The 57,645-nt window shown below is 40.4% G+C and overlaps 2 protein-coding genes across 3 annotated transcripts; both read right to left on the reverse strand.

Annotated features, from left to right (window-relative positions):
* Positions 1-20,636: 20,636 nt before the first annotated feature.
* On the reverse strand, positions 20,637-37,152 carry LOC139939806 (gremlin-1-like). The gene is made up of 2 exons (XM_071935936.1): positions 36,477-37,152; positions 20,637-22,336 (listed from the first exon to the last, which is right to left on the reverse strand). Exons 1-2 carry the CDS (start codon positions 36,512-36,514, stop codon positions 21,766-21,768), a joined length of 609 nt encoding a protein of 202 aa, XP_071792037.1. The 5' UTR covers positions 36,515-37,152; the 3' UTR covers positions 20,637-21,765.
* Positions 37,153-48,207: 11,055 nt separating this feature from the next.
* On the reverse strand, positions 48,208-56,277 carry LOC139946861 (neuroendocrine protein 7B2-like). Of its 2 annotated transcripts, XM_071944607.1 has the most exons (8): positions 56,064-56,273; positions 53,392-53,628; positions 52,865-52,996; positions 52,155-52,250; positions 51,314-51,417; positions 50,653-50,724; positions 50,259-50,288; positions 48,208-49,605 (listed from the first exon to the last, which is right to left on the reverse strand). In XM_071944607.1, the coding sequence occupies exons 2-8, from the start codon at positions 53,603-53,605 to the stop codon at positions 49,516-49,518; spliced, it is 738 nt and encodes a 245-aa protein (XP_071800708.1). In that variant the 5' UTR covers positions 53,606-53,628; positions 56,064-56,273; the 3' UTR covers positions 48,208-49,515. The 2 variants fall into 2 exon arrangements, with proteins under 2 accessions (XP_071800708.1, XP_071800716.1); XM_071944615.1 differs by lacking the exon at positions 50,653-50,724 and having other exon boundaries at positions 56,064-56,277.
* Between the last annotated feature and the right edge of the window lie 1,368 nt (positions 56,278-57,645).

Below are 57,645 nucleotides of genomic sequence, written 5' to 3' on the forward strand. Positions count from 1 at the left end.
TATTTTGTGCTTCTAGGGGGCTTTATATCAGGAGGGGATATAGTTAGAGTCTTGGTATGTAGACAGGCTTACTCAAGGCGACGACGGCCAGTGGCTCCACGTTCAGTGTTTTTCCTTCTTAAAATAGTCCCTGAGAGGGATTTGCTTTGGGGGGAAATCCTGGTGTCATGTCCGACTGGGGAATTCTGTTTGCAGTGGACCGTTAAAGCTGTTTGAGTTAAGAACTGCATTAAATCTGTCAGGTTTTGGGAGTTTTGGTTCCTTGAAATGTCGGGGTCTTGTGTGGAGGATGGTGACAGTTGTGTCTTGGAGTCGTGGTTTTTGGGAGCAAATTTCATACATGAACCTCATGAAGCAGATGTTTGTTATACTATGTATGTGTTTACTTTCCCAGTCCTGTTGGTTAAACACATTTGTGTAGGAATTAAGCCTGCTTATGCTTATTTTTATGATTTGTGAACTTATTAGTGGTTTATTTGCTGGGGTTTTCCTGATTTCAGGATGTTTCACTGACCTTCTGTCCAGTCCTGTCACCTTTCATACTCTCTTGCCACAACATCGAGACTCGGTTCTTTTTTATGATAAAACCTGTAGGCCTGGATTTATATCAGGGTTGGAGTAAAGAGTCTTTAAACATATAACATCCAATTTTTCGGAAGCTTCATCTTCAGACCATAGGGATATTACTGTACAGTTGTATGGGTTTTTAAATTTTTGTATAATCCCACCCATGCAATTAGAATGTAGGCCTAAATCTCAATACCAAAATGGGGAAAATATTAAATAGAGTAGGCTGGGGTGTAATTTGGAAAGTTACACCTAAATGTATACAAAGGCAGGTTACAAGTCACATCTCCAGACCATGATGGACTTGCTGTCCAGTTGTCAGGATTTTGTTGGCAGGATTTTTCATGTATGTATAATCTCACCCATGCAATGAGAATGTTAATTCTCAACACCAAAAATGGGGACAAAGTAGTTGGGGTGCAATTTGGAAAGTTCTATCTGTACACACATGTTACAAGTCAGAAAAAATGTGTTGTATGCTAATAGTACTTGAGATCATTACCTTTTGGGCTAGTAAAACTATAGAGAAATTATGGTAAAACTTGCTACTTAGTTTATGGCTATGCAATTTAATTCAGTGTTGTACTTGATAATAAGAATGTGCTAATACAATTGGTATTGAAAGAGCTTTAAGCAAATAATTGCTATTGCTATTGGTGAACACTCACTATATAAAGGGTTAAAGGTCCAAATCTAGTCAATAATTTTCTTAAGACAAATGCTTGATGATAAGGATAGAAGAATTCCTTTATACATACCCTCCCCCTCATCACATCTGGCACTTCACACAAAATAAACTTGCCTTTTGTGTTTTTCAAACTCTATTTTGGAGCCAAACTTATAATGGCAGACTTGAAAATTGATTCCACAGCCACTAGGCGGTGCGAGTATAGGAGCTGATAGTAAGCTGTCATCTTCCATCGTTCACCCTCTCCTTAAACCCTCATTATTACCACCCACTCGCATAACACTCCTGGCACCATCGGGAGACGGTGGTCGGGTTGGCAGAGTGGTTCTTCAGATGTGGGGAATGGTACAGGGATCAATGAATGTATGGTTTAACAGTTTGGGGGTTCTCTGGGTGGCTGGTAGGATGGTAGGATGGCTACAGTCTTAACTCACTGACTACAGCTCTTAACTCACTGACTATGGGCTCCTTCTTGTAAACTAATCAACATCTGATTTTGAAATTGTGGTTGTATTTTAAGGTAGATTATGAAGAGTCTGTGAAATCCAGATTTTGTGATGGTATCTGGTCATATCATTTGGTACAGTTTATGGCTCTGTATGGGATGTTCAGGTTTTTGAGCTACAATAATCATGTTCTGATGAAGTTCCTATAGCAATGCCTGACATTGGGTGTCCCCCCCCCCTTACAACAATCACCCTCAAAAAGAGGTAAAGTTGCTTGGAAAGTTTCTTTAAGAAATAGGCGAGTAATGTTATTTTGCCTAGTCACATGCTGGCGGGGTGGTCTTCTCTGAAATGGGGACATTTTTTTGACTTAAATAAAGCAAGGACTCATGGAAGCTTACCCATTTACCACCCATCACATGACCCCTCTCCACCCCCTATTTGACCCGACACCACCCCTTTACTTACCCATTTACCACCCATCACATGACCCCTCTCCACCCCCTATTTGACCCGACACCACCCCTTTACTTACCCATTTACCACCCATCACATGACCCCTCTCCACCCCCTATTTGACCTGACACCACCCCTTTACTTACCCATTTACCACCCATCACATGACCCCTCTCCACCCCCTATTTGACCCTTCACCACCCCTTTACTTACCCATTTACCACCCATCACATGACCCCTCTCCACCCCCTATTTGACCTGACACCACCCCCTTTACTTACCCATTTACCACCCATCACATGACCCTCTCCACCCCCTATTTGACCTGACACCACCCCCTTTACTTACCCATTTACCACCCATCACATGACCCTCTCCACCCCCTATTTGACCTGACACCACCCCCTTTACTTACCCATTTACCACCCATCACATGACCCCTCTCCACCCCCTATTTGACCTGACACCACCCCTTTACTTACCCATTTACCACCCATCACATGACCCCTCTCCACCCCGTATTTGACCTGACACCACCCCCTTTACTTACCCATTTACCACCCATCACATGACCCTCTCCACCCCCTATTTGACCTGACACCACCCCCTTTACTTACCCATTTACCACCCATCACATGACCCTCTCCACCCCCTATTTGACCTGACACCACCCCCTTTACTTACCCATTTACCACCCATCACATGACCCCTCTCCACCCCCTATTTGACCTGACACCACCCCTTTACTTACCCATTTACCACCCATCACATGACCCCTCTCCACCCCGTATTTGACCTGACACCACCCCCTTTACTTACCCATTTACCACCCACCACATGACCCCTCTCCACCCCCTATTTGACCTGACACCACCCCTTTACTTACCCATTTACCACCCATCACATGACCCCTCTCCACCTCCTATTTGACCTGACACTGCCTCTTTACCTTCCTTCCTGACCCTAAGATTTATTATGCGGAAGCTATAACAACTCATTGTGTCCTTTAGTTTTTGAACAAAATTACATTCTGTTTTGTTACTGACATGCTGCATTAGGAAATACAAGATTGTGTTGTACTTTTGGGGCACATACAAGTGAAAATACATAATTCATGTAAGATTCACTGTTTGATTATTTATTTATTTTTATTTTAAATCGTTAGACTTTTACACAAAGAATACAGGCTGAACAGGGGCTACCAAGGTTTTACACGAGTAAAAATGTCATCTCAAAACCCCCTCTAATGATAAAAATAATATTACCACCATCACTTTAAAAGAAAAAGGAAAAGGAATTGTTTTACCTGTTCCTTCCAATCAATCAAAGATAATAAATTGACTCTTCACTTGACAGAAACAAAATATCATTACTCCAGGCTCCTTGCATAAATTAATCTGCGACTATAGCCGGGAAGTATTTGGCCTTTAGCATTGAGGCTACTATTCTTACACATCAGAGCCACATTCAAGAAATGCTTGTCATGATAAGCATTTCAGTGGTGTAGTACTATTTACAGTATTTGTATTTGTGGAAGCAACATTTCCATTCATGAGGTATGCCATTTATGTTTAGTTTTGTTTTATGATATAAATCAGCTTGACAAATGTAAACCCTTACTATGTCAGACCGAGTGCGATACAGCGGTTAAATATTTAAAATAGCTTTATGTGTTACTCAGATCTGTTTTATTTATTTATTTGTTTTCCCGTTAAAATAATGACTGCGTCAGAATATTTGACTGTTTTTGTTTGAAAAGGCCCAAGGATTTCAGCTATTTTTCTGGAATCCCTTTTATTTATACATTTATTCATTTTTTTCACTTTTTCATTTTTTTCCCTTCAAATTAATGAGCGACTCACAATTTTTGTTAATAATTTGTTGAAAAGGCCCAAGGATGCTAGCTATTAAATCTGGAATTCGTTTATACAATTTTTTTTTTTAAATATATTTAAAGAGGTGGAGCCCATATTTTGTTTGTATTCACAATTTACTAACTGCATAATAAGACTTGTATATATTGTTGAAAAAGGTACAGCATATCTCAATATTGTTGCTTTATTTTTTACTTATTTATTACCAAAAAAAAAAATCAATTATTTTAGGGTTACTCAATTTGTTTTCATGAAACATCTCAAATTATCATTGGAAACTCTACATATTTTTTATTTTTTGTACCAAAAATATGAATTCATTATTTACAAAGTTACTATTATTATAAAGAAAATACAAAATATCAATATGACTACTTGACCTTTTGGCAGGCGTATTGATAGTTATAAACATTTATACAGATATTGTGTCAAATTATGAGCCGGTGTGTTTTTCCATTTCTGGTGATGATCATGAATTGGTGGTTTATTTAGATTTAACTGAGTGCGATAGGTGCCATGTTTATTAGAAGTTTAGATAGAATACTTTGTATTGTTCCTATGAAACCTGCAAAAAATAGAAGGGAACTAAGTCACAAGCAATAATATGCAGCAATGACATTTTGGAGTAGTAATCGTTTGTTGTTGTTGAGTTTATCTTATATCTGCTTAGCAAGTTTGTATTCTCTTTTGTACATGATGGTATCAATTTCTATCAAGGGTCATTTAACACTGTTCATTTGTACATAGGTGAAAGCTATTGGTAATCATTTTATATACTATACTACTGTTCATATTTTGGTATTCGAAAATTAAGTACTAAACATGAACTGAGTGGAAGTAGTTCAGAACGTACTGTATTAGTTTCAATGTGTGTTATAAGAAAGATTTATAAAAATGTATTATCCAAAGTATATTTCTACTTGTATTCATTCCTAGGGTACTCTTTAGCTCAAACGTGTACAACTTTCCTTAGTTTTGATGTGTGTGTGTGTTTATATTGAAATAGTATATTATAAGAAAAATATCATTATGCAGTTTGTATTTTTGTACCCGTTATCACAGGAAGTATTCCATTGAAGGTGTTGTGTGATGTAATAACATTTGAAGAATCAATTTATATTATTTTATTGTTATTGAACCAGGCAAGTTTTTCTTTGTAGAAGTCCCTAAATTGATCGTTGTGCCCCTTCCGCTTTGTAGATGTCCTCAGTAGGCCTATATTCCAATATGGATTTATTGAGAAATCTTGCAGTAAAGAGCCGAATATTATTGTGTTTTACTCTTGATTGTAGGGAAGGGGTGGTTACATTTGGGTTAACCCTCCCACCGGAGGTGGGTTTTTCTGTCTAATTAATAATAGAGAAACAGAAAACGGGATTTGACAAAATGTTATTAAACAGTTTGTTTCCGAGCAGGGTTTCTTGATGACAGGGACATTGGGTGTGCGATCAAAAAGTGTGTATATTTTGAGAGTTAGTAGGTATTCATGTAAATTCCAGTTTACTCTTTATTGTCTAACAATCATTTTGATTTATGTATTCTATACAGGGTATTGGTTCTTTTTACACCAAAGAAGCAATAAACATGCCCAAATTATTTTCTACAAAGTTGAATGATGTTCAGTACTATTGTTTTGGGTCGTTGCCACTCGTGTTTTCCCCGTCTGTTAAATTTCCCCCGAGTCTTAATTACGCAAACCTTTGGTTCTGGTTATAGTATGTTTTAAACGTGAACTCGGGTTGTGTTCTAGTTAGAATGACTTCTTGTCGATGTACATTCTGACACATGTTTTTGTTACATGGGCCATCATACTGTATTCGTGTACTGAATTGAACGGTTGTTTTACCAGTTAACGGCCGAGTGGCCAAGAGCATGATACTCGAGTTCTGATGGCTGGAGTTCGAATCTCCTCATGGTACTTTAAGTGTCTTGGAGCCCTACATTCAGGAGTTAAACTAAATGGGTACAAAATGTGCACCAATTTGGCAGGTGATGGATACTCCTCAGGAGTTGTGATGGTTCAGGAGATCTAAAGGCCGAATGCCGGCCATGAGCCAGTCCACCTTATAATAATTCTTATCCCCTTCCAGCCATCCATCCATATATCTTCAACCACCTCGTCGTACGTCCTTTATTTTCGACAACAATCATCCCTTTCCTCATCCCCGTTTCTGTTTTCCTTCCATTCTTCCTTTCGGCATTCCTCCTCAATCGTTTTCCCGCTGCTCTATCCATTCCCACCTCTTGTCTATGCATCCTTTACGCATTTATCCGATATTCACCCTCCTCTGCCCCTTCATCTATGCCACATTTACCGTCCATCCTAAACTCTTTTGACCACCCAACTCATCTCCTTAATCTCTTGCAACCCTTTCTCTATCTCCTTCACCAATTCTCTTCTCCTTCGTCCATCTCCATACACTAAACTCTTTTGACCACCCATCCACATCCCTTTCCTCCATCTATTCGAGTCCTTTCGTCATTCCTCCACCCATCCACGTTACCTCCACCTTCGCCCATAGTGCCATATATCCTTTCCTACTTTATCCGCTACCCATCCTCATCCATAACCTACAACTATCCCATCATCTACCCCTTCATATTCCTCCTCCATCCACCCTCGTTCCCTTGTCATCTTCACTCGTTATCCCATGTACCCTTTGATAACCGCCCCATCCCCTTCGTTCGTCTATTTCAACCCTTTCTCGATCTCATACACCCACTCTCTTTCTATTCCTCTATCTTCATCACTCGTTCTCCATGTCTACTCATTATCCATGTCTACACCATCGTATGTCCCCTCAATCCTCCCCTTCTGTTCCCATACACACCCCTTCATTCTTCTTTCACCCATTTCCTTCGACATCTTATCCTTAGATTACCACCCCTGTCCCCTTCTTTCACCCCTTCCTTCATGTCAATCCTTTCCCCATCATCATCTTCATCCGCCATCCAACATCTTTCACATCCTCCTTAATATATCCTCATCCCTAACATTTGTTGTCCCTTTTCGTTATTTGTAACCCAAAACTCCCTATTATACTTGAAACCCCTCAACATCTCTCCCCTTTCATTTGTGTGAATACCATTTTGAAGCCTTCATCTTCTTTTCTTTAATTTTCTTTCTTGCTCCTCATTTCCCGTATCTTATCTTTCATTCAATTTCCCCCCTATGATCCAATCCCTAATACCTCTTAACCGCAACCAGACATCGTCTCATACCTCTCCCCGTTTCCTCACCCCAGTCCCACGTCCCTCTCAAAGGTTCTTCCGGCCGTGAACCCCCTCCCGAACCACCGCTTTCCAACCCACCACATATGACGTCTATTCATCTATTAATTAAGACAAATTAAACCCCGTCATATTGTGTTCCAGTCAGTCCAACAACCGCCCATTAGTGTTGCTCTTTTCCATATTCCAATTATTTTCCCATTTTCATCCGTAACGAACGCACAAATAATCAGCTGTTATAGTGTGACGCAATCGGGCAGGACATTTCAATCAGTGCTTATACGTTATAGGCGCAACCCCGTATTAAGTGATCGAGTGGTGTGGTTTAAAGAGATAGTGGTGTGGTTATAAACTTAAGAGACACACCCGTCACCCCCCCTTTCCAACCCCCACCCCCACCTCCAAACCCTCCTCCGTATTCTCAGACCCAGTTGTGATAATCATAGTTACTTACCGTGTAAACACCGGGGCTGGCAGCGGGTGCAAGATGAAACAACATCGCCGATTTTTATTTCTTTGGTCAGCACGCGAGCCTAAAATCTAAATGTCATTATAAATCTGCCTGGCAGACTTACGGGAGCCAGTGGTTTGTGTCTGTCTCCCTCACCTTTATTGCTCATTTGTGCGTGCCAGTTTTTTCCTCTCTCCTGTTGCTGTACTTTTTTGTTTCCATCTTATTTCGTAATTTTTTCCCCAGGAGCGAATTCTCCCGACGATTATTTCAGTCAATAATTGACATTTCAAAATAATAAATACATAAATCCGCTCGGAGCTGTCTAAAAGTTTGAGAAGGTATACCTTTTTTTGCGGTATTTATAACCCAGTGTCAGAGGCTTGGCTGGTTTTCGTCTTCAGGCTAGCGATTCTGAGGGGGTCGGCGTAAATCTTGTTTTTGTTTCGTAAGTTTTGGTTTGTAGTTAGCATAGCTAAAAACAAGAGACTCTTCGGCCATTTTGAATCTCATAGTGCGTCCATTTCTACTCTTCTTATGGAGCCACTTAAACCCACAACGAGGCTTGGCGGTTAAAAATAGACTCTGTTCGAGTCCTAAATTAAATCATTGGAATGTGCAGGGAACCATGCCATGATGCAAGACGTATTGGGGTGTGGTGGGTGGTGGTTGTTGGGGGTGGGGTGGGTGGTGGTTGTTGAGGGGGGGGGGGGCTGACGAAGTGGCGAGCCTTTCGGAATTCGTAAATTTTGACGAAGTGGTGAGCCTTTTGAAATTCGCAACTCAATTCGTCGTTGTTTTCTTAAATCCAAAAAACCTCAGTCTATTGATTATTGTAAAGCTTTATCAAGGAAACAAGTGGAGAGTTGTTGAAGTACCTCACCGAGACACAAACAAATTATGAAGTTGACTTGTGATGAATTAAACTGCTTTCAAGCTTGGTTTTATTTCTTAAACTGTTCTTGCTATCGAACCAAAGCTCTTGATACCATTTTTGTACATAATAGGGTTAGGTCCAGCACTAGCTGCCCATTGAGACTTGATTTGTCAAAACGGTTCTAAAAGGGGATAGCACAATAATTTACGACCTCCTCCGTTCAACTCCGTTCAAAAAAGTGCACCACTATCTCTCCATGCGGACCCCAAGAAATATGATTTGAAAAAGTGTCTGAAATTTGCCTCTTGGGGCCGATTTAGTCTCGGTGTTCCGCCATGATATACAGCCAGGTGGGTCGAGGAGTCCCAGTTGTTTTCTCGAGGTTACACGATATAATGTTCCCCCACCATCACGGCTTTCATCCTGCATTTTTGTACCCCCGTGGCCCTCTCCCGTTGCACCTGTTGTTAGGAGGCGCCCCCACCCCCCACCTGGCCGCACCGTTATAGGAAGTTTTCCCTCAAACCCTTTGGGAAAAACTGACACGCGCGATCGTTCCCTGAAATCGCCCAAACCTCTCTCGATAAATCATGCATTAATGGACTTGAAAAAAATAGTCGTAATGACTTCGAAAGTGTCGACTTTGCACCCCCATTTTTGAGTTTGTTGTTTTCCGTTTTGAGGCAAATCACATTACCCTAAAGAGGGGTAAATGGGCCGAGTGGGATACTGCTGTGACAATATGGGGCGTGGGTTTGCTTTCTGGAGCAGCACTACAGTGAACTGGATCTTGTAGTACCCTTAACAACTTGCATCATTACGTAGAAGATAATTATCCATCATTACACAATCACTCCATCAATATTTCAACTGAAATGAGCTGGCCGTTTTTTATTGAGCTCGTTTGAGCGGACATTTCGCGTTGTGCGTGGGTTTTTCTCGCCTTGTTTTCGCTGTCATTATAAGTATAAATCTCAGTCAAAATTAATTTCTAACAGAGAAAGGGACAACAAACCATGCATTACATTTAACCAAATTGTACAAGTATGGGGGAAGTTTACACGGAAGGAAAATGACACGCATATTACGATTGTTTGCATGCTCTGTAGGTTTTTAAAGTTTATCTTTATTATGAGATATCGCCTAACATCACAAGGCCACGGACGGCCACTTTAAGGTGAGGGCTACATACTGCAACCAGGGGCGCATTGCCCCCTACTCCTGACCTGGGGCTGAAACAGTGTTACCCCCTTCACAGTCCGTAAGGATGAAAGGCATGGGTATCATCCACTAGGAGCCTGTGCCTGGCTTTGCTCCCATTGTATCCAGCTGGAATTTCGTGCCAAAAAATGGATTGGCTAACTTTGTCAATTTTGGGGTGCTGTTTTCAAAGAAGCTAGGTACAATTTGTTTAGAGCGTTTGTTACTTTTATTGAAGGAGATTCTGCTATAGAACTCAAAGTATCAACAGACACTAATTCTAATGTCTGGTTTTATATCTGGAAGTTACTTCAGCCCTAAGGCGAGGTTGGGGCAATTCTTCCCGTGTCGCCCACTCGTCTTTTTGGTAATACACGGTGATGTCGCCACAGTGCGTTTTTCTGCTCCGTAATTTTTACGATTATTAAGCGCGGTGTACCCTAATCAACATGGCATCAAGTTGTTGTGTATTTAATATGGTGAGAGGAAAGAGAGACGTGACGTACTATGTCCTATTCTTAGCCAGCTTTGATTTGTAGTTGAGAATTCGCCATTAATCGGCTTTTAATAAAGGTCAGATGATATTGCACTTTTTTGTGGATGATGAAGCCGCTTATGGTTTTTACCCGTCAGAGTGGACTTTCAGGAGTGTTTGTTTTTAAAAGGGTTCGGGTTTATGGATTTGGCTATGGCCGGAACGCTGAAAAGTCTTGTATTTCAACAGCCATAGCCAAAGCCGACGGTTTCTTGATTCGGGACGCGGCCAAAGAACCCAATTTACGCGAGTGACGGCCATCTCCCTCTATGGTTTAATAGGGCACTGTTTGGTGATGTCACGTATCATTTTGTACTTTCTTTATTCTCCCCTTCGCACATCCCAGCCAATATCAGATCCATTTATTTACACAGGCCTAAGAAACTAGTTGAGCCACCACTTTTGCACTCATTTTTACCAAAATAAATATCTCACCTTGTGTACTAACTTATTTTGTAACGAATGAAGAAGTGGTGGCAGGATACGGGAATGATTCCCACAAGTTGTTCTGTGATCCTTCGGGCACTGTTTCTTCTACAATAAGTCGCGGATTGGTAATGGTATAAATGTAGTGATGATTGTAGTTGCTGGTGGGTGGTCACTGTGCATGGTCGTGGTGTTGGTGTTGCTGTTGGTGTTGATGGTGGTCTGGGACGAGAATCACTTCTTACACCAACACCACACCAAGATGTATTACTTTCGATTAGAGCATCCAATCGTGTATTTTCTAGAAATCGGAAGCAGCTCATCACTATACCGTGGAGTGTAGAGAGATTGCCCTTTGAGTCCACTCCATTAGGTTTATACTGCAATTACAGGGAAGTTTATGTTTTCCCCTTTACTGGCTGACTGGTACATTGAGCAAGCAAGTGCAAAGGGGAACTACTCACCCAGTAGTTGCGTGATCTTGTTAGGTCGGCCATGCTGCAAAACCGACCTGATATTTACAGCACTTATAGTAAGAAAACACGAACATGTTGCGTGTCGACGACAGTCAACACTTTTTCGGAGAATATTCGCCCGAAGGACAAAAGTTTGCATAGGCCTACTTCACATCAGCGTGCGAGGCCGATCGTGACGTCACACGATCGTTCGCGCCAAATGCTCGGTTACAAATTTAACACACAAGTTATTAATACTCGACTCATAGTCGCTGCAATGTGGTGACGTCATATTTCGGTTTGTATTAGCGTAAACGCATTAATCGGCCTTCAAGTTTGGGGACTGAATACTACAGTTTTTTTTATTGTGCCCAACACAATGTGTAGGTTTCAAAGTCGTTGAATTGTACACGTCCTCAGTTTCACGACAATTTCATTCACCCATCCATCTACACACTACACACAACCGCACATTTCTTGTTATTTCATTGATTAAGTCTGTATTAATTTTGTTTTTTTAACCAAACACCGATGTGTGTTAGCACTGTATACTGAAAAAAATACCACAGGCATATTGAATACTCGGGTGATTAATTCTGGTTGGGAAGCAAACGACTCATACAAAAGCGAACTTAATCACTATACAGCCAATAACTCCATGGAAAGAAGACGAGGAAAGAAGACGAGGAAGGAAGTTTCAATTTTAGGTGTGGGAGGAAAACTGCACAATTCAAGGGGAAACCAACGCAATCAGTACGGAATGAGAAACCCAATCCACGTGATGCCTGGTGTGATTTGAACCGGGTCCCCAGAGGCAGAAGGCAGGGCAAGATACCAACCCAACGTCCCCTCGATACCAGTTCTCTTTCCTCAACATGAACAAGAAAACACACAACTACAAGTAACACGATTCCAATGAAGAAAATTCAAAATAACATGAATCGAAATTCGATTTGGAAACTTAAAACCCCGGAAGATTCTCCCAAGCGGTAAATTTCATTTGCGACACAGGGAGAAGATGTATATACATGACAGGGCCGATGAACAAGCAACAGTCTTTATAAGTCCCTCGGGCAGTTCTCCTTCGCGTCTGGTATATAAGAGTTAGAAAACATTACTAACGACTTGTAAAATGTCTTCGCCGAACCTGTGAGCCTTTTTCCGTGGGGAGCACAGCTGAGTTAACCCCGTTGAGTCAAGCAGACCGGACACTGGCGTCAAGACGGGGGAAGGACGCTCGCCAACCACCCTCCAAATTGACTCAAATAATCGCTCAAGCGAGGCTTTCACATGGACAACTTCTTGCCATCGCACCCACAACCCCCTGCGGGGGTCAAATTATTAAATTCAAGGATTAAAACAATTTAACCGAAATGCAATCGAATCAGTGTCCCTTTTTTTTCGAGGAACCCGCCTTGTTTATTTGCAATGTCACCTGAAATTTATAATAACCAAAACAATTCCTTTCGCGAGTCTAGATTAAAGTGTGTAACGTTGTCTTGATCTGCAAGCGACAAGCGCTTCGTGTCACGACCGGCCGTCTCCTCCTCGTCGGCAAAAGACCCCGCGCCGTGAAAACTCGCTGCTGATCTGGGGTCTCTGATCGTCGGGTCTGTTTTCTTTTAATTATGGCGTCTCTTAAACAAATCTGATTTGAACTGAATGGAGCTTTTTGCTCGTTAATCAACTGGTGTGAATGTATTTCTTTACAGTGGAGCTGTAAGAGCTGAGAGAAAACACGATACTTTACCGCGGTTGAGCAACCACTAAAATAAACCTCACAAGCTCGGTCTTATAAAGACAGCGATCAATCAGATTATATGTACCATGTCAATCTAGGATACACTTTTCTGTATAGGACCCCTTTCACATGAGAGTAGTCTAGCAAGGGTCCCTTGCTAAATTGTAGCACGGTTGTTAAAGTTTTACAAAACGTACCTCGTGTGAAAAGCCAACAATTTGTTGTTGTAGTTTTCAAGATCCCTTGTAAAATCTTGTCAAACTTTGCTACTCAAGTTGACGGTGTTTGACGAGAATGATGCAATTCATCGATGCATGTGTTTGACGTCACTTCCTTAACAAATTAAAGACTATTTATATCTACTCAGCGGTTTTTCTTAATTTAAAAGTTACATCTCAATGCTATATGAAAAATAAATGAATAAACAAGTTAATGAATGAATCCCCCCTGGACATCCTCTCAAAATAGACGCAGAAAATTATGAATCTAAGCGAGTGATCACTCACGCTTGACCATATATGTCAGTGCCTTGCCCAGCTTTTGATTATTGAAGATAATTGGGTCAAAGGTGAGATTTCATCCACCGGAAGTTTCAATAAAATCACGACGGCGTAGCACCTTTAATTGCATCTCTATAAATATTGATCACCACATTTCTCAACGCTGTGTAATATCAATATAGCTATAGTGCTGACTACAATTATTCTTTGAACTTCGTGGACACTTGTGATGTTTATGTGTAAACAATAATGAAAGTCTCTCAATTGAAGTTGGAGCCAAAACCACAATTATTTCCAAACTCCTTCAATTGTGGTGAGACGCCTTTGACTCGACTCCTAGTAGATGTCATGTCAATGACTTTATACTACTTGGAAATAATGATGTCAGTGTGAGCTTGTGAAATTGTTGGAATTACCTCGCTTATGACTCTCATACGATTTCATTAATCCATTACAAATGCATGACAAATCCCCATTTGACGATACCTTTTTTTCTGGACCATGCTTGTAATCGATTTGACTTGTGTGTACAATGATACACGTGTAGATATCAAACTTTTTGGGGTTATGATTTTGAAAGTTTGGTCTAGGCCCGGTGAGGGTCATTAAAGTAAACGACGGCGAAAGGGCAGAATTTGATTCTAAGGGCCACGGAAACGATTAAGACAATACATGCCAGTTCCAGGTAAACGGGGTCTCGAAGAAAGCCATTCACATTTCAATGTTCACATACTTTTCTTGTAAACTGAAATACATTTTTTGAAGAATGCTTCGTGTGCTACCAAAGTAGTTCTGTTGCATCCACTGCAGCTAGTTGCCTCCAAGTTGCTTGTAAAAGTTGCCTCGTGTGGCAAGAATGCTTCGGCCACGCCCTTGTAACTGCATCCGGCTGCAGCTATGTGTGTCTATTTACCATTCGCAGTATTGTGAAAGGAACTTATCAACGAGCTCAAGTAACAGTAAATTTCAGATTTCATTTGGGTGTAGAAAAATAGGAAAACATCCGTGATGTTTTTTGTTTGTTACATCTCCGATTTTGAGTCTGTTTTTCTATGATAAAGGCACCGAGTGCTTGTAGTGTTCATGCATGGTTACCACGACTGGCGACACGCGTCTGTTTATATCGTAGTAGCCGCTTCCCCCAAGTGCCATAAAACGCATCGGACAGCGGGTCGACTTGTCAATATTTGGCTTAACCAGCTTGACATAATAGGTGTAGAAATCAGCACGCTCAGTTTTTCTGTCTTTCTTTTCTTCTCCAGAATTTGATCATGGTGTATAATAATACCCGGTGATTTATATTGTATTTGGCTGTGCCAAGGTTATAAGCACGGTATGTGTGTGTGTCTTGACTTTGAGAGAGCGGACAGGGGTCGATTGCTCGCCGGGGCGGAATGATGGCAACGGAGCCAGGAATCTTCGCTGGGATCCCGAGGTGACGGCGAGCTGAGTTCGGTGATGCGATGATGTGTTAACTTCAGGGTCTTCTTTTTTTATAAAGAAAGAAGGATTTGAAAAGAAAGGGAAACACGATAGGCGCCGCCGCGTTGATAATCTACCCCCTTATAAAACGGACTTGTAAAAAAAAAAACGACGAAAGGAGACGACACCGTTTGTTTGTCAAGTACCTGGTGGTGAAAAGGAATATACTGGCTAGTTTTATTGGCTCATTGTTGCAGTTTATTGAAGTTGCTTGGTCGGTGTCTCCACCCGTCCATAATGCACAACTCGTGCCCTATTGTTGTATTTACAGACTGGAATAAACCATCTCCCTAGACTTTACTTCTCATATAGGTGTAGAGAGCAAAGGGGTCGCCAGTTTACTGTTTGTCATCCTTTGCTAAATGATGTACAGACAGCTCATAAAGATGTGTAATTATGACATTTGGCACCAGTTTGTGAAAATGACCTCGACACAGCAATGCGCCGAGACGGATATAATCGTGTTGATTATGGAATTGTTGGCGAGCCCTGTTGACTCGTGTTTAGTCGTGGTGGAATTCATGGGTGATATAATATCGTGTATAGGAACAGTGTTTGGCCGACTTTCTGTTGATTTAATTATGCCGTCTTCAAAAAATATTTTGTCGTGTAAGTTAAAAGATGTATCCGCACTACACGCCCAAAAGCTGAAAATTAAACACATCTCTTGTTAAGACCAGACAGTCTTGCCCACCCAAAAACCTCCATCTCGTCTCTCAAGTTGTCCACCCCCCCCCCCCTCATTTGATGTCTAAAATTCCAAGCCTTTTCTGGACTTCCTGCCTGCTGGTCTCTACCATACTTCGCCTCTTTTTCAGTGTCATGAGGGGGCGATGTTGTGCAATCCATTTTTATTCCAAGCAAATCGGTTACCGAACAATATATGTTTTTTAAAGGTTGATAGTTTCGGCACCAAGCATGCGTCAACTTCAGTCAAGCCAATGATGTCACCGATATTTCTAAATGTCAATCTCTAATGAACAAAAAGTGGGAAAACATTTATCCACGGTGCACACCTGTGTGTGTCAGTGCTGTCTTTAAGCCTTCAGTGTATTCTTTTTCTTATCTGCCTCGGCTCCCACCCACCAATAACTTCTCTTCAGTTGGACCAAAAACGTTAACACTTCACTCTTGAATGGGCACAGCCATTATCCTCTGGTAAGAGGCACATCCTGTGAGGAAAATGTGAAATTGTATAAAGGAACTTTGCAAAGGGCACCCAGCAAACGGCTATTTCTGTTGGTTATTTCGACGCCTGAGTAAAGCTTGAATCTACAACCAAATTTGCCGAGACTCTCCACTGTGCGACTGCTTCTTTTTTTCATAATTCTCTTTAGTGACCGACAAGCAAACAAACAACTAACCCAACTCCCCAACAAACAAACAAGCACCAAGACCAAGACGAGGATGGATAATTTTTCCTACGGGTTTGTCAGCAGTTAGCACCAGACCCATGCTTCTTCTATCGTCACTATATCTTCCATTTGCCTTTTCTTTCACAAAAAATACACGACCATCCGAAAAGACGATCTTCTTAATTCAGTAACCTGTACTACAAGAGTAAGTTTTCAAGACTGCTGCCCTAAAGACACGCAGAACACACTGCTCGAAACGTCGAGATTCTACTACAATACATCCACTCAACCCCGGCTCTTCACAAAATAGGGAGACCGCCAAGATTAGCTCATTTTGGTAAAGCGCCTGCACCCACTAATCCAGAGGTCGTTGGTTCAAATCCCGTGCTCTCATTTTTTCTTTTTTCTTCAACCCCAAATCATTGAAAACTTATCCAGTCAGTTTTCCTTGGTTTATTATTTGATAACATATATTTTACGTTGGTCCCCATAAAACCATCTCATTTATTGCCTTTTAGCTTTCTGTCCATTCGACTCTTTCATCAAGTCCCGGGTTTTTCCACACGCAACCAACTCTTTACTAGACCAGCCGCAATCGGAAGTGTTTTATCTCCTCACGCTTGCAGTGATCTGAATGAACCCCTGACGCCAGATTGTTTCTTGTGTTGGTTTGGTACATTACACGCTAACACGACACGCAGCACCTGGCCATTAGGTCCGGTGCATTAATAGGCTGAGTAGTGAGTATCAAGAATGAATACACGCAGGGTTGTATTAGCAAAACTTCCACCCTAATGCAACTTAATAAAAATTCCTGAAAACTGGACAATTTCTACAAATATCTAAAAGTGACTGTAGAAGCGGGATCAGATATCTCAGATATCCTCTAGTCATCGCCATTGTGCGGAAGTATTTAAAGGGAAACTCAGTTCTCTCGAGGGAGCACCTTGTGCGGCGAGGGACTTCATCCCCCTTCATTGAACCAGATTGGATTTGAGTTTGTCTGTGTTTCTTTGGTATAATAGAGCTCTTTTTCTTATTAGCCATGAGAGAAATGGCGGCCAGCAGGCCCCATGACGTTAACCCCGTAGTTCTCATCAGAATGTATCCTGAGACGAATGGGTGTGGCTGAGGGTTGGGATGGGGTGAGTAGACCCCATGAAAATCCTAGTTCCCCTCCTTCATGAGAGGAGGGGTGGGGAGGGGCAGCAGGCCCCGGCCCCATGACGTTAACTCCGGTTCTCATCAGAATGTATCCCGAGACGAACGGGTGTGGCGGGGGGTCGGGGTGGGGTGGGTAGACCCCATGACAATCCTAGTTCTCCTTCAGAATGTGTCATGAGAGGGGTGGGGAGGGGCAGCAGGCCCAATGACGTAACACCCGAGTTCTCATTTTTCATAAGGGGGATGGGGGGGGGGCGGGGTGGTATGCCCCATGACTGAAAACCCCTAGTTCTCCTTCAGAATAATATCAGGTATGTGACCTGTGACATCACACGTTTACAAAAGAGCCACAGAGCCTGGACTTCCTGCAGGCATGATTTGTACACAGCTCAATGGAAGAAAACATAACATCTTATATTTTATGGAAATTGCACGGTCTAATTCTTATCAACTTTTGATATGATGAAAGGGGGCACATCTCAAAACTTATCCAGCATTTACTTTTATAACTCTTGGTTTAATGTGGAAATTATGACACAAAATGTCAACTTTCTCATAGGACCAGTGTAGTATCTTGCCTGCCAGAATACTCAAAGAATGTACAAGGTCACACTTGTTGTAAACAAGGTTCACATGGTCTATAGGGGGGGGGGGGGTGTCAGCAGGCTCCATGGCGTAAAACTCCTTCTTCTCTTCCAGAATGTATCACGCTACCCTTGCGGAGGAGACATCCACACCCTCGCCCTCCCTTCGAGCCCCTCAACCCCGTGTCTTCGTCCGATTGGGGATGGAATTGTGGTGGTAATGGACTGGAGAGGCGTAACCTCTTTATCAGCGATTGATTTTGATCTTTTGTTTAAAGTATTTTGTTTCACCAGAATGTTCCAACTCCATGACGATCGGAGCGGTCCAAACCCCCCCCAACCCTTTCGAAAACCAATGTTCTTCTAATCGTCGCACTCGGCTACCCACAGTGGCCACCCTTTTGTAACTTTTCCCCCATTCACTTCTTAATCTTTCCCCAAATTGACAAATACAATGCAAACAAGAAATGAAGACAAGGTAAAACCACGATGTAAACACAAAACATTATTAATTTATTCTTCACAATTTGATACCACCATATACAGGGCAAAGCTTTTGATGAATTAATCATGAGATGCATAAGATCATGAGCATTTTTTATCAATATTTATTTTAATCATGAATTCAATTATTATCAGTTAACCATTTCAATATTTTCCGCAAATATCCCTTAAGAATACAAAGTGACGGCCGACAAAGAGTGAATATTAAATATTGTTCGTAGAGTACAACAGGTATACAAGTTTTAAATATCTATAGCATCCCACAAATCCCATTCTTTAAGCCCCACCCATTTCAAAATGCTTATGGCATTTGTTACCCACTGCGAAACACTTTTCCAATTTTCCACCAATACCAACACATTCACTTTACATTTACAATCCTAGTTTTAAGTACTGATACTTTTTTATAACAACAAACCTTTTGGGATAATATATTCTTTATTATTATTTGTTTGTCATTAAAAGAAACTATAAAAAATAAACGACAATCCATAGAATTGTGCTAATTGACCCCGGAAGTGACGTCATAGCTTACTTCTAAAACGAAGTAGGTATCATTAGACGCGGGGAAATGTGCATGGTGAAATGGCAATCAAATTGAATTATAATGCTTGCTGTACACGGGTGTGGATGATGAAGACACACTAGTTGAAACGTCGAGTTATTAGAACCGACGGTTCTCCCCAGCATGAACATGTCATAGTTTCGTGGTGATACGTAGTACATTTAAAGGCAGTGGACACTATTGGTAATTACTCAAAATAAGTATTAGCATTAAACCTCACTTGGTAAAGAGTAATGGGGAGAGGTTGGCAGTATAAAACATTGTGAGAAACGGCTCCCTCTGAAGTGCAGTAGTTTTCGAGATAGAAGTAATTTTCCACGAATTTGATTTCGAGACCTCAAGTTTAGAACTTGAGGTCTCGAAATTAACCATCTAAACGCACACAACTTCGTGTGACTAGGGTGTTTTCTTCTTTCATTGTTATCTCGCAACTTTGATGACCGATTGAGCTCAAATTTTCACAGGTTAGTTATTTTATGCATATGTTGAAATACACCAACTGTGAAGGCTAGTCTTTGACAATTACCAATAGTGTTTACTGCCTTTAACAATCTGTAATGACACCCTTGTACACCCTTGTGTTTCATCCCAAAGTATTAGGTGCATAATATCTATATAATTATTTGGAATAGGTAATGCATAATAAATTTTAACAAAATAGTTCTGTTTCAATTTAAGATAGCAATATATAAACATATTTACAAATAAAATATATCTTAAAATAATTAGAGCAGTTATTTTTTATTTATAATACACGTTTTATTGAGGTACTAGGGGATTTTCACATGGACTTTAATACAGAATACACGCGGTTTAATAGGCAGTATAAAACAATAATTCTCAGAAAAGTCTTTCTGATATTTGAATAAAAATACTTAATAATAATAACAACTCGATGATAACTCGATGATATTATAAACGGAACAAATCTATAGTTCTGCTATATTAAACTATTTGTTGACGTGGTGGAAGGCACGGTGTTTCTAGAGTGCTCTGCATTACACAGAGATAAGGGAATGTCAAAATAGTGGAACATGATTAGAACAGAATTTCTGCGTACATTTGACTTCAGTTGTTCCATGCTTATAGGTAAGGGGTGTCCCCGGGCTGACGTAACTTTATAAAAGCTCGTTCTGAAATCACGCTACATGATAATGTTATTAGTGTTTCCTGGTGCTTTGTTTTTGTTGTTGAGCTGATACACACATTCTCATAGTTTCCCGTGATTTTTGTTCACCAATTTCCTTGTGGAACACCCCGTAGTCTTTAGTATTCCCCTATGGAGTTCTTTTATTGTCTCTATTTTGTTTTGACCTTGGTCTCCATATAGGAACCGAAAATGAGCACACTTGCATGGAAAGTTGAGAACAAAACGAGCCCCCCCCCCCACCACTGACGATTTCAAACTGTCTACAGGTGGATCCAGTAAAGATTAATGGGATGAAATCGCCCCGAACCCCGCCCTCCACCGTTGTTTTATACCCCTCCCTGCCCATCTATTTGTGCCCCTCCCCCTTGATTTACAATATCAACGATGTGTAACATTAATTGGATTTCTATGTTTTTGACGATAGTAATTTCGTGGGGTTGGGTCAACCCTTCCCTTATTGTTGTATCTACATGGATCCTTCCCTGATAACTGGTATTTTGTTAATATCTGTTTGTACACACACACACATTATATTAACCGCAAACTTAATCAAATGCAGTATCGTTTTATACATATAACATGGAAATATAAATATATTTAGGTATATCAATAATTATATTTACGATATGCAAACGAGAATTTTTTTTTTTTTTACAAATAATAAAAGAAAAAAGACAATAAATAATATTTTACAACTTCTTTTAAAAAGGTTTCATCCATTAAGCGCAGTGATTATAATACCACTGTGGGCGGGACGTGGTTCTTTTATTGTGGTCTTCTATATGTATGTTTGAACTTTTTGTTTAATAACAAACCCCTAATGGGAATTGACACCGTTTTAGTCGACAGTCTTGGTGCAATATACAAATGACTACACTGCGCTAAGGTTTAGTTAAGATTTACATCCTACCGTCAACTTCCGTGTCAAAATGACCCGGAACTGAGTCAAACTGACCCAGGGAATTGTTTCGTTTTTAGACTGAAGACAAGGTACAACAAAGGTGGCTTCTACTGATGTTAACATTTCATACCCAGGCAACCCTTTTTTATCTTTCTGTTTTATTTATCTTCTATACACGAAACAAGGGACATGTCACTTTTAGAAACATGACAAGACAAATCGGCAGTGATTTCGCTAATTAGAAAAAAAAATCCACAAAGCGTCAATGATCTATTTAAATTTGTGACTGCATCTTTACATTTTGCATGAAGTTATTTAACCTGACGAGCGGTTATTACCAATGCTGTACCTTTTCTTCACAAAACCATCTACACTGCGAGAGTTTCTACTTTTCGAAATACAACTTCTAAACCACAACCCACCAACAGACTGCGCTAGAGGACCAATAACAGTTCACGTAATCTACGTCATACAACTTCCAACCAATCATAACACGTAGAGCAGAAACGGGACATCCAGTCAGAGCCCGTGTATCATAGAGTTCGTCCATAGTTTGTGTCTCTACCAATCAGCTGTCCGGTTACATATAATGGACACTTAATCACGTGGCTCACTACGAAACGTCTACGGCCACACATCGGCACTGCTTGACCTTCTCGACCTTTTTCCTCTGAATGTTCGGAGTCTGTCCCGGACACCTTAAAGTCACCGTGAAAACGGTCGTTCTGAACGGTTTGCAAAAAGAGCAGGACCTGAAAGCGTCGTCGTAGTCTGACCACGGTATATAGAAAGAGTTGCACTGTCCGTAGCAGAAACGGTTGGTAATGGTCCTCCCGATGCAGCCGGGTGCCTCGACCTTCTGCTTGAGGGAGAAGGTCTTGCACCAGTCCCCTTTGAGGTACTCCTTGGTGGTCACCTCGTACGGGTCGCCGGTCTCCGGAGTGAGGACCTCATCGGGAGGGAGGCGCCCCGCGTTCACCCTCTCGTTGCTGGCGCCTCGCTGGGATGAGGCTGCGGACTCCTCGTCGGTTGCCTCTAATAGGACCGTCAGGGGGTTGGTCTGGGGTAGTCTCCTACCAGTCGTTGCTGCAGCTGCTAAGAGTGACCGGGACGCCATGAGGCATAGGAGTGTACATAAGATGAGCATGGTTTTGACTGATAAAGAGGCCTGGTTGCTCGGCATACTGTGATAGAAAAAGAAGAAGAAGAACAATAATACCAAAGTTAGTTTTGTAATGCTATCCAAATTTCTATAATAGAATTAGCTGTTGTTAACTGCTTACCAACCAAAAGGGTCCATGGTATAAGTGAAAAAAACTCACGTGGAGCAAAATTGCCCACTGTTGTTATGCTAATAGTATGACTATTTTCGAGACTTTGGAATTCTGAACAGGACAAAGTGCAAACGCACTGCGGTTAAATTACAAATGTTGGTCAACACGCAAGCACAAAATATCAGGATATTACATTTCATTAAGCATACAGTGGAATTAACACGACTGTTGTCACATAGACCAGCGCAAACACCGTTAGGTCATTCACTCCTTACAGTTTAGAACTATGAAAAAGTAACTGCGTGTTTTTATCAAACAAATTGTATCGGTTTAGATCTAGATAGTTTTTTTTTACTTCCCTGGTCCTGGTTAGTAAACAATAGCAAAACAAAACCTAAAACTGCCAAAAATATATGTTTTATATATCATTAATTATGTTATAAAATTATAATATTGATAGCTTAAGAGACAATAAATTAGGTTTGAACAAAGACAAATTGACTAGAGGAGGATTTGAACCAATGACCTACAGATTAACGTATCGGTGCGCTCTACCATCAGAGCTATCTAAGTTGGTAGTTCATTATTTGAATCAACTATTGTAAATACATGTTGGCAAAATATCCCATCTGCCATTCTCTTCTTCATACAAAGCTTGCGAACTTCCTGTTTTTAGCGTGAATGGTATGTTATTTGATATGTCAAAAATGTTGTGTGGATGTCTACATTTTTTAAAGCTATAATTCATAAGACTAAAATGACGGTATTGTAAGTGACGAGTCGCTGGAAGCAAACGCTATGTACGTAGCCAAAAGTTCAAGTACAGTGCTAAAACCAAATGCGGCATCACTAAACTAAAAGCTCACAAGGTGACACCCTCCATCTATCTAACCATAATTCAACAAGTGTGTTTACAGCAATTAAATGCACAGCACTTGACATCGTCTTGTCTGTACACATTTTTAATGGCGTTGTTTTTTAACGGTCGGGGGATGAAGCCACTATTATATCCCCGTACGTACGTGACGATGGGCCCGTCTTCGAGTCGTGCCCGCCACTCGCCAGACGAGGAAAAACCCGCAAGTTGTCTTTCCAACTTGGTGGTCCTGAGTGATAAACTGACGTGTGTGTCTGTAACTTGAGTTGAGTTTGTTTCTTCTTCTGTCTTAAGGAGACTACTTGAAGGTTATTATGACAAGAACAAGCAACATCTTCTTCAGGGAAAGCATCTTACTTCCGGCTTTTCCTTTTGTGGTGAGTGGGGGCTGTCGGCTGCTTAAAAAAAAAATCCCACTTTCGCACCGGAACCTGTGACGATTAGTTCTATTGTTGAAGGGGAAATCAGTAATTCATTAATGCCTGCAAGAGCCTACAAGTCACGGTGAACTTTTTTGCTAAATTCTACCTCCGTGTCGGCCTCTTCCGAAAGGAAAAAAATGTGAAGTGCCACTTGTGATGTGTTCAACAATGTCCTCTTCAGGAGGCGGCATTCGCCATTGTTTGTCAGCCGTGGCTGGGCCTATGCTACTAGCCCCCCTTCACTCACCCTCTTATTATGACCCCCAAATTACCCCAAATGCGAATATTTCCGTTCGTTACTATATTCGGGTAAAAAAACCTATTTTTTGTACAATTAAAAATACATTTTTTGCAACAGTTTGAAAGTAATTTAGATGCATATGACTCTTGTGCATATATTTAACGGTTTACTTATGTTAAAATGTTCTGTTAAAGTGCATTAAAAAAAAAATTGTCTTGAGGGGTCGTGAGGTTTAAGGTATTAACAGAATACTAAAAGTAACAGCAATAATATGTGATCGATTTGTTTCCACCATTTCTGACAATACCACTTGTCACCATTCCAATCCTTTGACTCGACCCAAGCCACTTGAATCTTGAAAGTACAGAAAGTTTGTTTTGTGTATAGGGCTATTAGTGGTCCAGTCTCCATCACTCTTCCTGTGTACCCCCAAAAGTCAAACAAAGACCCGTCCTCCACACACTCCCCATCCGATAAAATGGCTCTTAATATTCAATAAATGTCAAGCCTTGAAACTCCGTGGCGACAATAATAAATTCCCACGTTGTTTTTAAAAACCCAAACCGCCAACCGCTTTTTTTTTTGGCGCCCAACGAAAAACAAAAAATACTTTCTAAGTGTCCGATGGAGCCATGGGAGAAAGGAGAGCAAATAAGCAAGTTTCGACAGGGACTTAAACACGATCTTCCCTCCTCAACTGGCGTTTGTTGTTTTGGTCTCATTTTTGTGCCAATCTGAAAGCTGGGTATTTAGTCGGTAAGAGGCCATGGAGCTAAACCTTTCAACAGCCGTGTGTAGCCCCCCCCCCCCCCTTCAGTTGCCAAATACCAGCTCTTTCTGGGTGTCTTTCAGAGTCAAGAGAAAGACAAAACCTACACCCATATGAGTTATGGACCACCATCATCATATTCATTTGATGCTACAACGTCGATAATTTCATTTATTTTATCAATTCTGGCTGTCAAGCCAAGGACTCTCACATAGTGCCCTCGGTGGGATTTGAACCAGGGTTCCAGAAGCGGAATGCATGGAAAGACACCATCTACGCCAACCTCACCCCCCTAAAATCAAATGTGGCGATTTTCCTGTACATACGATTTGAAAACTTTGTAACAGCGTATCATGATTAAATGCTTGTAACTAAATTGAAGATAGTAACAACGAAACTCCCTCACCAAACAAAACAAAGAAGCAAAAGAAAAAAACAGATTGTAGTACACAATTCTCAGCCGGTTAAAAAATTGGGACAGATAAACACGGCGTCCCAGCCAAACTGGAGCAAGATTAGGTGTGGGGTTTAGCCCAGTTTTGGGTTGTGTTTAGATTATTTAAGTCGCAAAACGTTCAAGAAACAAAAGCACATGAATGCGCCGTCCACGCACATGCTCAAAATCCTTTCATCTTGGAACTTCTGGAAACCTACTTTGCTTGAACGGGTCAAGGGTTGTTCAACTAAACTAGTTCTTATGATAGAAAGGGTATTCACACGGAGAGTTAAATGTGAGTGTACTACCTTATACCCCCACCCACGTGAAAAGGAAAACAGGCGCAAAACTCACGTTAGAAATATTGCTCAATTCGGCTATGAGTCCTAGGGAATCGTGAATGGTTGAAACTTTTTAAAGTAAGTTGCAACAATCAACCGAAAAAGTTCAAAACCCTTGAGGGAGATGGGGTACCAATTAATCAGTCCTCTAATGACGACCTGGGTGAGAGAGTCATATTCATTGATATCCTTAGCTATGTTATTCCACAATGGGGGGGGGGGGGGTCAGGGTCAGGTCTCAGAGACGTTTTTTTAGGAGCAGAAAGTTGTTTCGTGGTTTGCCCGTTGCTCGTTCACTCTCTTGTTCTTCTGTTTTGAGTAGAAGCTTGAACCGTTCATGTAGTAAATAGGGAGTTTATTTTCAACTGAGATTCGAATGAACATTATCTCTGTATAAACATGGAGAAATTCGTTTCGTTGTTGTTACGTCAAAGGCATGACGATCAAGATATTGTAGATCGTGCCGAAATCGGGCACACACCGTCACAGACGCGTCTGTTTTAAAGACACTGGACACTATTGGTAATTGTCAAAAACCAGTCTTCCCACAATGTTTTATACCATCATCCTGTCCCCATTACTCGTTACCAAGAAAGGTTTTATGCTGAAATTTATTTTGAGTAATTACCAATAGTGTCCACTGCCTTTAAACTACTCGCTTATTCACATGTTAAGTTTAGTATTGGAGGGTTCTACATTTCAACTTCTAGTAACAACTTTAACTTTTTAAGAGTGTCCCCGTTTTGGGAAGAGCAATGGTTGTGAGATTGTGGAAGTGATTTTTTTTCATCACAAAAAGAGCACATTTGCCGTTCAGTTTGTCAGCTCCAAGACTAAGAAGAGTTTAAAACGATCTTCCTTTCATGTTTTCTTTTTTGAGAACATTTCTTTTTTGCACTTCGTGGAGAGGCTCTTTGTGAATAAAATGTTGAGTTGTCACGTCACATGATCAGCCTCAGAAGAGTCGACATAGTGTCGGGCCACCTGGGGCTCTAGCATGGCATCTATGTCACCATGTCGTGGGCTCGGGTGAGGGTCAGGAGGAGGTCGTCCCGTTGGCCTAGGTCACCGGAGCACCACCGTTTAGGACACCTCGTCACAACAAGAGTGACATGTGCCCCGTGGAGCAGGGCCAATTGAATATTGAAAAGGAATGATTGATCAATCACCCCCGTTGGACTGTGGTGAGTTCGCCAATCCATCAGCGAGGAGAAAAGGGAAATGAGAAGAATGGGGTGACAGATTGAAACAAGTGTTGGTCATTTACCCCTGGCATTCTTGTTGTATCATTCATCATTCAGGTACTTTAAACATCGAGGAGAGAATGCTGTCTAACTTGTAGACAAATATACAAGATTTTCAGATATTGTCTTCTTCAGGTTTTATCTTTCTTTCTGTAACCATGGAATCATGAATTGGAAACCAGAAAATCGTGAATGGGAAAGCGAGGAATCATGAATGGAAGACCAAGGAATCATAAATGGAAAACAAAGGAATCGTTAATGGGAAACCAAGGAATCATGAATTGGAACAAGGAATCATGAATGGGAAACCAAGGAATCGTGAATTGTAAACCAAGGAATCGTGAATTGTAAACCAAGGAATCGTGAATTGGAAACCAAGGAATCATGAATGGGAAACCAAGGAATCATGAATCGGAACAAGTAATCACGAATACATGAATTGGAAACCAAGGAATCATGAACTGGAAACCAAGGAATCATAAATGGGAAACGAAGGAATCATGAATGGGAAACCAATGAATCGTGAATTGGAAACCAATTCAGGCTTTTGTAGTTTAATGGTCCCTTGCTTGAGGTACAACATCTGCGAACTTGTAGAGATGGTTCGCCAATCCATCAGCGAGGAGAAATGGGAAAGGAGAAGAATGGGGTGACAGATTGAAACAAGTGTTGGTCATTTACCACTGGCATTCTTGGATAATCTTTCATCATTCAGTGATTTAGAAATCACATCAGTCGATGAGAGAATGCTTTCTGGTTTAAAGACAAGATTTGCAGTTATTTGTTAGCAGAAGTTTTCTTTCTCATGATTCTTCTCAAGCCTGATACTTCACGGAGGCAACGAAGGCGATTCTCTCTAAGCCCCCTGGCAGATGCCCTGGAAATGCTCCAGTAGGAATTTACAATTTAAAAAAAAGGGTGCCCTCTACCAAGGAGAAAATACCTTGGTGCCCTCGCATACAGGCCTGCAAGGAATGGGAAGCAGATGGGGACTGGGCAAAGATGAAGGAAGAACTGGTGTGGGATACCAATCAAGGCTCTGGTAGTTTTAATGGCACGTTTATTAAGAAGGTACATCTGCGAATGTAGAGACTCTTGCCTATCATTATCTGTCATAGAGAGTTTCTCTTCGTCACACAATACGTTTGCATTTGCACATCCAGTACTGAAGGGGACAGCTTATCCATAGCATAGCATTTTCTCTCGTAACACTTGTTACATGACGAGAGAACCCCACGGATCTCCACAGCGTGACGTCTGCCTCCCCTAACTTACGTCAAAGGTCGATGAAAGTTCAATAATTTTATACCAACTTTTGTTTTTGGGTCGCGACTCATTTCTGTGTCCTGCCTCTTCGTATTTACTTTCCCGATTTAAAATGTAACCATAATAATTGTCGATTCTCAGTGGTTCTTGTTTTCTTTGCGAATGATTTCCCGTAATCATATAATTTGCTTATTAGGGATCCAATAAACATTGACTGACTTGGGAATTTGTGTTTTTAAGTTGAAAAGCATTGAGAGACCAACTGCACCGATGTAGGGTTTATCCCATTGGGTGTGGCACCAGTATTAATTTTACAGGGAACCCAGCGAGACCCAAACCCAGTGGTGAGCCATTTATATAATTATCAAAGCGCATCAGTGAAAAAAGCTTAAAACGGTGGAGGTCGGTAACCAGACCTTTCACCCGATAACTCCGCGGTGCAATCAGAGCAGAAACGGGCTCAAGTCTGTACCGGCAGACTGGCGCCGTCGCCACTGGACTTGTTGCTACTGGGCAACTTCTCACTCGGTCTCTAAAAAACTATATGGGTGGATAAACCATATGAAAATAACCCACGTAAATAAACCCAATTCATGCGAGCCAATGACATTCAGTTTAAAAAAAAAAGGAGAAAAAAATCCAAGCTTAAAGGCACTGCAGCCGACAAGAAACGCTAGAATTAATCCTACCTCGAGTTAGTTAGGACGAGTAACTCATCCTTACTTAGGATGGGTTCAATGCGTCCTAACGTCTAAGGCTGTATACGAAACTTCTAAGTTAGGACAAATTTAGTGAAATCGACGGCTGTACCCCTTTTGTTTTAATTGTCAAAGACCAGTATTCTCACTTGGTGTATACCAACATAAATAACAAACTTGTGAAATTTTGGCTCAATTGGTCATTAAAGTTGCAAGAGAATATTGAAAAAAAAAACACCCTTGTTGCATAAAAATGTGTGTGCTTTTAGACTCACAATAAAATACTTCAGCTGAAGTATTTTCTTATTTGAGTGAGAAATGACCTCTTTCTCAAAAACTACGATACTTCAGAGGGAGCCGTTTCTCACAATGTTTTATACTATAAAAATGTGCTCTCCATTGCTTGTTACTAAGTAAGTTTGTATGTTAACAATTGTTTTGAGTAATTACCAATTAGTGTTTGTCCAGTGCCTTTAAGTCACAAGTATACAGCAAATATAAAAACTCCACGGTGTCACCCTAGTGACGTCATACTACTGTTCACTCTTTCCCATATTTGATCAAGGTTCCACGACCCCAGAGTAATCCACTTACACAGCAAGGAATTTCACTTTACCAGAAGTTACTTCCGCAATTGTTATCTCATTCAAGAATGGGCGTTTTCGAAACTGTGCATGATGGGTTTTTGCGGCTCTGACATCTGGCCAGTGTCTAAAAACCGCGTTCCCAAAGGGCAAATATCGGCATTTATGCAAACTTTAGGCCCGGGTCTGAACCTCAACCGCGGTTTGGACCCTGTCCCTTAGCTGGGGAAAAATATTCTTTTATCGGTGCCTGGATAATGTTGAGGGAAAAAAAGACAAATTCGGACGGCCATTACTTTAATCAGTCGCATTAAATACCGAGGACGTAAAGAAAAGCCACTCCAAATGGGACGGGCCCTATTGCCTGAATAAACGTCCCCTTGCTGTTTCAGAGAGACGATTTCCCTTTTTCTGAAAAACTTTATGTCCCTAATATAACAAAATAATCTTGAGAAACATAAAACAACTAAGTTAACTCAGTGTTGGGGCACGTTGTCGTGAAGTCACTTTTAGTAGTTTCTCGATTCGACTATGTCTCTTCTGACACCAGTTTCCTCTTGGTCAAAAATCTACAACAAAACATGAAAATAACCCCCTGGCAGCTGTCCGGTGACTTAAACACTTGGGCAGAGTTCAGCCAGACGGGCGGGCTGATAATTTATAGCGACAGCCACTATTATTTATTTGTCCTTAAAGATTCAAATGTCGCCGGAAATATTGGAGTCGACTTGGACTAGAACCGGAATGGAAACGCGCGACTGTCGTCAATGAATAACAAAGCTGTTCAGCACATGTGTGCCAAGCTTCTTTGAAGGAACGCACGAAGTTTAAAAGCCTTGACAAAACTGTGAGCGAACTTGTCGTGGTCACTGTCATTCCCATCCCACCATTATCATAGCTATGCAGTACCTCTGTCGTCGTCTCATGTCGTGGTCATCAGTGTTGTCATCGTCAATATATATGATCGATTTAACTGTCACCATATTATATGTTAAGATCAAATAATTTCTGTAGAGGTGGGGAGACGCAACTGCTGTCACGTCCCACGCACGATAGTTAAACAAAAGAGGAAGTTCGTAATTTATGTGCGTCTACCAAAATCCAACTTTCATGTTCTTTTGCTATGGTTTAACACACTCTTTGCCTAGCATTTCAAGGGGGATAGTCATTTCTGAAGAAAAAAAAAGTTCTACATTAATTTCTTGTGAACACTTTTATGAAACCGAGCCCCGGATGCTATTTTTCATCCAACTTGCTATTGTCGTAGTACTTTTCATTGGGGATTTTTATATATATTTTCTTATCGGTTTAAAAAAAAGAAGGAAATCCTACAAATAAAAAATCAGGAAATGTTTTGAGGATGGTAATTCTAAACAGCAGAAGAAAAAAGATTTCACCCGGCCTAAACTGTGGGCCCTAGCACGAACCTCAGGGGTTAAACAAATCTCGTTCTAATCGGGTAAATGTCTTATCCCAACAAAATAGCGTAATACGATCCTGAAGCAGTAAAACCAAGGTAATTGCAAATGACATTATATTTTGACTCATGCTAATTAGACGGGTCGTTATAGTTAAGTATCGGTGACCTGTGGAGGTCAAAGCGACCCAGGCGACATGGGAACTCCTTAATGATAAACAGTAATGAACCTTAACCAGTGAAAAGCCTGTCTTGGTGCAGAGGGGACGGGTACGCGAGCCCAAAGAGATCGTCAGCTCAGGCTCTCAACAGAAGTTTGTTTGTTTGTTTTTCTGTTTGTTTAGATGATCTTCCCGTCAAGGGAATTCGTTGTCCACTAACCGAGAAGCAAATGAGTAGGATTTGAAACTTTGCATGGTGGAAATACGATATGGTAAGGTTTGCAGTAACACCATGTAATGACTATCTCTAAATGAGTTGGGGTGGTTCTGAAAAGAACCGTTGGTTTCAACTCGATGTTTCGATCAGTATGCTCTAATCGTCTTCTGGAGAAATGAGTTGTACCCACAAGTTGTCATCATACCATGTACATGTTATTTTCATATACAGGAAGAAGGTACAACTTGTACATCTAAACGCCTCTTTTTAAACGCCTGTACTTTTCTTGACTTTTCTTGCATTTTTGTTTCTAGAGTTCAGGTTCAGGGGGACGCCACCCCAACGAGGTCGTCAGCTCAGGCTCTCATAAGACGTCTACGAACCGAGAAGCAAACAACATGCCATGCACAATTAGATCATTTTCATACAGGAAGATGCAACACTTTTACTTGTACTTTCTTGCGTGTTTTTTTTTGCGAGTACAAAGTTGTGTTTCCTATATTTGAGGTATGGCTGTTGTATAGAAATATATCTGATTAAATTATTTTGTGTGTACAACCAATTAGGAATCTTAGTAAAAAAACAAAAACCTTTTTACAGGATGGGATACAAAGACTGGACCGGGGAATTATGTTCAAGGTGTAGCGTCCAATCTGAGCGGATATGTTGGCAGTCTAGTTGACAGCCCCGCCATGCCTGGGGGCACTAGGAGGGCGAGGGGGTCTCTATATGGCTCCTCTGTGTCCTTAGAATGTCGCATGGGTGGCTTGGTTTGATACCGTGGCGCTATATCGATGCTGATACGGACTTCTCTTGTCATTATACTGATCGTCTTAGATATCGGTGCCGATGTCTTGGCATGCTTGGCGGGCGTTTTGGGTTCGAAGCCTTCACACGGCACGTGGCTTCATGGAGTGTTTTGGTTGTGGGTGTATATAGTGCTTATAGTGTCAGGGTGAAGCACATGGCTTTCAAACATAGCTATATACAGGGGCGAATTTCACAAAGAGTTAAGACTCGTCCGATTTAGAGTTGGGACGAGTTACTATTAACTAAGTAACTTTAATTAAGTTTGGACTATTTTTGCGAAACTGATCCCAGGATCTTTGACGTTTTTCAGTGTAGCAAGGTTATGTCTTTTTTCTGTATGTTGAATTTTCTTTCACGAGAATTAAAAATACTGTCTCAGTCGTTTTGTATTGTGGCAAACATCAGAAATGCTTTTAATTTCAAGCTTCAAATTTAAAGGTACATCCCTCTGATATTTTCAGTTGCAGGTGGTTGCAAAACCGACGTTTCGATCGGTTTACTTCATCTTTAGTTACTTTAGGGGCCAGACAAGATTGAACAAAATGGTGGATTAACTCTGACGCAAATCAAGACAAGTTGTTTCTCGCGAGATCACATCACTCAGCTCAAAACCACACATTATTACCAGCAATTGTTTTCTTCATTTCGTCTTGACGAGCAATGACAAACGGTCCCCGCGACCAAGCTTGACATCTCCTATTTATAAATAACTCGTTATACCACTCTATGCACACTCGTATAATCCGCCACACGCGTTTTATATACAGTCAAGTTTAGTGTTCCGTTCACATCACAGCCTCCATATCATAAAGACACTTTATGTCCACCTCCGGCGACCTCGACATCACATCACGTGCAGTAGTGGTGCATTTGACCACTTTTTGTTCTTTCTCTTTCTTTTCCGATCAGCGAATTCATTTGTACGAGTCCCATGCGACACGTCTTTGGTATGTTACTCAAGTGTTAAAGGTACTGGACACGTTTGGAAATTGTCAAAGACGAGTATTCTCACTTGAGTGTATTCCAACATTGTGCATAAATTAACAAAACATGTGAAAATTTAGATTTAATTGGTTATCGAAATTGCAAGAGAATAATTACAGAAAAACAACTTGTTGCGCAAATTTGTGTGCTTTCATATGCCTAATAAAATAAATCAGGCATGAAGTATTTTAATATTTGAGTGATAAATTACCTCTTTTTCAAAAACTACGTTACTTCAGAGGGAGTATTTTCTCACTATGTTTTATACTTTCAACAGCTCTCCATTGCTCATTACCTAGTAAATGCTAACATTTATTTTGAGTAATTACCAAAACAGTTCCTTTAAGGGAAAGTTGGTGTTATCACATGGACGTAGAGGGAGTTAGCGATCAGAATTGATGTTGTGGCAACATCAGTGATGCACTACGTCATGTGCCGAGAGAAACAGATCGTGTAGTTTTCAAGTCACGCAAGGTAGCGTACAGACGCCAGGCTTATGTCTCTGAGGACAGTCCTTTCACATTTTACCCATTTTTCTTTCTTTCTTGCTATTAAGCGTTTTTTGTTGTTGCTCAAAGAGCCTCATTTTGAATCGTCAGCATTGACAGCATTCCGGAATGTCAACTTTTTCTCACGATCATGTGATGTGTGAAGCTCCATAAAAAAAAACGTTACTCATGTGAAAAGATCTTTGTCAGTAGGGAGCTAACATACTAGAACAAACATTCTATTTTTACATCCCTGTGGGGACATCTTTTGTTCTTTCCTTTGTGCTTGTAGCTACAGAACCCACAGAATATGTTCACAAAATTCCTCGTGGAGCACCCTAGCATTAAACATCCCCTTTGGAGACCTTTTAATGTTTTGTGCTCGCTGACGCTTCAGCATGATTCAAATCCCACCCATCAGACCCCTCCCCGTACGGACTCCAGCCACAACCCTTCCTCCCCGTTCCCAATTCACTAAACACCCCCATAAGAATCACACTACGACACCCAGGACAACGAGGGGTCGTCGACCGTTTTAACTCCCACTAAAAACACACCATATGCAGTCTCTCTGCCTGGACAGAGGACCGTTTGGACACTGCAAGTTTGCAAGTTGGGTACAAAAGAGCAGGCCTGACTTCACGGAAGTATTACGAAGACGATTGCCTCCATGCCTTGGTGCCCTTGAAATGTTCCAGTAAAAACGTACTATTTCCACATAAGGGTGCCCTTTTCCATAGAGAAAATGCCATGGTGCCCTCGCCCTTTACAATTTCCTCATAGGGTGCATGCCCTTAACCCAGGAGAAATTTCCTTGGTGTCCTTTCCCTTCCAAAGTGAAGCACATAGACGTACCTGTAAGAGCACGCGAACCCCCACATTCTGAGCAGCTGTCTGATATAGTGATCCGTACGCATGGCGGCACTCGAATGACGTTTCAGAGGAAACATAAGAACCAAACAATTTTTCGCCTGAAATACTTTAATTTTGTTTTAACCATTTTTGTTTTGTTTTGCCTCTGAAAAGCGAAAACAAACCACACAGGTAGCACAGTATAATTGGCCTTGAAAAGGTATTAAGTATTATTAGTTGATAAACAAACCTGCATTTTGTGTTTACCACTGTCTAGAGACAACGAAAAAATGACTTAGAAACAACTCAGGTGTGGTGGAGTTTTTAAAAGAAAGTAGGCCCCAGGCATCTTTTTGTGCATAAGAAATACAAATTTTGAATTGAGATATGCAAATTTGTTTCTTCATAAAAAAAAGCCCTTAACCCACTTTCCTCCAAAATAAGCTCAACTTTTTAAATTCCGCGGCCGAAATATTATATTAAGAAAATTCTGGTATTTCTGGTACTGTTTGACTTGACGTATGATATAGGCCTATGGGTTATAAAATATACACACACAGACACATGCCGCCAATGTTTTGAGTTGCATTGTTTGACACACAAAAATAGAACTTCGCCTTTTTAGTCAAGCAAATCAAGTCTAGCATTTTTCCCCATTTTGTGGGGTAAAACTTGAAAGGCATATCCCATTGCAATTGTTGCGTATATGCAATCCTTCCATTTTCACCACGCTTCGGCAAATAGTTATTCTTCATTTTTGTTCTCTCTTGCTAGAATAAAGGCAAAGAGGAATTCCAAATTGTGACACGCATAGGTGATCATGGCGCCGCCACTCAGCCGTGTGTATCCGTGCGTGTATTTTTGTTGTGAATCTTGTGTTTTTAGAACTCGCATACAACATATATATTTCGTAATCCCAACCATACAAAACATACAATTTACCACAAAAGCACGACCAACACCCATTTGTACTTATTTTGTCACAAACAGCTGTAGAATCATGGGGTGATCATGAACCAAAATAATCTTCCAGTCTCTTCTATTTTTGAGTGCCATATAAAAAAAAGGATAATTCTTCAAAGTGAATTGCTATGTTCGAAACGTCAGGCTGTTACAGGGCACTGCGGACACGTTTGGTAATTGTTGTCAAATACCAGTATTCTCACTTGGTATAATGCATCAAATATTTAAAAAAAATCATAATTTTGTGAAAATTTGGGCTCAATTGGTCATCGACTTTGCAAGAGAATAATGAAAGAAGAAAAAACACCCACGTTGCGTTACTCTGAGCGCTTTCAGATGCATATTAAAAGGTTTCAGCTGAAATATTGCATTATCATATGAGTGATAAATTACCTCTTTCTCTAAAGCTACGTTACTTCAGAGGGAGCCGTTTTTTCAATGTGATATTACTACCCAAAGCTCTTCATTGCTCGTTACCAAGTCAGTTTTATGCCAACAATTATTTGGAGTAATTACCAATAGTGTCCAGTGCCTTTAACTTTGCAAAGTGTATTTCTCATACATATCTACTTATTCGCACACACAAGAGAAAAAAAAGTGAGCCTATGGGATTCGCGTGTAATCACAGCGTGCTGCCGCCAATACTACGCGACACAACCTACCGGCGACAGTTTGAGCAAATCAAATAGAGGAAATTACAGGGCTAATGTAACTCAATTTAGGGAACGTAAAAAGGTCCACCTTGAACACCAACAGGGGTGCGAGTTTATTTCTGGGAGAGAGGCAAGGTCATTATTGTTTGGGCATGTGCTCAGCTAGCTACAGCTCCACAACCGTAAAACAAAATCCTTGAGGTTCACCCCCTTGCAGTAAATTTTTGTAATTAAATACTTTTCTTTAAATAACTTTAGGCCATTTTTAGGGCCCTTTGCCTTACTCTCACACTGTGCGTGTGTTTCTAGATAACATATAATCTCTTCTAAAAGTTCACAAGAATCTGCAAGCCTGTTGGTAGAAACATTAGGAATATGATAAACACGTGTTCACTCTATAGCCACATAGAACATCTGTAATCGTTATGGCATAGCACACCGGCGCAGGTACTGTAAAGTGACCATGCGATACCGTGAATTCCTTCCTCTATGGTGAGACGAACAATATTGTAATGTAAGTTTTGCCTTTTTACAGACTGATAACAAGAGAAACAAAGTTCCATCTTCCCCTTTTGAACACTTTAAGAAATCCTTGAGTATATTAAAGAAAGTGAAGATGCAACTCACCTGGAGAACATGATGAGATGCCTGTAGAGACCACTCATGGTATCCAAGTAGTAAGAAGACGATTATCCGTAAAGGAAAGCCCTCCGCAATCTCAGATGAGAGCAATGCAACTTGTTTCAGAGAGCACCAAACTCCAAACCACACTTTGTGATACCAAAAGGATATAATAAGAGTCACCTGTAGCTAACTCACGAAGATAGTCTTTTATCAAGTCACTCGGATCCCATTAGAGATAAATGAAGCTACTGTTTAATATCTACTCAAACAAGTATCATCCATGAATGTTGACACGAGCGCACGACTGCTGAATCCATCCGTACCAGTGGCCCGTTGCGATCCGAATGAGGCTCAGCCAGCTAGGCAGGTTGCTTTTTAAAGTGTGCCGCCTCTTTTTCTGGATGGGGGTGAGTGAGCTCCCAACAAACTCGATAACCGTTCGTTACGCTCTCCACTACAATGTTGACTGTAAACTAAGCTTTGGCGACGAGCAGGCAGTAAACAGAGAGGGGCCCGGACGGGGCGGCTGGATTGAGGGGCTAGGGGAGAGAGCGCGTCGACGGGGCTCAGTGACACGGATGCCCGACTGAGATTAGGGTTGGACTTGATTGCAATAGCGCCGAACTGTCGTCGGATTAGCATCTGGGAATTTGGGGCTTCTGGAGGAGACCACGCAAAGGGGCCGTTGGTCTCAAGCTCTCTCCTCCCACTTTTGTAACTTAAGCTGTACTGGTGGCAAGTGGAGTTTGTGCTATTAGTATTATACCAAGTATGGAGGACCTGCTGTGAACACACTGACTTTTCTGGTCCTTGCTCTATGCTTGACTGTGATTGGGGGTGATGTTTGGTAGTAGTCTGAGTTGTATGTAAGAGCAAGCAAAGCTCTATGGTTTAACCAAGACACATCCATGGACACCTTGATATTGTTCAAGGAGATGGGAGGTACAGCCACACCCCTTTTTTTTCTTCTCCTTCACACCCTTTTTCTTAACAAGGATAGTTGAATAATTTCCCGAACAGGCTCTGTGCTTGAAATTAAGCACTATAAACGGCTATGAATAACAGGGTAAAAGGTCACAGACCGAACACTCCATTTGTATACTTTAGACAAGGAGCACACAGAAAGGGTGTCACAAGGGCGTGGCAAATGGGCGTGTCAATTAAACGGACCACGTGACCTAAACACACCTTGCTTATGGCTATGTTCTTGTTTGGTTTGTGGTACACCCGTAAGATCTAAGCACGAAATCCTGATGAATGTTATGGCAGCCCTTTGTTTATTGTTTTATTAATGAAAAGGTTATTAATTTAACACTCTACAGAAAATACAGATTCTCTTTTTAACACCACAGTCCTGGCTGTTCTCCTCTTCCTTTTGGCGTTATAAACAGCGCCACCATGTGGCGATGCAGTGTGAACTTCATATGTGAAGTTTATCTTCTGCGATTACTCTTATCGTGTGTAAACTCTTCGCAGAATGCTTCGACCGTGTTCATCAGAGAACAATCATCAACTGGCTTACTTCCCCTCTACTCAATTTTTATAACCAACAGTAGCCGAAGGGGCGAGTCCGGTGTATATTTCAAGAACAATCGCTTTGTAACTCAATCTTGCAGACTGGAGCACCAAACCTTTTTATTGATACAACAAACAAGTTCAACTACATTGTTCCACCAATATAATCAAGTTCATTAGCCACCGATTTATGTTAGAACCAACACATCTCATCAACAGAGATATTCACATGATGTTTACCGCAAACGTCTCTTAGTTATACCTCCACCATGCAAAGTTTTAAATGCTACTCAATACAATAAAGTTACGTGTACTTTGTTTCACCATTACAACAAAACTACATGTACTTTTTTTAAAAACCAAAACAACAAAGTTCCATCTACTTTGTCTCACCAATTTGAAATCGAGTCAACCTTCAAATAATAATAACTTCTGCCCTTGATGAAATAACCACCCTCCTTAAAACAAAAGTAAATAAATAACGGGCTGTCAAAATTGTCGTCTGTTTTCTCGACAGCCGATCGCTTTCGTCATGCACTCTTTGGAGTTATATACTTTTGGGGTGTCGCCTTTCGTTCCGGTGATTCCCACGGGTCCTGATCATGTCAGTCAACAACCGATGGAATCAGTCTGAACTCGGAAACGGATGACACCCCGGAACGTTCCTCGAAACTCTACCTTCCCAGAAAGTTTGGCGAAAGTGTTCGCTTTCGTTTTTGTTTGTATCCACACTTGACTTATTTTGATGAAATATATTTAGATTGAGCATTGATATGGGGGGGGGGGGGGTGGCGTTTCATAACACACTCACCAACTAAATTCAGTTCACTATAGGCATATAGTTAATTTGTTATTGTCCAATCTTTAAAAAAGATAAACATGAAAAATGTTCATGTCTAAATTTGATTAAAGCTCCAAAAACAGCATAGTGAAAGTTTTTAAACATAGAGAAACATAAAAAGAAGTTTTTGAAGACAACATTAATATTTAGACAGGGGAGAATAGACAAACATTGTCTGAGCTTTTTTGGAATAGATAACCCCTTGAAATCTTCAACCGCGGTAACGATATTGTTCATAAAGTCTTTGAGTTTGTTTGCGGCAGAAAAGTCTGGTTTGTCGTTCTGCTTCAAGTTGTCCCCTTTGATTGTCTTCAGCTGTTCGACCATAGCATTATTTTCTGTATATTTTGTAGTGTTGCTTATTGTGGAAATAACGACGTTAAATGCAACCACCTTCATACATTTCACAATCCAGTTCAAAATGCCTAATCAATGAGTCATTAAAGCCATTGGACACTTTCGGTACAGACAAAAAAAGTTCACAGATTTACAAATAATTTACAGGGTTTACAGAAGGTAATGGTGAAAGACTTCTCTTGAAATATTATTCAATGAAATGCTTTACTTTTTGACCAAACATTAAAACAATATCAATTCTCGATAGCGAGAATTACGGATTTATTTTAAACACGTGTCATAGCACGGCGAAACGTGCGGAAACAAGGGTGGGTGTTCCCGTTATTTTCTTCCGACTCCGATGACCGATTGAGCCTAAATTTTCACAGGTTTGTTATTTTATATATAAGTTGTGATACGCGAAGTGTGGGACTTGGGACAATACTGTTTACCGAAAGTGTCCAATGGCTTTAACACTAATTTGGTTGTTTCAACATACAAAAATGGCATGCTAATTAAATTTCACAATGTTCCATCAAGTCTTTGACATACCAATGCTAAAAAAAAAATTCAAAAAAAAAAATTCACGCCCCTCCCTCCACAGTCACCGTGTACGACTGACATAATCAGACGGGCCATGGGTGAGATCCTTCCCCTCCCTCTCTTGTGGTTGCGGCATGCTTGCCCTCCGGGCCCGTTGCAGTAAATCCACACCAAAATTGGTGGGTTAAAAAACAGCGTTGAAATTCATACCTCAATAGGTGCCAACACCCGCAGCCCGCAGGGAACATTACAACTGTTGGCTGACAAACGCGTTGTGGCACTACTTGGCCAGGGTATGATTTCATTCAGAGTTGATGTGCATTAAGCAGGAAATATCGCTTGTAACTTTTCTGCTAAGCAAAGTAAGCTGGAGTCATGGATGTTAAATTTGACATGGTATTTCTTCTGGTTATTATATTTTGGTAAGCCGAATTTAGGCAAAACCAGTCAAGGAGGACTGGGGTTGAAAACAACAAACCAAACGCTTGCTCACAATCATAGGCGGCTGTATAGTGTTCTAAGTGATGGTCAGATTTGTTAAGTAATCATTCACAGTGTAGAGAATAAGTTTTGTTAATACACGCCAATATCGAAAAGGTGTTCAGGTGTTGACGACAGTGGGATTCGAACCAAGGACCCCCCCCCCCGGGGGGCGTGTCGGCGCTCTACCAGCTGAGCTATAGCCCTGTGTTGGCAGTTCAACATTTTTGTTTGGGGTTCCAGTCAGAAGCCATACAACCGTTAGCTGCTGTGTAGTGACCACACCCAAATTTACAATACAACCTGTAAAGCGGCAGCCATGGGATCACCTTAAGGTGATGCAGTTGTTTGATTTCAAATTTTTTCTGTCTTATATTTAAACAAAAAATATTTAACAAAATATTTGGTGTAAAGTTCTTGATTAAATTTCAGTGTACATTATCAGGCCACAGCGAGCTCATCCGTAAGCTCAACAACTCTCGTCCTATATTCTGGTGTCCATCGGCTTTACCTGCTGGAGAAAAGCCATTAGCCTAGAGGGCGCATGCCAACCATTCTGCTCGCCGACACAACGTTCAGAATGCTGGGAATGCGTGTTTCTGCATAGACCGCATAGCCTACCATACCTATCCCCTACTCCGGCAATTGTGTATCTCTGTGTACATGTGTATACTCTCCCCCTGCTAAGACGATGGGTTTGGCATCTCGCTCTGAATTGCCAACCGCGAAGAATGTACGTATCGTTCCAAGTTCATCTCTCTAAATTAGCCCATTTGTCTGCTCCAATAAACTCTGATTGCACAATCTAAACCAAACTGTGTTGACAGGAAGGGTTATGAGTGTCATGAACTTGAACTGAACCTGAACAGGTAAAACGTTGCCTGTCCGGCCGGGTCCGGGGAGAAAACAGAGCAGTTTGTTTTTCTCCTGAAGACGAGTAGAGTATACTGTTCGAAACGTCGAGACCAAACCGGCTCTTTTCTGAGCCTACACACTCGCTCCCTCGAAAGAGAATTGTTACGTGGTTGTATTAATATTCATAGCTTATTCTTATCAGAGCATGCAGTCTTGTTTGTCTTATACTATAGTTTTGTGTGTCGTCTCATTGAACAATACATATATTTATATTCCTAAGTTCTCAATAAGAACGCCGCACCAACAACCTGTGAACATTTCAGCATTGTCATCTTTTGGGGACTAATCCAAATAACGGTCTCTGGACATTTTGTTTGTTTTGATTTTGTTTGTTTTAATTTGGCATCGAAATAATTATCGGAGTGTTGTGTGACACTTTGATGACAGCCTGATTTCGGCAAAGGCATATTGCGTCCGAAAGTGACGACGGAGCCCAAGGTTGGGCCGGAACCCAAAACATATAGGTTTAGAAAAGCTCCCGAGACTGCTCGGAGTTGTCCACGTTTGCATTTGCAACAAATTAAACCCCCAGCACTGGGCAGAGATTGTGACAGTATGATGGTCGTCCATTTTATCGGGGAATTTTGTTGCATGTCCATACACACAAGTGCTAACAACAATTGGTAGGAGCATGGTGGTTAAATATTCGAGGTGAACCCTCGGATCTCCTTCAATGTTGGAACTTCAATGTAATTATTCATAATAAATAATGTGTAGTTCACTTTCTATACACTAGAGCCACATACACATTTGCTCCACACTTCCGTTGACTGGAACGCAGTCCGAGGTTTGTACTTTTGCCCGAACTTAGTGGCCTCCCCTGAGGGCCAAACATCGCCTTTAATCCACGGTGCTACCACGGTATGATTTCACCTCATCCACTGGCACCAAACTTTCTACCGTTCAGATTGTTGGCACGCGATAGTGCGCGTTGGTTTTAAAGCGAGGATACTATTCGGTGGGACGTTTGTCATGTCAATCTTCAGATGGGACAGTCCATCATGAACCCAACTCTTTTGCTATTGATGTTGGTTTTAGGATTGTGGATCCGACCTGTTTGTTTGTGTTCTGTTGAAATGGTTGGCAAGCGTCTGTGCCGTAGCGAGAGTATGACTTTATAGAATCTTTGAACAAAACGATCGCGTTTGATTAAGTTCTCCCGTTGAAGAACTTTGTAACAATGACATCATTTCAGTAACTTTTAATCCAGTGTGCGATGCGTGCTTCCTTCTAAAAAAAAAACCATACAATATACTTTTCAGTTTTTCTGAACACTTTGTCATTTATCTGACAAGTTGGAACTTTGAAACTTTCTGTAGTCAGCCCACTGGTGTCCAGATGAGAATTCTCTTTCCTTTAAGTGTCGCCTCCGTAAGTGGGAAAACTCTTGTTTGGAGTTTAGTCGCGTCTGCCCTCTCAAGGTCCGACCATCAGTAGTGAGAGTCAAGTACAGTGGAGAGAGATGGGGGTACGGATGCATAAAAACAATGCCCAATTATGATGATTAGAGTTGTACAGGTTTTGGACTCAGCCGGCGATTTCACCAAACTCTTCCATAACGTAGGAGTAATCTTAGGACGAGTTAAAGACACTGGACACTATTGGTAATTGTCAAAGACCAGTCTTCTCACTTGGTGTATCTCAACATGTGCATAAAATAACAAACCTGTAAAAGATTGAGCCCAATTGGTCGTCGAAGTTGCGAGAAAATAATGAAAGAAAAAACACCCTTGTCACACGAAGTTGTGTGTGTTTAGATGGTTGATTTCGAGACCTCAAATTCTAAATCTGAGGTCTCGACATCAAATTCGTGGAAAATTACTTCTTTCTCGAAAACTGTGTCACTTCAGAGGGAGCTGTTTCTCACAATGTTTGATACCATCAACCTCTCCCCATTACTCGTTACCGAGTAGGGTTTATGCTAATAGATATTTTGAGTAATTACCAATAGTGTACACTGCCTTTAAGTTCCGTATCCAAAGGCGTAGGACGCATTGAACCCATCCGAGTAACTCGTAGTATTAGTCTTAGTGTTTACATGCTACAGTGCAGGGCTGGGACTTGTCCTAAGTCTTAAGATTAGTCCTAAGTTATAAAGGAAGAGTTTGGTGAAATCGACGGCAGGTCCAGTTTGTGCAAAGACATACGGTTTAACCAGGAGGGAATCAAGAGCAAATGGGGAATCGAACTGTAACAACCTTGAATTGTTTTCTCCCGTCACTTGTTTATCACTAACTTGACTGAAAACTAATCACGAAGAAAGTACTTTCTACCGGGGGAACTATTTTCTATAGCAAGTTGTGTTTAGTAATAGGGACCTTGAACACTCAAAACAATGTTAAATGGTGTTTGAAGCTTTGCATGGTGTGGAGAATAACAGTATCTAAAACTGAATAGTAAACTTGCAGGTACAACCATAAGTAAAATCTCTTTTGAAGGAGTGGTGGCTCTGAAAAGAGCCGATTTGGTCCCGACGTTTCGAACAGTATACTCTTCTCGTCTTCATGAGAAAAGAGCAGAGTATACTGTTCGAGACGTCGAGATCAAACCGGCTCCTTCAAAAGAGATTTTACTCATGGTTGTACCGCAAGTTTACTATTCATATTTATATGTATAGTTACCTTTTAAACAATGTTGTTCTTTTACACGAGCTTGGTGAACATTTTGTAATACCACCATGCCACCATGCCACAATTTAGCAAGGGACCCTCGCTAAATTGTAGCACGGGTTGTAAAATGTAACAACATTTTACATTATGTGGAAAGATGATTTTGTTTGTAGGGTACACCGTTATTCACGTTCTTCCTCAGACCTGCCTTTTCTCTCTTTGACATTTTTAACCTGCTGTTTCAGTAAACTTAAAGGCAGTGGACACTATTGGTAATTGTCAAAGACTAGCCTTCACAGTTTGTGTATCTCAACATATGCATAAAATAACAAACCTGTGAAAATTTGAGCTCAATCGGTCATCGAAGTTGCGAGATATGAATGAAAGAAAAAAACAACCTTGTCGCACGAAGTTGTATGCGTTTGGATGGTTGATTTCGAGACCTCAAGTTCTAAACCTGAGGTCTCGAAATCAAAGTCGTGGAAAATTACTTCTTTCTCGAAGACTATGGCACTTCAGAGGGAGCCGATTCTCACAATGTTGTATACCATCAACAGCTCCCCATTACTCGTCACCAAGTAGAGTTTTATGCTAATAATTGTTTCAAGTAATTACCAATAGTGTCCACTGCCTTTAAATGAAGGCCTACACTTTATAAAGCCTTGAGATTATACTTTTTATGGGGGATAAATTACCCCAAATTGCAAACGGTATCTTTAACTTGAAACCACCGCATTGCGTCCCCGGTGATGGCGCCCGAGCCTATTGGGCTTCAATGGGTATGACAGCGGGGAGGTAATTCCCGATAAAGGCAACCCAAAGGAGAACACAAACAGCGACCAAGGCTATGGTTGACCGTGGGCGAATTTTCGAAAGCGCTGTTAGGAAACTGATACAATTTTATTTTCATTTTTTTTTAAAGAAGTCATTTATGTTTTTCTTTGTGTTCTACTTTTATTTTGACCTTACTTTTAGACCTATTTTTTATTGTCTCCTATAATGCGACACGGTAAATAAAAGGGAGTGAATTGTATTATAAACGTATACCATCGTTGTTCTAAAGCTGTTCAGTTTAGAGTTCCATGCTATATATTTCCCGTTTCTCGTTTCTATGTTTCCTGTTATCCTTTAGTTTCAACGGTGCATTTTCCACACAGAACATAATCAGTGGAGAGAGTTATCCGTAAGGGTCCTTTTTTTGACCAGCATTTAAAACTTCACATGCTTCGGAATATTTGCCACCTAGTGCCATTTCGCGCACAATAATCTCAAGACAGCTCCCTATGTTCGTTGAATCTTCCAAGTTTGGACTCCTGAATAATGATTTATATTTTCATCCATGGAAAGATTATTGCTCCAATTTGAATCCAGCACAGTACGTGACTGCACATTCTGACATCCTATCAATAACCGTTGTTGTTCATGCCGAATTAATATATCATGTTATCACCCACAGTGTCCCCAATCTCTGTTAAGAGTTACTACACTTTTTGAATGTAAACAAATCCACACAAATTAAGTCTTTAAAACCCTCTAAAAATTACTTGTAAAAAAAAAATGGTTGCCCATAGGAAGGGTTCACGTGAGGTCGCCCTGTCCCGTCGGTCACTGTCCCCGGTGGCTGTGTGATACCCTTGACTCGCTGTAGTGTGCCCCGGGATTAGCGGAGCCAGCGTGTCGTGTGCTAGGGGGGATGAGGGAGCAATTTGACGATGGCACAGGGGTTGTCAGGCTCGCTGAGGACAAACACTCCTCGAAGGAGTTTAGGTCTTTTTGCTTTTTTACTCCTGATGAGTCGATTGAGTCTTAACACCGGTGTTTTTTAATCGCTGACGAGGTCTGACAAAAATAAACTGGGATATTTTGTATGGAAATTAAGATATTTATGTAGGAACCGTGATGCCTGTAACGACATTTTCGTATAATAACAATAGTTCAAACAAACCCTTTATAAGTACACTAATAATGTGCACTATTTCAAGATCATGCCAGGCATCCGTTGTAAAGTATGATTCAACAGCTAATGTACGAACAACAATTTGATCACAACGTGGTTTGGGTTCGTATGCACAACGACACTGGTTCTGTATCACTCCAAATAGTACAATTTATTAATATGGATGAATTAATATTGTTAATTCCTGTGATTATTCATAATGTTAACTTTAACAGATCCTCTTTTGTGTCGACATCGCTATATTATAACTGGTTTTTTTTAGTAACCATACTTAATAGTAACATGAATAACCAGTATTTTCTCTTTCATAAACGGACAAAAAATGACAAATCCAATCCATAAAGTAGGCATATAACATGAACCCACTTCACAAATCTCACCGCATATATATACTACAGAAATACTTGGAATTATATGTTATCATCTTCCAAGAATGCCTCTCCTTCATCATAACAAAGTTATGAATAATATTTTATGATATTATTCCGGTATTACCTTCAAGGAAAAAATGTTTGGCATTTGCGACCGCGACTTAACGGCTCAAGCGGGCCGGGCTGTGCCCAGAGGGGGTGGAAATCAGCGGTATTTCCCCCTCGCTGCCCCCGAGGGGTACACGGTGGGCCATTTTCATCGTTGGTGTATCTTTAAAGGCACTGGGCACATTTGGTAATTGTCAAAGACCAGTATTCTCCTTGGTGTATCCCAACATATGCATAAAATAACAATTCTGTGAAAATTTGAGCTCAATCACTGGTCATCAAATTTGCAGGAGAATAATGGAAGAGAATACACCCTTGTTGCATTATATGTGCTTTTAGATGCATAATAAAATACTTCAGCTAAAGTCTTTTATTTTGAGTGAGAAATTACCTCTTTCTCAAAAACTACGTTACTTCAGAGGGAGCCGTTATTCACAATGTGTTATGCTACCAACAGCTCTCCATTGCTTCTTAACCAAGTAAGTTTTTATGCTCAACAACTATTTTGAGTAATTACCAATAGTGTCCAGTGCCTTTGAACGGGTTATAAAGTAAAAGACCGTGACGCCGGGGTCGGCCGGCGTCACGGGGCCGCCTGAGCGGGGCCCGTCGTCAAAGCGTCCACCGGGGAGCTTGGCAATTAGTAGTACCCTCAGGGAACAATTATAAAATGAATTGTTTTGATGCCAATAATAATGACACTTTGCATTGTGTCTGAGCAGTAATTAAAATATTAAGGAATATGTGTGCATTCTGGAAGAAAGAGGGCGCACTTTGACGTATGCAGCGCAGCAAAGCATGCAGTATAAACTCCCAAATATTCAAATTTACACGAACAAATACTTCGAAGTCTCACAGCGTTTTACAGTAAAGGGGAAAATATAAATACTTATAAATTTATTAGCGCTTGAGCTTTTATCCTGTGTTCAATTTGTTATGGGGAGTCCGAGGACCCGTTCAGTTATTCTCCCTCCATGTAAAAACACCTCTAAACTTGTGTAAAAAAAATTCAAACGTACGAGCATCAATCTTGAAAAGTTTCCCTACAGTGACCTCTGGGAAATAAGGACAATTAATTTCAGGGCTATTGTCATCCAAAAACCTCATGTTGGAAGGCATTAACCCCCAGGTCCCAATTGGGCAAAATTCTTACAATTTCCTTTTCTTTGGCTCTCAAATCCGTCGAGAATATATTATTTTGAGGACTACAAAATAATAATCAGGCCGTCGGTCTGTTTTCTCCATATTTAGTGGGGAGAATTTTTTTATTTTTTTTTTTTAAATAAGTAGAGTTAGAGTTAATAAAATAAATGTCAAGAAAAAGAACATAAGGACCGACACGGACACGTCATTAATTATGGGGATGAACATTTATTTATTATGGCAAATGTATTTCGGACAATTTACTTTTCATTTGAACATGTTTAATTTGTTTATACAATCAAGAATGTGAGAACCAAACCACATCCTGACATTATTTCGTCACTTATATCGGGGACATTGTGAGCATGCATAAACAACGTTTAGCCGACTACTGATGACGTCACCATGCGTAGTGAGACTTATTAACAACATTTTAAAGACAAGGCTAAAATATAGTCACTTTAACTCAATAAAAGCTCTCGATAAAGGTGATTCAAAATTCGTTTACGTTGTTTCATTCGTTTAAGAGCGATTCTATGAATTTAGTCTAAATATTATCAAAATATTGACTGATATTATAACAATTATGTAATCTTACTAGTACATTATTAAGTAGATTATTTTTTATAAAGATCAATAGTCTTTAGATATAATGCAGGACGTATCTATTTTATAAGCTTTTTTATATACTCTTCTATATACACACAAGCCCCTCATTATTCGTGCACGTGCAAGCAGCGCTCTTAAACTACATCGTAAAAGCTCATCATTTTGGTGCCAGACTAATTCGAGCATTTTGGACTCTCTAGGTTAAAGTGCAAGAACCAAAAATAAAAACTGTGCTAAAAACATACAGCATGCTATAATATGATTTTATGTATAGAGGGTGCTTGATGCTGCAAACTAGAACAATTAATTTATTAAAGGTGCAGTGGTGCATACAAATTGAAACTAGTTTAAGACTAAAACTACAGGCTTTATCTGCCAGCTAAATTGTAGGTAGTGGCCTACATTACGCTTTGTAAAAAATATATTAGGTCTATACGGTGGCTGCTGGGTTCATGTAGGTTTTATGTGTGTATTTTTCAACTTCTCGTTAAGAAATTTCAGAGAGTCTTATTTATTGTTCTGTGACGAAATCACCGTCTTTAAAGATATTCTTACACAAGGGTTTGTGTGACATAGTTTATCAGCTATCGGAAATATCTGCAGCCACTATTTTTAAAAGATGCCAAACGCCTTTTTTGATATTTAATCTAATAAATTAGTACAATTATTTAAATGTAATCCGTGCAAGATGTCGTGATGACAATTAACTTATTTAGAATCAAATAAAATTTTCACCTATTAACACATTTTGAACAACCTTCTTTTGGCCTCTAGGCGAGGGCGCCCTTCTTGACGTCAAGTGCATAAAACTAAACAGAAAAGTACTGTACTTTCGTTACCTTATCCTCTAAAATCCTACACCATTGAGAAAGAATCAAATTCCAAATAATCATTATTTCTTTCGCTGGATTTTTTTTTCTTCTTCAATGATTTGTCTTTACAAACAAGTTCCCCCTCTTAGCCACTCTCCTAAGCTAACCCATCTGACATTCTGGCAAGCACAATCATTCAACTCCAAAACAGGAGTCTGTTTCGTAACTTGAAACCGACTTTAACCTAATAATTAATGTGATCATAGTAATCGATAAACCTGATCCGTTTTGCGGATTAGATTAACTCATCGTCGATACTGTGAAATTCAATTCTTTAAGAAGAAGAGTTTATTTGATAACATTGGGGAAAAATATCCCTTAGTAACATTAGAAATGTCATTCTTAAGTATTTCAATTTTCGTGCACATTGAGTTTGGCTTGTGCGTTAAGTATTTTCTTCGTTTTTATTCTCAAATCAATTTAACAGTTGTCATCGATCACTAGAATCTATTATCATTTGATTGTTGTAATGTTATTACTAGAGCAGAGCCCTTTAGGCAATGCGGACAAGGAGTGCACTATTTGATGTAGGTGTATCGAGATGAAGCCAAACCAAATCTCAAAGTGGATTAATCACGAGTATGCATAGATTTCCCCCCTTGAACAGAAATACAAACTCGTTTTAATGATAAACTGACCAAGTCCATTTCAACATTTGATAATAAATTTCAATTGATGACAACCGTTATAAATTTAAAAAAGTCTTCTGTGTGACCTTAAACCGATGACCTTTGCCCCATGGTTTACATGGCAGGCAGACCAGAGAGGCCTGGTGACTTCTTGGCAACGACTCCCTCCATGTACGGTTGGCCGTCAATGTATGGGTTGTAACGCTGAGAACACAAAACAAAACAAAATGATTAATATCGAAATGACATCTTCCTAAATAACCCCTTTCACATGTGGACGAAATCCCCGGGAAATTGCCAGAAAAGTTTTGGTTGGCCTGATTACCCTTACCGTCCGGGAAAGGGGGGGGGGGGTGTCAAATTCATTGATATCCTCAAATGGACAATTCCACGTCGTAAGAGGGGGATCAGGTCTCTATTTAAAATATATATATATATACTGGATAAAATAATTGTTAAAAGTGTGCCAGGGAAATAGCCACCCGGGGTTAGAATACTGAGCCTTCATTTGTCCCGGGAAAATTGCAGCACCAAGTGTGAAGCGAACATGGGGTGGCAGTGCATGGCTTAAAACTACACAGACATTGTTGGGTTTGATTTGCCTGGGAATCGGTATGGCAGTATACAAAAAAAGGCCGTATATAGATCACATGAGTCGGGAACAGAAAGCTGTAAATTAAAGTCTGCCAACCACTAACCCCTTGAAATGATTTTCAAAACATTATACACCTTTTTAAATCATGTGCTATACATATTATATAAGTCTTTAACCAACCACATCAGTTATTGCTTTCGGCTATAATACTAAACATATATCGAACTTAAATAAAACTATAATGCATATTCAAACACTATACCTTTGTTGGAAGTCGTCTGCTTCCAAGGCTCTGCAAAAAACAAAATCAAAGAAACTCCATATTAGAAATGAAATCAAGAAATCACATACACCCACACCTCCAAACACAAACAGAGTGCTTATAGCTAAAACAAAAAGAGCAGCAGCTTCCCAGTTTGAAATACTTTACAGGTGAATCGTTTTTCCTGCCAATCCACCCACCTATCATCCTGTAAATTAGTCCAAACTTGGGTTGAAAACAATGAAAGCACATTAATGACACTCTTAAGCCAGTGTTAACGCGGCGGACACATCAGCAAGACACAAACATGAAGTGCAAAGCCCTTCCCTCACCCCTATACCCTACCGCCCAGTGACTACTATAAGAACAGAGATCCATAGAGTAACTGACTTACTCGTTTGGCAATTATTTCAGGTGATTTCTTAGCCACAAGTTGAACCCTTTGTTCTCCGTCATGGAACTGATTCTGAGACGGATAAAACAATTGGCAGCATCAGTCATCAGATTATTCTTGTGTCCCACACTTCAATGGTGTAATTCCATTATGTACACTGCCCTCTACTATAATTGAGTAGTTTGTTTCTCTTGATGTTGTTGGATTGTTTCGTAATTGTTGTTTGACGAATTACATGAAGGAGTTCCCCTTTGACTGACTGGAAATGTGGCTTTCTTCATTTTTGCTGAGGTAACATAAGATGTTTGTATCATTTATTTTCTGCCTTAAATGTTAATTGGTTTCATTTAATTGTTATCGTATACTAACATTATTTTGAAGAGGTTTCTGAGAGAAGCATACCAACAATTGGTCTTGACTTCAGTCAAACTTTTGTAAAAATATAATATTTTTTTTGTAGAATTCTGGATTTCTACATTTGAACCGGCAGTGATTCCCAGCTTAAACTCTTTAATCATCAATTTATACAAACATATAGTATACTTTTCATCCCCTGATTTCTCCTTAATTCTTCCGCGACCCTTTTAAACGCAAGTTTAAAGTAGCCAATTTTCGGCACTTGTTGTGAGAAATCGTCTTGATTTCGGTGCCGTCCACTTACCCGTTTGAACGGCATGTAAGACTGTTCCTTTGGTTCTCCGGCCTGCTGGTACTGGTTGACGAAGTCAGCAGTGTTGGGCATCTGAGCGAGGCAGCAGTTATCAGCTGTCAAGTGGGAAACAGAAACCACAAATGTTTTATTTACTCTATTTCGTCATAATTTGAGTATTCATGCTTGCTCAGTGCATTCAGGTTGGCTCAGTGGTTTCCCTCCATGCCTTTCACCTCTGTGGACCCCGGTTCGAACCTGGACCGGAGCCTGGATTTTGTCAGTCACTACCTGACTGCTTGGGTTTTCCCTACAGGGGTTTTCCTATCACGTCTAAAACTGAAATGTCTCCACTGTCTTCTCTACAAAAGGTTTGTTGTGTGATGTTTCCATTTTTATGATGCTGTGCCGACTATTGAGATTCATATAATTTGATTTCCCAAGACCTATGGACACAAATCCATCACTAGAGTGCGATTCGAACCCACGACCCCGATCGCCTTTATAGAGTATTCATAATACTTCTTGATTATTTTTATTAAATGAAAAATGGAACCTTGATAGCAGGAATGGACGGTTGAACGAAAGGAGTGAAACGGGATGTTAGTCTCAAGAAAATTATTCATATGTGGGGCTCCTTGTGGTGTGTTCCTTTGCTCTTTCCTCTTTCCCTGATCGTAAAAGTTTCTCGATAGAATTTGTACACAAATTTCCTAGTGGGGCACCTTAGTCTTTAGACTTCCCCTATGGAGTCCATTTGTTTTCCCCACTTTTGTTTTGTCTTTTTGTCTCCATAAGGTGCCGAAAATCGGCACCCGCTGACGCAAACTTTCATCTCGTAAAGCCAACTTACATTCAGTGCAGTCTTCGTCACTGCCGGTGTCTTCCCACCCACTCATGCAGTAACAGACAAGCCTTGGGTGTACCTCTGACTTGACAATGTCCCTTCCTGAAAAGCAAGATGAATATCAAGACATACATGTCATCAGACTTGAAGATGACAACTATCAGCCAACAGAAACCGGGTGTTCATTTTTGACAAAGATCGGTGGTTTCATTGGTTTTGAAGCATTGCATGGCGAGGACACGACCTCAATTTGCTGTGTAGTTTTGTTCCTGAAAACTGGTCCACCAATGCAGTGTTTATTCCGGTATTTTGTAGACTACGTTTCTGAAAAGAAATGTCTTGCTAAAAATCAATATAACATGGGAAATAATATGCAATTGGCTACAACTTTCTCTCAGTTGTTACTTTCTCGTTGTTATCTTCACTGCCGCTGAGTGAGTTCTTAACTGGTATCAACGTTTCGAAGAGCCTGCTCTAGTAAAGGAGACTGGACAGTGTTGAGATGCTGCTCTCCTTAGGCGTCCAGAGATCCCGTGTAGAATCAGCACTATTTCTGACTTAATGGTCCTTTTCATTTACAACACAGAAACTATTCATTCCCAATACCTACATTTAAACAGTGTTTTTGGAAAAATATCTACTGTCAATTTCTGTCCACTTCTGTCCACAAAATATATTTAAAAGTATGGACTCTTAGTATATAGTTCGTGACTCACCGTCTTTATCCATAGTCTTTGGGCATGGGTTAGGCGGAGTAGAGTAGCCAGGGCGAACCTCAGGTAGGGCTACCTGTTTGTTGGGGATCTTCCCACTGGCTCCAAGGTGTTGTTTACCCTCTCCAGCTCCTCCTGCGAATAGAAGCGGAAAGAAAATTATGTTTAATTTGCATCGGGATAGAGAATATCATTTGGTTTTACCCTTATAGCCAAAATAATATGCCTGTGAACGTTCCCCACAGAACTCTGGATAGTACTCAGGATACAGTGATGTATCAGTGTTAGGTATGTAAAACAAAATAATAATGGATAGAAACTGATGAGTTGAGGATTTGTAGACAAGTACAAGATATGAGCCTTGACTGAAACTGGATGATCAATGCTAACTAATAGTTAGTTAACTGTCACCTTGTGATTTCTGGGTGGGGTGGCTTAGGGCACGTACCCCCCCCCCCTCATTTGGTGTCCCTCCCCTCACCGGTCTGTTTGTTTACCATTTACATGCAACAAACAAAAACTAATTTTACCTGATACAAATGTATTTGGCGGGATGATGAGTTTATTATTAGCGGCACTCTCCTCTCTGGTAGCCGGTCCCACCATGACCTCGTCCATGTCACCCAGTAGAGCCTCCCTCAGATAGCTTCTCAAAGCCAACCTGTCAGATGGGGATATCGGGTAGGTGCCACTCACCAGATAGAGGGCGCTAGCCACTATGAAGGCGATGAAGTACAGATGCATCCTTGTGTTTTAGTTGTGTTCTCCTGAGGTGATGAGGGCAATGGAGAAAGAGCAGGGTTAGTCATGAAATGAGGTTGGGGTTTGAAGTTCTGTTTGCGGTTCGACCTTTGAAACATTGCCGATGAAGTTCTAGTTTTATTTTGAGATTTCTTCTTTCCCTCGATGAGAATTATTGTGCTAACCGCTTATTGTGCTCAAATTCGGCAAAGTTTCTACACAGGATGAAAACTATGTATCAATATGTTGTATTGCTATAAGTCCACCATGGCATATACAGTTGATATATTATGCATCATGTTCCTGTCAATCATGTTCGGATGTCTTCGAGATATAAATTATCAAAACATTTAAATGGGTTTGTAAAATGACATGTGCTGATGTGTAAGACCACACAACACACTCATACGATAGGAATACCCTTACATGGCCTACTCTGTTTTGTAAAAAAGAAGACAACTTTAATGTAATAATGAAGTCTATCGTCTAGAACATGAGTATTTGGTCGTATGGCCATCTGCACTATCAGGATAGTTTTTACCGAGCACATATCGACCTGTTTATTCGACGCATGGTGAACCATTTTGACGCATGCGATATTAAACGAACGGTTAATTATTGACAAGGAATATCTGACCCTGCTGGTTCGTATACCAGGCAGTGAGTAAACCTGATGGTGGGTGAGGGGGGTGGAGGTGAGGTCTTGAAATGTCAGATATTACATTGATTGTGCCATAAATTAAGGCAACATTAATAATATGTATTTCTGTCTGAAATATTAAGATTTTAGGACCAATAAAACATATCAAAATTTCATTAAAGAAAAAAATAATTTAAGCAGCTGAACAATGAACACAAAACACGGTGATATAGAGACAATGAAGAAATAGTAAGATAACATGAGCCAATTATCAGGGGTGGGGGGTCAAAACAGATTCATACAGCTATAACATTTAAATTTGAAAACTACACCTATATATAGGGCCTATAATCAAAGATATTATTTTTGTAACACACGCACCATTTATTTTGCTGCATGCGATTACCATGCACATAAGACAGTCCTGATGAGTTATTGTCCATGTGGTAAACCTATAGAATCATACTGTATGTTGACGTTAAACAATAATTTGTTTTAGTATGCCCTAGTGAACATGGCATCGTCAGATGTGAAATAAATAATGAATGAAGTTGTGATTTATGAAGCTCGATTGGCCCATAATGAATGACGTCACTGGGTGTTTATGCTGCCTTTAATGATGTTCGGTGGGGAGTCAAAGGGCTTTCAATTCTATTTTGTTTAAAAAGAGGAATTGAATGCCTCTATTTTACCGGTATTCGTTTATTTATTTAATTAGCTTTAATTGTATAGGCCTAGTGGACCAGATATGTGGGGAAATTATGCCTTTGTTGTGACAAGCAACGCATTTGACAGAGTATACCATGAGAACGACACTTGGGCCATAGGATCATTGCAGATGTTTCCTTTGAAAAATTATTGGTGGAAGAGCACATTCTGGGGCAACCAAAAGTGACAAATTAAAAGGTCTATGCCTATGCTGCTATGCAAAGCCGTGTTTTTTTTAAAAACATATTATATACCATACTTGTGTTTGACAAAATGTGATGTTTACCGAATCAATTATTTTAATCAAAAATCATGCATATCAAGTAGTCATGCACAATGGTTATTCGATATTCCTGCTTGACAGTGATGAAGCTCGTTTTCCAAAAGTCTCCCCAATATAGGAGAGCCCTGTTTGAAATCACAGATACTTGCATCCCATACTGATATTATCTAGGTGTGTTCCTGATTTAGATATGGTGTTTTGTCTCATTTTCGGAGACAAATTTATAAAGTTTAACTCATTTTTGTGTGAATAAATCTGTTCACAGTGGATTGAAGGAATACTGATTTGATGTAAACATGTGTCACTTTAGAAGCAATATAATGAATCCTTCATAATTGATAGAAATGCATATCATTAAAATACGTTTTAAACGATGAGAAAAATTCAGAAAAAAAAGAAAAATTAGTACATATGCTATACACCGAAACGCGAATTTACAAACAGACTATCACACATAGTGCTGATAGTGAAGATGCTGAAAATGGCGACCGAAAACAAATGTCCGCCATTTTGAATCGATATTACCGAGACAACCGCTCCATGAAAAAGGAACACCAAACGACAAAAATATGAACACACATCCAGCAGTCGGTTACAATGAGTGTAATACAAAGCTCTTCCAATAAAGAAGAAAATAAGAACATTTTTGTTTGTTCTGAGAATATCATTTTCATCCAACCATACGCTAGGCTCTTTCGCAATAAAATTTATAGACCATAACCTCAGTAAAAATAAACCACCTTATTGCGATGCTAAGACAACTGCTCATCACCAAAGATCCTCATCACTTATTCCTCAAAACATAATTTAAATAAGACACAAACACTTACCCCTCTAGTAGAAATATTTTCGGGTTGATATTTCCTTTTTTTTTCCTGGAAAATATACTGTAATATCGAGCAGTCTGCCTCGCAAAAAAAATACTGAATAAGAAAATATACTACGCAGTTAATACTAATGATATTCCGCAGCAATGACGTAGACGTGCTGAGCTCGTGAAGGCGAAGACGGCAGCGGAGGAGGTAATGATCGCAGGGCTGGTGGTTTCCGCATCTCCCTTGAGATCCATTGACGTAGGCCTACACATAGCCTGGGTTATCCACCATCCCATGCTTCCATAATGGAGAATGCCCGTATTGGGGGGGGGGGGAGAACTCAGGCTATGGATATTAAATTAACCATCGCCATCTCCCGTTGCGGAGATTGCACTGGAATCGTCCGTGTGTGCACAGTCTGGTCGTAATTAAAGGCATGGCCACTATCGGTAATAACTCAAATTTTAACAGTTGTTAGCATGAAAACTTACACTTGGCAAGCAACGGAGAGCTGTTGATAGTATAAAACATTGTGAGAAACGGCTCCCTCTGAAGTAACGTAGATTTTGAGAAAGAGGTAATTTCACACTCTGTGAAAGACATCAGGCCTGAACCCTTTTATAAGCATCTTAAAGCACACAAATGTTGTGCAACAATTGTGTAACTTGCAACTTCGATGACAAATTGAGTCCAAATTTTCACAGATTTGTTATTTTATGCATATTGTTGAGATACACATCAAGTGAGAAGACTGGTATTTGACAATTACCAAAGGTGCCCAGTGCCTTTAATGGAGAATGCCCTTATTTGGGGTGGAGACTCAGGCTAGTTGGATATTAAATCAACCATCGCCATTTCCCGTTGCGGAGAGAGAGTGCACTGGAATCGTTAGTGTGTGTACAGTCAGATCGTAATTAAGTACACTGGACTCACGCACCAAGCAACCATGGCATCTGAACGAACGGGTAAACAGAGACTCTGTCAATTCGTTTATGTAGAGGTGGCTCCATCATAAACGTAGCAATGAAAGATGGGTTGCCACGGTAACCGCATCTACACCTATAAACTGTTAGTTTTCTGTCCTCATCTGCACAGTGATGTAGCTATTGCACTCCTGGTTGATATAGTGTTGTCTTAAGGGGGGATCGACTTTAGAGTCTGTTTAAATCCTCGCCTCCAGAAAGCCTTATTTTAGGCGCATCTTTTCTTTTATACTCCACACAAGAAAACAAGAGACAAGGTGCCAGCGATAATGCAGTCTTGTTCACGTATAATGTTAACAACCACGTGGATGAGTGACTTAGGTTGGATTCAGTGGTAGATATTACTGCTCTCGTTGCATCTATGTGACCAAACAAAGTTTGATACGATCGGGCATAACCATAGAAAGGTATAAAAAAAAATCTACCACCATGAGCTCTTTTTAGCGAACCAGGATTTCAGATTTAGTTTTCCATGTTAGTCTCGGGATCCATGCGCTCTAAGGAGGATTGGCAAACCTGATACGACCTCAATGGCCTACATTAGCCTATGGTACGTACGTGTTAAGCATTAATCATGTAAGCTTTTTGCTGGAGATATTATTAAACTCACTCTG

The sequence above is a fragment of the Asterias amurensis genome, chromosome 1 (genome assembly GCF_032118995.1).
Source record: "Asterias amurensis chromosome 1, ASM3211899v1".
NCBI lineage: Eukaryota > Metazoa > Echinodermata > Asteroidea > Forcipulatida > Asteriidae > Asterias > Asterias amurensis.

Excerpts from the sequence above, each read along its gene's own strand:
- LOC139946861 (XM_071944607.1), bottom strand. The coding sequence starts at position 53,605 with ATGCATCTGTACTTCATCGCCTTCATAGTGGCTAGCGCCCTCTATCTG. Across the intron at positions 51,418-52,154 it reads TGACGAAGACTGCACTGAAT|CTGATAACTGCTGCCTCGCT; the intron begins GTAAGTTGGCTT and ends CCCACTTGACAG. Across the intron at positions 50,725-51,313 it reads CTTACATGCCGTTCAAACGG|AATCAGTTCCATGACGGAGA; the intron begins GTAAGTGGACGG and ends TATCCGTCTCAG.
- LOC139939806 (XM_071935936.1), bottom strand. The coding sequence starts at position 36,514 with ATGAGTGGTCTCTACAGGCATCTCATCATGTTCTCCAG. Across the intron at positions 22,337-36,476 it reads CATCTCATCATGTTCTCCAG|TATGCCGAGCAACCAGGCCT; the intron begins GTGAGTTGCATC and ends TTTCTATCACAG.